Genomic DNA, 72089 nt, shown 5'->3' with positions numbered 1-72089 from the left:
AGCACCACTTGTTAAAGAGGTTGTCTTTTTTCCATTGTATATCCTTGCCTCCTTTGTCAAAGATAAGGTGTCCATAGGTTTGTGGATTCATCTCTGGGTTTTCTATTCTGTTCTGTTGATCTATATTTCTGTCTTTGTGCCAGTACCATACTGTCTTGATGACTGTGGCTTTGTAGTATAGTCTGAAGTCAGGCAGGTTGATTCCTCCAGTTCCATTCTTCTTTCTCAAGATTACTTTGGCTATTCAAGGTTTTTTGTATTTCCATACAAATTGTGAAATTATTTGTTCTAGTTCAGTGAAAAATACCGTTGGTAGCTTCATAGGGATTGCATTGAATCTATAGATTGCTTTGGCTTCACAGCTGAATTCTACCAAAAATTTACAGAAGAGCTTACACCTATCTTACTCAAACTCTTGCAGAAAATTGCAGAAGACGGTAAACTTCCAAACTCATTCTATGAGGCAACCATCACCCTAATTCCAAAACCAGACAAAGATGCCACAAAAAAAGAAAACTACAGGCCAATATCACTGATGAACATAAATGCAAAAATCCTTAACAAAATTCTAGCAAACAGAATCCAACAACATATTAAAAAAAATCATACATCATGACCAAGTGGGCTTTATCCCAGGAATGCAAGGATTCTTTAATATCCACAAATCAATCAATGTAATACACCACATTAACAAATTGAAAGATAAAAACCATATGATTATCTCAATCAATGCAGAAAAAGCCTTTGACAAAATTCAACATCCATTTATGATTAAAACTCTCCAAAAAGCAGGAATAGAAGGAACATACCTCAACATAAGAAAAGCTATATATGACAAGCCCACAGCAAGTATTACCCTCAATGTTGAAAAATTGAAAGCATTTCACCTAAAATCAGGAACAAGACAAGGGTACCCACTCTCACCACTACTATTCAACATAGTGTTGGAAGTTTTGGCCACAGCAATCAGAGCAGAAAAAGAAGTAAAAGGAATCCAGATAGGAAAAGAAGAAGTGAAACTCTTGCTGTTTGCAGATGACATGATCCTCTACATAGAAAACCCTAAAGACTCTACCAGAAAATTACTAGAGCTAATCAACAAATATAGTATAGTTGCAGGATATAAAATTAACACACAGAAATCCCTTGCATTCCTATACACTAACAATGAGAAAACAGAAAGAGAAATTAAGGAAACAATACCATTCACCATTGCAACAAAAAGAATAAAATACTTAGGAGTATATCTACCTAAAGAAACAAAAGACCTATACATAGAAAACTATAAAACACTGATGAAAGAAATCAAAGAGGACACAAACAGATGGAGAAATATACCGTGTTCATGGATTGGAAGAATCAATATTGTCTAAGTAAGTAAATTTCTATTCATCCTCAAAACCTAGAAGTGAGACTATAGCAGTTTGAGGAAATCAGAATTATATATATTTTTAGTTAAAAAATAAACTAGTCTTCAAGATATCTACAGACAATGAAGTCAGTGTATTAAACGTTCCAAGGTTTTTGACCCAAAATATTCAAAGTAGCTTCACATTACACAAGGTCATTCCCTGAGTAACACTTAGAGTAACAAAGTCAGAGGAAGCTGAAATTTCTAAATAACTGTGAGGAAATGAGAAAAATCAACAGATACTAACCCCTTGAGTTCACTGGTGTCTGCCTCACCCCTGCCTATGATAGACTTTAAGGAAAGCAAATATAGACCAAGAAAAATGATAGGTACTGATAGTGAGTTGGAGCTATCACTAGAAAAATTAAACCCATCTTCATCTAAAAATACTAAAAATGGAAGGAAGGCAAAAATAAGCAATTATGAGCATGATTAAAACAAATAAAATAATAGAAAGTATCAGAAATGAAATAGAAAATCTCTGCAAAGCAATAAAATATATAAAGAGGACCAAATGGAGATTTTAAAACTCAAAATTTTAACATTGAAATATAAAAACTCAGTGGATGAGTTTACAGTACTATGGAAGAGAAAGAGGGGGAAAAAATCAATGAATTGTGTCCAAATAACCCAGAAATTACCCAGTCTGAATAGCAGAGAGAAAAATAAACCAGAGATAGAAAAAAGAAGAGATGCCAAGGCCAAGGGACCTGTGGGTCTTTAACCAAAAGTCTAACAGTTGTACCATCAGAGTCCCAAAATGAGATGAGAAAGAGAGCAGGGTAGGAAGAATACACAAAAGAATAATGGCTTTAAACTTTCCAGTTTGGCAGAACAGATGACCCACAGATTCAAGAGCTGAATGAACTCCAAACACAGAATAAACTCAAACAATTTGTACTAAATTCATCATACTCAACCATCTGAAAACTAAGGAAGAAAAAGCTTAAAAGCAATGAAAAAGGAAAGACACCAAGTTCTGAAAGAATTGTCAACCTATATATTATATCCAATGAATATATCTTTTAGAAATGAAGAGGAAATCAAGACATTCTCAGATAAAGGAAAACTAAAAGACTGGTATGCTGAGAAAGATTGAAGGCAGGAAGAGAAGGGGATAACAGAGGATGAGATGGTTGGATGGCATCACCGACTCAATGGAGATGAGTTTGAACAAGCTCCAGGAGATGGTGAAGAACAGGGAAGCCTGGTGTGCTGCAACCCATGGGGTCACAAAGAGTTAGACACAACCAAGTGACTAAAGAATGAAAGGAACTTATCACCAGTAGACTTAAAGAATGACTAAAGTCCTGTGAACAGAAAGAAATGATGAAAGGGAACTTGAGGACATCAGGAAGAGGAAGAAGAGCAGAGAAAGTCAAGGCATTGGTGAATACAATAGACTTTCCTTCTCTTCTTGAGTTTTCTAAGTTATGTTAAACTGTAGAGGTAAATACTATCATCTGTCTTATGTGATTTTAAATGTATGTAGAGGAAATATTTAAGACAATTATATCATAAGCAGAAGATAAAAAGATGTAAAAGAAAATAAGGTTTTTATATATTACTTGAGAGATAAAATTATATTATCAGTAGACTGTGATAAATTATATGTATATAATATAATATCTAGAACAATAATCAAAATAACTATAAGAGATTACAAGAGATACACTAAAAAACACTACAGAGAAATAGAGATACACTATGCACTAAATAAAAATGTAAAATTATTCAGTTTATATTAAAAAATTATTCAATTATCCTACAGAAAGGCAGGACAAAAGCCACACAGAAACTTAAACAAAATTAAAGTGGCCAACTTCTGCCTCAACGTGTCAGTTATTATGTTAAATGCAAATGGTCTAAATACACCAATAAAAGACTGAGATTGGCAGAGTGAATTTAGTAACGTGTCCCAACAATGTGCTCTCTACAAGACATTAAATATAACAACATAGGTAGGTTGAAAATGAAAGGATGGAAAAAGCTACATCATACAAACATCAGACAGAGGAAAGCAGGAGTGGCTGTGTTAATTGACTTCAGAGCAAAGAAAATTACCAGACATAGAGAGATATTGTATAATAAAAGAATTAATCCACTAAGAAGATTTCACAACCCTAGGTGCATCAAACAGCAGAGCTGCCAAATATGTCCAGAAATAATTGATAGAACTTAAAGGAAATATCTGCAAACCTGCAATTATAGTTGGAGATTTCAACATCCTATATTGACAATTGATAGAACATATAAACAGAAAATCAAGAGGGATATAGAAGAACCAAATAACAAAATTAACTGACAGTATGTAATTGACACTGATGGGATATTCCATTCAACAAAGCTGAATATAACTTCTTTTCAAATGTCCGCTGGACTTTTACCAAATAGATCATAACCTGGCCATAAAACAAATCTCAGCAAATTTTTAAAAAAATTAAAAATATAGAGTATTTTCAGTGACTACATAGAAGCCAGCTGAAATCCATTATAGAAAATAACAGGAAAATCTCCAAACACAGTGCATTTCTAAATAATTCATGGGCCAAAAAAGGAATCTCAAGGTAAAATTTAAAGTTAAATGGATTTAAAATAAAAATATAAAAGCCTAAAATTTGTGTAGCAAACTCAACAGCAGAAAAAGAAAAACAAACAAACAACAAAACAAAAAATTCGATTTAAAAACTGGCAAAGGGCTTGGATAGCCATTTCTCAAAGAAGATATACAAATAGCCAACAACCATATAAAAAGATGCTTAGTATCAGTAATCACTGTGCTCAGTCATTAAGTTGTGTCCAACTCTGTTATAGCCTGTGAGGCTCCTCTGTCCATGAGATTTCCCAGGCAAGAATACTGTAGTGGGTTGCCATTTCCTTCTCCAGATCTTCCCAACCTAGGGATCAAACCTACGTCTCCAGCTTGGCAGCCAGATTCTTTACCACTGTACTACCTAGAAAGCTTCACATTAAAACACAAGAAGATACTCCTTCATACCCCTTCAGATGGCTATTATCAAACAAATAGAAAATAACAATTCCTGGCAAGGTTGTAAAGAAATTGAAATGCCTGTGCTTTGCTGGTGGGAATGTAAATGGTGCAGCTGCTATGGAAAGTGGTATGGTTGTTCCTCAAGAAACTGAACATAGATTTGCCATATAATCCAGTAATTCTACTTTTGGGTATATACCCAAAATAAGTAAAAGTATGAACTCCAAGTGATGGGACCAGATGCCATGATCTTAGTTTTTTGAAAGTTGAGTTTTAAGCCAGCTTTTTCACTCTCCTCTTTCACCTTCATCAAGAGGCTCTTTAGTTCCTCTTTGCTTTCTGCCATTAGGGTAGTGTCATCTGCATATCTGAGGTTATTGATATTTCTCAACACAATCTTGATTCCACCTTGAGCTTCATCCAGCCCAGCATTTCACATGATGTACTCTGCATATAAGTTAAATAAGCAGGGGGACAATGCTAATGGCAGAAAGGGAAGAGGAACTAATGAGCTTCTTGATGAAGGTGAGAGAGTAGAGTGAAAAAACTGGCTTAAAACTCAATATTCAAAAAGTGAAGATCATGGCATCCAGTCCCATCACTTCATGGCAAATAAATGGGGGGAAAATCGAAACAGTGACCAACTTTATTTTCTTGGGCTCCAAAATCACTGCAGACAGTGACTGTAGCCATGAAATTAAAAGACTCTTGCTCCTTGGAAGAAAAACTATGACAAACCTAGATAGCGCATCAAAAAAGCAGAGACATCACTTTGCCAACAAAGGTCTATGTAGACAAAGCTATGGTTTTCCCAGTAGTCATCTACAGTTGTGAGAATTGGACCATAAAGAAGGCTGAGCACTGAAGAATTGATGCTTTTGAACTATGGTGCTGGAGAGGACTCTTGAGAGTCCCTTGAACAGCAAGGAGATCATCAAACCAGCCAATCCTAAAGGAAATCAGTCCTGAATGTTCATTGGGAGGACTGGTGCTGAAGCTAAAGCTCTAATACATTGGCCACCTGATGCTAAGAGCCTTCTCATTGGAAAAGACTGATGCTGGCAAAGATTGAGGCCAGCAGGAGGAGGGGATGACAGAAGATGAGATGATTGGATGGCATCACCAATTCAATGGACTTGAGTTTGAGCAAACTCCGGGAGATTGTGATGGACAAGGAAGCCTGGTGTGCTGCAGTCCTCACAAAGACTCATACACAACTGAGCAACTTAACAATAATGGACTCCAGAAGATATTTGTATACTATGTTCATACCTGCATTATTTATAATAGCCAAAATATGGAGCAATTCATGTGTTCATCTCCAGATGAATGGATTAATAAATTGTGGTATGTAGATACAATGGAATATTATTCAACTTTAAAGGGAAGAACATTCTGGCACTTGCTACAACATGGATGAACCTTGAAAACATTATGCTAAGTGAAATAAGCCAGTCAAAAAAGGACAAATACTGTACAATTCTACTTATATGAAGTATTCTGAATAGTTAAATTCATGGAGACAGAAGGTAGAATGGTGATTTTCAGGGACTGTGGGGAATGAGCAATTAAGAGTTATTATTTTTTGGGTACAGAGTTTCAGTTTGGGAAAAACAAAAAGTTCTAAAGGTAGATGGTGGTGGTGGTTGCAGAACAATATGAATAATGCTATGGAATTTTAGTCCTAGAAATGGGTAAAATGGTAAATTTTATGAAATGTGTATTTTATCACAACTACAAAAATGTGGGACATAGCTAAAATAGTGATGAGAGGAAATTTTATAGCACCAATTGCGCACATTAGAAAAGACAAATATCTCAAATCATTAATGTGAGAATCCATCTCAGCAGTATAGAAAAAGAGCAAAATAATCCCAGAGCATGCAGAAGGGGACAAGTAATAAAGATAAAAGCAGGAATCAATGAAATTGAAGAAGAAAAAAATGAGATATTTAACAAAGCAAAGAGCTAGTTCTCTGAAGAGTTCAATATTGTTGACAGTTAAGGCTGACAAAGGAAAAAGACTCAAATCACCAATATGAAGAATGAAACATAGTATATCACTACCAACTTGCCCAAATATATATCAAGTACTCTATTTGAGACATATTAAATTTCACACAAATCTTGGAACTCCCAAGTTATCAAGTAGGCACTGGGATTTAGGTATCTTGGTGTACAGGAACTCTCGTTGAAACCTGCCTTTGTGGGTCAAAAAAGGGTTTTGGAAATTTACCATGTGACAATGCCTCTTTCCTCTGAGAACAGACAGACCTGATTAAACTATTATGTGGAATACATTGGACATCCAGGCTTAGTGTATTTCATCCCATGAACGTATTTAAGTCATAACAAGAAATACAATGAGAGCATATCAGTTTCCTTATATATTTTTTATTATGTCATGAACATTGCTGCATGATTGCCACTTTATAATAGCTCCATTAGAGAATCAGCCACTACATCCCAAGTGATGTCATTGTTGTCATTGGATATAAATGAAGGAAGGTCACCCACAGAAGAAAGGACTTATAAGGTTGTGTCTATTAGCTTAATTGCTAGTGAACTTCATTTATCCACCTCCTTGCAAGATAGCTCGGGGCTGGGTGATTGATCGGGCAGCATGTTCTCTGGTGCTGCTCAGACTTTTGAAACCTGAAGCAGAAAATCTTCATCATTGAAATTCAGAGAAATTAGAGTGGGTGATAGCTGGTTGCTGCATACTGTCTAGTGGAAAATGGAGATTTTGTTGAAAAAAATCTCTCAAGCTGATATCTAAGTTCTGAACATTTCACTCCCTGATTATAAAAAGAACCTACTATATAATTATAGACCCAAGAGGGAGAAAGTAGTTTCTACTATTTTTTGGCCACAATTTCCACTAAAACAACAGGGAGACACCATCATGTATGTCACCTAAAGTCACAGGAATATCTGCAATTACACAGAACAATGTTTCTATTAATAAAAAATTGGGCAATTTTAGGTCTCCACTAGAAAGTATGTTTTTAAAAGATTTATCAAAGTTTAAAACAATAATACAAATAAAACAATATTTAAAAGTTGACAATTATGATCATTATTTCAGATCAGTGAGAGAGATGAAATTATCTGAAGTCTCAGCAAGCTTTCTATATCTGGTTTAATGATGAATGGCTGTAGTTGACAACTTGAGCCATATTCAGTTGATATATTCTTTTTAATCCCTTTTTCTGTTAGACAGTTCTAACTTAAATTTTAGTCATCAGGAATGGACAGCAGTGTCCAGTGTATGTTCAGTGGTTCTACAGATTCAGATTTAAAATGGACCTAAAGTTTATAGACATATTTTTCAGTGACTACATACATTGTAATAATGCTTCAAAAGCTGAAAAGTTAAATGTCTCAGCATTTAATGGTAAGATAATAGTAAACAAAAGATAATGGTAAACAGGTCTTTATCTACTCTTTCATTCATCTCTGGAAGGCATTCTTTCAGGTTTTGATTACATATGCCCACATTATACACCTACAGTTTTACTCCCCAGCAGGTAACAAAATCCATCAGGTGTTATGAAAGAGTGAAACTTTGCAGTCAAGCAATCTGCAATATGCTTTAGTTTTCTTTTGAAACTTTACTGTTTTATCTTTAACTTGAAAAATTATAGTATATTAACCTGGTGTCATAGAGTCAGACTTCAAGTTTCTGCCTATCTCGATGAGAAATACAATTTAAGTAAATACTTAAAATCTTGGGAATGATCCGACATTATCAGAAATGTTTCACCTAATGGCTCATTTCACCCATTTGCATGTCTCTATAACAATGTGCATTCTTATGCACATTTCTTTTCATAGCATATTAAGAATACTACTCGATTTGATCATATTCACAATTATCCTCTTTTCTTTTTGACCCTGAATTCAGATCAGGAGTGGACTCTGGAGCTGGAATGCCTGAATTTGAATCACAACTGTTAGTTACTAGCTGTCTGACCGTGAACAACTTACCTAACCTCTCCGTTTCTTCATTGATAAACTGAAGATCACACTAGATAATGACAATTTCATAGGTCATAAGTGAAGTGAGTTAAAGTTGCTCAGTCGTGTCCGACTCTTTGTGACCCCTTGGACTATACATACAGTCCATGGAATTCTCCAGGCCAGGATACTGGAGTGGATAGTCTATCCCTTCTCCAGGGAATCCTCCCAACCCAGGGATTGAATCCAGGTCTCCCACATTGTAGGCAGTTTCTTTACCAGCTGAGCCACAAGGGAAGCCCAAGAATACTGGAGTGGGTAGCCTATATCTTCTCCAGTGGATCTTCCCAGCCCAGGAATTGAACCAGGGTCTTCTGCATTGCAGGCAGATTCTTTACCAACTGAGCTATCAGAGAAGCCCATTCATAGGTCATAGTGGTCATTAAGTGAGCTAATTCATCTAAAGGTTTTACAGCAATGCTTGATATATAATAAGTATTGAGTCCATGTTATTTGTTATTATATATGAATAACAGGAAACCTAAGAACTTATAGAAATATCAGAGATTTTATCTAGTTGCAGTATGTGCAGTCCTTGTGGTTTTAATTACTTTTCTGAGTGATTATTCTTTATAAGTCAGAACTTTCTGCCATGAATTGAAAGAAGAAAACATTGAACATGGCTTGAATTGAGAAAAGGAATACATTGATTCACATAAACTGGGAAATCCTAGAGGAAATTTCTCAGCTTGGCTGAATTAAGAATTTAGACAATGTTATCAATAATAAATCAACCTATTTTTCTCTCTCTCTTCAATCTCTTGGTTCTACTTCTTGCAATTTAGCTTTACTCTTAAGAAAGAAGTGGCTTTCAGCTACCCTGTGCTTTTGGTTCTCAACTATTACAATCTCAAAGAAGACTTTCGCTCTCACAGCATCCTTATGGATCCCCATGTAAAATAAACACATAAAATGGTTTATGGGAAAATCAATCTCTAGTTAATTGCCACTTTCACCTTCTCTCTAAAAGCATTTCTCCTGATCCCTGAACAAAATCTCAGGCTTGTTTCATATCTTTCAGTTAATAACAAATAGTTTTCTTTCTTAATGTTAAAAAACCCAGGCTAATATTAAAACTTCAATGTTTCATCCACTTTGTTTCATCCCTCAGACTCTCCCTTCTTCAGACTGGAAATTCTACAATGGGAACACACAGGTGGTATTGGTTTCCTCACCTTTTTCTGTTCTTGCTTCTTTACTCCTGTCCCACTCACTATGCTTCTTTTAAATCCTCTAGTGTTGGAATAGGGAATTAGGAGAAGAAAGGACAGAAAAGGTTTGCTCATATGATGCGGTCATTATCTGGCATCGGTGCCCTCTGGGACTGGCAGGTATCCAAAGGCTTACTCTTCTATTGGGATGACCAAAACATTAGTTCAGTTTTTTCCATAAGTTTCCTCTGTTGTAGTGCTTCATTGTCTTTAACTTCATTCAAAATAATTTTGTTAGATTGTATTGTGACCATTCAAGATGGAAGAAAACAGCAACGTTTTTTGTATATTATGCTTTATTATTTTAAGAAAGGTAAAAATGGAACTAAAATGCAGAAAAAAATAATAAAACAGAAAATGGTGGTGCTTTTGACTGGGAGTCCTTTAAAACATGCAAGTCTGTCTGTCTTCCACAGGGGCCATAAAGCATCTTTTGTGCCTCACATCTTGCCCCCAGACTCTGGAAATCCAGGACACTTGTGTTGTGGCTCTTTTGGCTGGGCTTGGAAATAAGCCTCACTACAGGTGGAATGAGTTATCCGTTTACTATGAGTTTGTCTTGCCAGGCTTGCCTGATGCCCTGGTGCTGTCTTGAGTAGAGAAACTTTTCTAATTTGTGATTTGTCTTGGTAGATGTGTGTGGCTCTTCCATAAAGTACATTTTTCAACTTAGCTTCATCAATAATATAGGCGATATTTTGGGTTTTGATTTTATTATTTGTTTTATTTCTCACATTGTTCAGAATCTAGGTAGGAAAAGTATTTTCTCCATTAGAGGGAAGGAAAACTCTCCAGTGATCTATAGACCACCTTACTGAGAAACACTAATCTATTGGGGAAAATATAAATTAAAATGGAGAAGTCCTAGGACATGGCATCTGCTTTCAAATTTTTAGTTTAATTAGAAAGCTAGATAAGTAAAACAAAATATACAGTTCAGAGAACTTGTCCCAAGTTAGAAAGACTCAGAGCTTGAATTTGAACCCAGTTCTCTCTGATTCCAACATCTTGATCCTTCATGAGACCTTACTCTGACTTTTAGAAGCTTAGAGCTTAACAGAGAACTCGGTACTCAATCTTCATTTCAAGATAATAAGAAAAACCTTACTTCTATCAAATGTTTTTATGTAATAAATATTATGATAGAAGGTCTTTCTTTGAATGCCAGTGTCATTACTTGGCAATGACAGAGTGACTGTCTTGGTCAGTTCGGGCTGCTATAACAAAGTACCATACACCTAGTGACTTATTAATGACAAGCATTTGTTTCTCACAGTTTTGGAGGCTGGAAGTCTGAAATCAGGATGCCAGCATGGTCAGGTTCTGGTGTGGAATCATGGTCAGGTTGCAAATGGCTGATTACCTCTTGTATTCTCACATGAAGAAAAGAGTGAGCTAGTTCTCTGGCCTCTTCTTTTAAGGGCACTAGTCTCATTCATGATGCCTCTACCCTCATGACCTCACCAAGACCCCACCCCCAAACAGCATCACATTTAAGATATCTCAACTTGAGAATCTGGGGGGACACAAACATTTAGTCTATAATAACATCCTGAGTATAAGTGCATGAATCGGCATGATTATTAAAGCTTATCTCTGGCACCCAGCAGTTTAGTCACTCTCTACTTGTATATACTGATCATGTGTGTGTGCTCACCAAAAACCAATGCATTTTTTTCATATATTCTGAAACATCAGAAAACAATTCAAAATCCTAAAACCCCAGTTTCTGAGATTTCAAAAGGTTTATTTTTTACTATACTTTGTTATGTATTTAAAGAAGTATAACATTCAATTTCACAAAACTGACATTTGTATTCTGACCTTATTTTAAAAGTGATTTTTTAAATATATCCACTCATTTGATACTTATAATGATGTTATGGAATAGATTATCATCATCATTATTATTATCAACATTGTAATTGTCATTATAAGGAACCTAAGGCTCAGAGTTATAAAATAGCTTGCCAGGTTAGCAGCTGGCTGGGCTCTCTTCTGATTGTAAATGTTTCTCTTCTACTTCAATGCCTCGGATACTGCCAGCAGTCACTCTAGCTTTTCTTTGGCTAGTTCTTCGAGAATGATGGATATCTTCAAAAAGTTGCCAACATGACTGCAAGGGCTGATTATTAGCTGGCTAGAAATAAAACATGTATCAGACACTGTGGTACATTTATACAGGCATTGTTTTTAATTATGAAAAGCTGGTATGATAGGTGCTTTTTTGAAATATTAAATCGTGTTTTGCTTCTCTAGTTATAAAAGAAAAAAAAAACTATTTATGTTTTAGACTTTGTGTTTTCCTCTCCTCATTCCAAGAAGGCAACTAGGACCTTGTAATCCCTTCCCTTGAATATAATTTCTAAGCAAAACATAATTACTGATAGAAAAATCACTTTTTATAGCCTTTTTAGAAGCTTAAATTCTGGCAGGTATCGTGAAAAAGACAAAAGAGAAGCCAGTCTTTTTCCAGGGTGAGAAGTAGATAAAAGCAGAAAGGGTATGGCAATCTGCTAATCTGTGGAATATTTGGAATGTGAAGTCTGATCCATTGAAAATGCCCAAGGAAAAAAGGCTATTTCAAGGGAATGATTACTTGATAAAGGTCAGAAGGCTGGACCTTAGACATTATGGCTGAAACACAGGCAAACATTCTGGTGCCTGACAGTACCACAAAAGCTCCAGAGCCACAGGGCTTTGAAGTTTAGTATAGGATGAATGTTAGGTGTATCAACTCCAGGAATGTCTCAAAGGCAGGCAAAGCCTCTGTGGACATATGGGTTTACAGAAGCCTCCATTTGTATGAAGGCAGAGAGAGAAAGGATTCACCAAAAATTGCTTTTCTAGACAGGTTCTAACTGGGAACTGGGAGTCAGATTTAATTTTACTTAAAAATAATAAAGCTTATACATGCATATGTGTGAAATGGAATTGGGTAGTTGAAATGAGCTTGGCAAATGTGGATCATTTCTGACATTGAATGATGGGTATATTGGGGCCCATGATGCTATCCTCTTTTTGTTAAAAAAAATTATAATAAAGGATTTTTAAGAAGTCAACAAGGTAACAATTCTTGCACTCTTGTTTATAGAAAAAGATTCATCCTGGTGATGCTGTAAAGAGTCTAAGTACAAAATAAAGGGAGTAGTTCAGTAGCAATGCCTGCCATGGGCTTAGAATGGAGAGTGGACAGTATACATGACCTGCATTTTCCACTCTTGATTAATATTCTCCAATGATTATGTTAGGGGAAGCACACTGATTGAAACCACCCACCCTGGCCAGGCACCATAGTAACCATCTGCATGAGTTGTTTTATGACAGGAGATCCTGATAAGGAATACAGAACTAATAAGCCACCACCAGCCGGAAGAGTTCGGGAAAGGTCAGGAGGAGACCCTGCCTGTCCGTCCACTTCCCAGAATCCCTCTTGCTAGCATCCATCTTGGCTGAGCGATGCGTGCACCACCAGGAAAGACTCTGAATTAGAATGATTGGCCAAAGACCACCCGGAAACTAATCCCATCACCATAAAACCCAAGACTGCGAGCCACGCTGCAGAGCAGTTCTCCTGGGTTCCCTTACCTACTGCTCTCCACCCGGGTGCCCTTTCCCAATAAAATCTCTTGCTTTGTCAGCATGTGTCTCCTCGGACAATTCATTTCCGAGTGTTAGACAAGAGCCCAGTTTTGGGCCCTGGAAGGGTTCCCCCTTCCTGCAACAATTATGTTTGATACAGATTCATCAAAAATCACAATATTCTATTTTAGTCATCTTCACACAGAAATACAACAAATATGTCATGCTTTTGTGGAGATGGGTTAATAATTTGAATCGACAGCCAAGTCTTTTATCATAAGTGAGGTTATTGTCCAATATTTAATTCTATAGCCTTTTAAACCAAAACCTGAAAGAAATGTTTCTGCTTGCTTTAGTTCCTGGGGAAGTTCTACTAGGAACAGATATGGAATTTAACTAGAGTCCCTGATCCACTAAAGCTGCTAGATCCAGATAATCTTGCTGGCTTTGGTCCACCAGACTAGAAGATGATGAAATAAAACCCAGCCTGTATCCTCACCAGAGTCTGGGGGCTGGATTTCATTTCCAAGCTCAGAAAGGAAAAAACAAAAACAAAAAAGCTAGTATCCAACTCCTCCCCCACCATCAGCCACGTTGCCCAGCACCAGAGTTCAGATTCCTACCCTTCCTAGAGCCCTGGAGCTGTCAGGCTCTCTGAGGCTCCCCAGTCCAGTTGTCAGCTTCTTTCGAGTTATGCCATAAGACCTGCAGCTCAGCTGGCCTGTAAGCCTGAGCTGGCAAAGCTCCTTCTTCCAGACTGTGTTGCTAACACCAAGATACCCGAGATGAGCAAAGTCCAACAGCGAGAAGTCAGAGCACCACCGGAGAGGCCTGGAGCACGTCTCTATGGACGGCTGGCTCTCCTGCTGCCCCCGGGAGGGGCGGTGCTCCTGGGAAGCAATCACGACTGGGAGTTTCTGGTAGCTCAAGAAGGTTTGAAACTAGATCCCGAGGAGCATGTACTACTGAGCAACTCTCCACAGACCTCTCTAGGTCTCTGACGAATGTCCAACCACACTCAGGACTAATCCACGCGTGGCCATTTCCCCATTTCCAAAACGGCTGCTTTGGAGCTGCTCTCCCACATTCAGGCCCCTGAGGGTTTCCTGTCTCTCAGAGCTGAAGGTGGAGTATCAAAACCTGTAGCATAGAGAGCAAGCGTGCAGTGCTCAATTGCCTCTGACTCTTTGCGACCCCTCCAGGCTCCTCTGTTCATGGGATTCTCCAGGCTAGAATACTGCAGTAGGTTGCCATTTACTTATCTAGGAGATCTTCCCAGCCCAGGATTTGAACTGAAATCTCCTGCGTCTCCTGCATTGCAGACCAATTATTTTACTGCTGAGCCACCCGGGAAGGTTTCAAAGACCTCCTCCAAAATTTCAAAATGATGTACAGGAAGAAAATGTTACAACTTTTATTTATATTCGTCTTTATTTAATGGGCTGAAAAGAAAGTACACTTACAAATGTATATGATTGACTGTGGAATCTCCACTTGGTGCATGTGTCACTTAGGTATAAGCTGTACCCTGAGGGGACAATATAAATTTCACACCTCAAAGGCGTTGACAACTGCACCCCCACACTTCCATTCAAGTACATTGCACCCTGGTGTGGTTTACATAAGCGTGGCTATGTGTATTTATGAATTTGGTATCAAGAAGCGTAGACTCCATATAATGCTTAAATTGTAATGACATAAGGTGTGACTGTATAGATCTATTTTATGCAGGTTTTATTTTCATTTTGGGCAACATAGTCCCCTTATTATCTTTTGGCAAAGAACCTAAAAGAGTAACAGTTTTCTTTCACTAAATGACAAGTGTTCCAAATGCACTGACCTTTTCTGTGATGACAAGTAGCTGTCGATAGAATGCCATGTAACAGAGATCCTTAAAAAAGATAAAGACACATTGTCTTCTTTCAAGGTAGAGGTGACATTCTAACAATGAGTGAGAAAATGATTGTTTTTGCTTTGTTTTCTTTTGTTTTTAATCCTTCTCTGGGAAAAGAACATTGAAAAATGAATGTTTGGAAGTGTTTATATTATTGTCAAAAATGATGTGTCTCCGGTATAGGCTTATCATGTCTTACATTTAATAATAATTGAAGCAGAATTCTCTAACATGTTTTAAGAGCTTTGAAATAAAGAGTTTCAGTGGTTTCTTAAACCACTTGATAAAAATATTAAAATCCCTTCTGACTCATTCCAAAAAGAAAATCTGATTTTGACATCAGGAAAAGGGAGAATTTATTGACTGTTTACAATGCAAATGAATAAGAAATTTTTTAAAAGAAGCTAAGAAATTAATACTGTGATTTAGAAAGTGCAGCCAATGATGCACTCCTCCTCTGTTGGATGCACAGATCTTTTGAGAAATATCTTGCAGCAATATTTTTATGGTCATCAAAACCAAATATGAAAATAAAATAAATACAACTAGACCTTAAATTTCTGCAATATAAAGCATTAAACCCCAATTTTTATTTAATTAATGAGGCATATTCCCTTCATATCACAATACTCAAAGTGTTATTAATAATTTAGTGAGCATGTAAATACAGATTCTTGTTTAATTAATACATATATTTTAAATATTTCTAGTTAACTTAATTGCATTCTTTGTATAATGTCCACTTTTGTAAATTGTTTGCAGTGTGCATAATACCTAGCACTTGCATGCGTGCATGCCAAGTCACTTCAGTCGTGTCCAACTCTTTGCAACGCTATGGACTGTAGCCCACCAGGCTCCTCTGTCCATGGGATTTTCCAGGCAAGAATTCTGGAGTAGGTTGCTATACCCTCTTCTGGGGATTTTCCCAACCTAGGGAATGAACCTGTGTTTCTCTTACAACTCCTGCATTGGCAGGTGGGTTCTTTACCACTAACGCCACCTGGGAAGCCCATGGATGTGTGTATACATATTTGTAATATAGTACCAGGTATTATGCAGGGCTTCCCAGGTGGCGCTAGTGGTACAGAACCCACCTGCCAGTGCAGGAGACATAAGAGACTGGGGTTCAATCCCTGGGTCAGGAAGATCCCCTGGAGGAGGGCATGGCAGTCCACTCCAGTATTCTTGCCAGGAGATTTCCATGGACACAGGAGTATGGTAGGCTAGAGTTTCATAGTGTCGGAAAGAGCTGGACACGACTGAAGCAACTTAGTATGAATACACACACGTGTGTGTGTGTGTGTGTGTGTGTGTGTGTAGAGAGAGAGGGAGCCAAAAAATATGAAAAAATGTTCCTAGGTCACACGCATGAGATCCAAAATATCTGGCCATAGCTTTCGAACCACAGCTTAAAACAGAGACCCTAAGGATGGTTCATCTCCATAACCCTAGGGTTAAATTCAAAACTTGGCTTCTAACAGTAAGTGATGAATGAAAAATTTAGTATGACTAAAGGTTTGAATTGTTCTCAGATAATAATAAGCATCCATGAGTTCTTTCAAAAATGTTTTAATCCAACCAGGTACATACAGAGCAGTGAAATAAAATTGCAATATGTTTACCTTTGTAAAATATTTTCTATTTCTGTTATACCTGAGAAAATGTGCCCGGTGTTTCTTCTATTAACCACTAGATGGCAATAGCTCTGCATCTACTCTCCATCTCACTTCCTAGGCATCCTAGAGGTCTTGAAGTTGGCACTTGGAATAAATGTTATCTCTGCAGATATTTGCCAAGAAAGGGCATATCTGCTTTAGGAACTCTGAGATTGATATTATTAATGCAATTGCATTTCTGTGCTTGTTTTTTGTTGCATATGTCTATGGCTCCTGCAATAGTTATCCACCAATTTGATTATCTTGGGGCTGTAAATTATTATAGCAAAATCAATAAAGAATTTATTTTAAGACATATGAGTCCATAAAGGTCTACACATGGAAAGTTTAAGATAACTGCAGTGCTTTTTATACAGCATTCTGATACTCTCCGCTCTCCCCTTCTTCCTCCTAACCTCCTGGCTTTGGAATTGCTGAATGACATCTCATGTTTTTGCACAGCTATAAACATAAAGGCAGCAGAAGTGGGAGTTCTGCTCTTGCTTCTCTTTCTGGCTCTTGTTGTGTATTCACAAATAAGTCACCTAACTGTGACTGAGAGCTGTCTGGTTCCTCTTCCATGGAACAGATCTACAAAGAGTACCTGCAAAATGCATGAGGTTTTGGACCGAAAAATGACAGAACTGGAGACAGGATAATGACTGGGCAGCATGAAACACTCTTTGGCTCAATATCTTGAGGAGAGTGATGCTGTGCCATTTTATTTTGAAATAGAAACAAAATGCAAATAAATACTTTCATGGGCGTTTTGTTTGAGTTTACTTCTGTAGCCATAGCAGAGTAGTGAAAAAAAAAAAAATGCCCAGAGTTCTAGAGTTGGTGTGATCACTAACTTGTTGCTTTGTTGTTCAGTCACCCCGTCGTGTCTGACTCTTTGCGACCCCATGAACTGCAGCACACCAGGCCTCCCTGTTCCTCACCACCTCCCAGAGTTTGCCCACATTCATGTTCATTGCATCAGTGATGCTGTCCAGCCATCTCATCCTCTGATGCCCTCTTCTCCTTTTGCCCTCAATCACCAATCACTAACTAGTTTGATCTAAAGCCCTTAGACATGAGACATAATAATATCCCTTAAGATATCTTTGTTTTTTATGACTTTAAAAACTATTAGCTCTAAATGACTCAAAAATTGGAGAAAAGGATCAAATTAGATTTTTAAAAAACCTCTTGACCTTTGAATTTGTGTCGTTTTGTTTCTCAAATAGTTTTAGCTTTGACAGGTTCAAAAATGCAGTTTGATTTTAGAATCTTTCTATGTCCTGAAAATTGCATCCTGTCCTTCTCCAATTTTTAAAGCTTTCTGAGGGCAATATTTAAAAAGAGAGTGAGAGCGTGCTGAAATGCACACACCCTGAATGTTTATTTTATTAAATTAAGTAAATATGAGCGAAGAAAAAACAAAAGGCCACAGTTTTCTGTAATTTATTTAAGGCATATTTGGCTGTTTTATATGGAATAGGCTCCGGGAGTTGGTGATGGACAGGGAAGCCTGGCATTATGCACTCCATGGGGTTGCAAAGGGCTGGACATGACTGAGTGACTGAATTGACTGAACTGACATGGAATAGAGTATAAGTGACTAATCTCCCTCAAGCTTTCTGCACTTACTTAACTTAAATTCCATCTCAATATATTTCTAATGGGTTTCTTTCAGAGAGAATACTGAAGGATTATTTTGGGTTTTAATCTTCTCTTGGCTACCTACAAGCAATTGATAAATGTGCTATCTCAAAAAAAAGAAAAAAAAAATCCAAACATTTATTCATTCAACAAACTCACACAGAGCAATCCAGCTGTTGTGTTGCCACAGAACTGTCTAGAGCTGGAAGGAAGCAAAGGGCAAAGGGGTCTTTTTCTTGTGTGCCTTTGTTTTCAGGGAGGATATTTTTTCTGGTTATCTCCCTCACTTTCCTCACATCTCTTTGGCCAGAATTGGGCCCCATACCTCCTTTAGACTTCACCCATGGGAAAAGTGTATGGGGAAAACATTTTATAAGAGAAAACATTTGAACTTGGTCTTGAGAAAAACTGTGGTCTTGATAAAGTATTATACAGAAAATAGAAATGCATATCTATCATTTTCTTTCCAGTGAGTAATTTATGATCCTCAAAATACATTGGAAAATTCCCTTTCATGCTACTACCTAGGTTTCTCTGATGCTTTTAGAATCAGAGAAAGAAAGCAAGTTATTTCAACTGAGAAATCACCCACTGGGCCAAAGCAACGTTTCTGATGTTATAAAGGAATATAGGAGCGCAAGAAAACAGGGAATCAAGTGGAAGCTGAAATTTTTGAAAAATCAATTGCTGTTAAAGGAAGATCAGTCAAGAAAGGAAACAGTGGCAGTAGCTCTAAAGGTTAGCCATTGATAGCTCAATCCACGCTGTCCCTAATAGATCCTTAAACTCAACACCAAGACAGGTGGTAAATAGTGGTGATAGAGAGTGCTTAAACTCTATTGAAGAACTGATTTCATCTTACCACTAAGGAATTTAATTTCCACTTCAAAGAGAACTAGAAAGCTCGTTATTCCATAAATAAGTATCTCGGATATTATGTAGTGCTAACTAGGGAAGTAAAGCTAAAGAATATTTCATGTGAATTTTGGAAAATTCCTAACTGTATGGGCCCCTTGGGCTTTAACCTAAATACGTGAGTTTAATTCTTAAACTCTGCCATCTAATAGCTAGAGTACCTTGATAAGTCACTTATTTTTAAGAGACTTCTTGTCCTGAGTTGTAAAACGGTGCTGCGAGCTGCCATGCAGTGCAGGGCAAGGTGTTAGAGGAGTTGTCTGGGCTTGCAGAATCCTGTCGCTGGAGAAACCACAGCGCTGCAGGAACCGGGACTGAAGTTGCACGCAGTGAAGGGGCCACGCACTGAAGAAGCTGCAAACACTGCGGGAGCCCAAGAGTGGAGCGCTCTGAAACCTGAAAAAAGATCCCCTTCTTCTGCCACTGACCATCTCCCCAGAACTCTCTGTTGACAAACCTTAGCATTGTTCTTTATATCAAAGAAGAAAGAATTTAAACCACAACTTCATTTCACAGATCAGGTGATGAAGCATAGATTTGTAGTTGATAGGCCACCAAATGATCAAGGCACACTGGCTGACTTAGCTTCCTCTCTGGGGGTGCATCAGTGCAGACTCATTCCCTGATTTTATCCAGAGGACTCAGTAAGTAGGAATGGCCAATCAGAGATAGGCCAGCTAGCTTCCAGGAAAGGGCCATCTAAGGATGCTGACTGCATTAGGCAAAGCAGTCATATATCCTAGCTCCCTCACCTTCTCATGAAGAAGAAATTGTTAATCTTGTCAAAGTCTGGGCCACAGATTCAACCACAGTTGCTAATGGGCAGGAACACTGTGGCAAAAATATTAGGAATCAGCATTATACTTTTTTCTCTTCACTTTTTCTCTTCTACGGTGCTCTTGGTAGGAACTCTGTTATTTCTAATTTTTTCCATAAAACCACATCCTGGTCAATGTATTAGGCCCCTTATACCATGTGGTTGGTCATTGGGTGGTAATACTCCAAAATTTGAATTTAGGCTGATTGGACACAAAGGGCTGCATACCTCTAACTCAGTTTTGCCAGTGTTTTTCATTGAGTTATTAGTTGCATACCCCAAAATAACAAACTAATATTTGTTTCCCATTGGCTTTGTTCTCTGTGTCCCTCTCCCTGTAGAATTTTCAGGGATGAGTTGTGATTTGCAGAACAGGATTCAGGCATTCCTACGTTTTCATCGTCGCAAGTCGCTTAGTTGTGTCCGATGCTTTGCTACCCCATGGACTGTCCGTGGAATTCTCCAGGCCAGAATACTGGAGTGGGTAGCCTTTCCCTTCTCCAGGGGATCTTCCCAACCTAGAGATCAAACCCAGGTGTCCTGCATTGCAGGCGGATTCTTTACCAGCTGATCCACCAGGGAAGCCCTATGTTTTCATAATCACCTTCAAAATTCCAGCTTAATTTCTAACAACTGTCATCTTGTTTTTGCAACCAAATGCCTAAAGTAGTTGACATTTTTAAAATACTTCTTATTCTTACAATCATAAACACAGAAGTATTTAAGTAGCAATTTATAGTCTTCAACAGAAATATTTGTATAACAACTTCATAAACAACTTCACATGTTTCCCTAGATCATCTTTACAACTTCTAATGACATTGTTTTTACTTTTTTTCATACCTAGGAAAACTGAAGTTAAGAGGCTAAATACATTTCTCAGAATCATTTTAAAAAGGCAGAGTTGGTTTCTAGGCACAGGTGTCCTGATTCTTTTTTTTTTAATTTTTATTTATTTATTTATTTTTTCCATTTATTTTTATTAGTTGGAGGAATATTGTAGTGGTTTTTGCGATACATTGACATGAATCAGCCATGGATTTACATGTATTCCCCATCCCGATCCCCCCTCCCACCTCCCTCTCCACCCGATTTCAAATCAATCAAAATTAATTTTAAAATTCCTGGCACTCTTATTTACAGAATAATAGATATCTACAAATGTTGACTTTATAAGTCCTTGGGCTTCCCTCGTGACTCAGATGGTAAAGAATCTGCCTGCAATGCAGGTAGACCTGGGTTTGATCCCTGCTTCAGAAGATCCCCTGGAGAAGGAAATGGCAACCTACTCCAGTATTCTTGCCTGGAGAACTCTGTGGACAAAGGAACCTGGTGGGCTACAGTCCATGGGGTCACAAAGAGCTGGACACGACCGAGGGCCTAAGCACAGCACAGCCCTCTATTCGGTGCTGGCTGCTTCCTTTGTGCAGGAAGTAGGTCCTGTTAAGGCAGCTTACTTTCAGCTCCCATTGCTATGGTAATACTAATTATTTAACATCTTGTTCTAAAGGCCAAGCTCCCAGTGGAGATTATACACAGGGCTCCTGCTATAATGAGCATGGCTTCTGGTGGTGGAAAGAAATACATTTTGATCTGTTCCTACAGTATTACAAAGTTGTTTTGCCATTTGTAATTTTTGTTTATTGGGAAACAAGATAAATTCACCCCAGTATGTGCTCATGCTGTTTAAACCTCCGCACTTGTTTTTAAAGTTCTCAGGAAATGTAACTCTAAAAAATAGCATTTAGGACAGCAGGGTCGATTGTTATAGATAGACTCAGATAGTAAAAAGCATAGGATATCTGATGCTTTTAAAAGAAGGTTTTTTTTCAAAATACTGTCGGGGATTAAGAGCTTTTGAACAAGCAGTGTTTAACCATTGTTATTGCCAGACCACACAAACAGTCCCTGTTCATTCAGGATATTTGGCCCACAAAAATGCACTTCCCTGGTAATGTAGGAAACTTGATTAGTGGTTCTATAGAGAAATAGAAAATAAGGAGGCAAGATGCTCATTTCTTCCTCTCTGTTATCTCTGTCAGTGGTGGAGCATCCTCAGAAGTAAATGTGCTCTTGGATTCTGGTAACACTTTTTTCCTTTTGTTCTTTAACATTCGAGGAGATACGTGGTTTCTACTAATTCCTGGGAAACATTCCTTCTTCTTCTTTATTCTTCCAGGACCCCTCCTCATTTTTCCTCTTGTAACTTTCCACTGCTAGGGTAATCAATCTGAGTGCATGTTAGTCGCTCAGTTGTGTCTGACTCTGCGACCCCATGGTTCCCTCCGGGTTCCTCTGTCCATGGGATTCTCCAGGCAAGAATACTGGAGTGGGTTGCCATGCCCTCCTCCAAGAGATCTTCCTGACCCAGGGGGCTGAACCCATTTCTCTTATATCTCCTGCATTGGCAGGTGGATTCTTTATCACCATCACCACCTGGGAAGCCTGGTAGGCTGAATAATAGCCCCCAAACACAATCAGTTTCTAATCCTTAGAACCTGTGAAGGTTACTTTACTTGGCAGAAGAGACTGCAAATGTTATTAATTTTAGCATCTTGAGGTGGAGAAGATTAGGCTGAATTGCCTGGGTGGGGCCTAAATGGAATCATATGTGTCCTTGTCAGAGGGAGATTTGATAGGGTAGAGAAGGAAGCCACGTGACAGAAGCTAGGGGCGGCAGAGTCAGGCAGGCGGCGCCAAACACTGGCATTCAAGATGGAGGACGGGTCCCAAGCCAGAGAATGGAGGCAGGTACTAGCAGCTGGAAAAGGAAAGGAAATGAATTTCTCCCTTAGAGACCCTGGAAGAAATGCGGCCCTGCCAACACCTTGATTGTGGTTCAGCAAAATCCATCTTGGACTTCTGGCTTTTAGAACAATAAGACAATTAATTTGTGTTGTTTTAAGCCACCACATTTGTGGCAATTTGTCAGAGCAGCCCTAGGAAGCCAACACAGATGACTCCCAGAATTTCATTTTGAGCAACAAGGTAAGTGTGATATCATTTAATAAAACAGAAATATTGGGAAACGAGCAAGCAGTTCTGAAGAATGGAAAGTATCAAGAAATATCAAGAGATCATTTTGAACTTGCAAGTCTTTTGATCTATGAGTCACCCAAATTATAAATGATTAGTTGGCTGTTCAATATTTTCTACTTGGAATTGACCGAATTTCCTGGGTTGACTGTGGGTTTTCTGCACATTTGGGAAATATTCAACCTTATTTCTTCAAATATTTATTCTGCTCTATTATCTCTCTTCTCCTTTGCTGGGACTCCCATTCCAATATGTGAGACTTCTTGATATTATTTGACAAACCACTGAAGCCCTGTTATTTTTTTCCATTAAAAAAATCTGTGTCTGAGTTTGGAAATTTATATTTACCTGTCTTCAATTTCACGGATACTTTTCTTCTGAAAATCCTTATTTTAATTTCAGATATTTTAGTTTTCAGTTCTTGGTTGGCATTTGGTTCAATCTTAGTTTCCATATATTTTCTGAAATCATATGTTCACTAATATCCATTTTTCCTATTAACCATTTAATATAATATTCACTTTAATTATTAGCTAATTCCAATATCTGTCTGTGTATGTTCTCATTGGCTAATTTTTATTTTGGATGTAGGTATCAGTTTCCTGCCTCTTTTCATTTCTAATAATTTTATTGTACACCGAATAATATTTTGTAGAGTTTGGATTCTGTAACATTCCTCTGAAAAATGTTAGTTTTATTTTAGCAGGCAATTAAGTTGCTGGTGAACCAACTTGATTCTAATTTGGTTGATTTTGTTTTTAGTTTTGTTAGAGTGACTTTAGTTGCATTTTCACTCTCAATTCAGGGCATAGATTTTAGCCCTGGGAATGATCTCTCCTACTGTTAGATGTGGTCCTTCTGAAGCACCAGTTACAAACCCTAGATTTAATTCCCCTGATTAGGTGGGATTTGAATTCCAAACTGTGTCTCCTCAACATTAGGCAGCTACTAACATTCCTGTTCAGTGTTTTAGCCTTCCAACTGTTGTTTTCTGCTAAGTTCACTAGAATCTCACTGTACACAGCTGCAGTTAAATTTTGGAAGAGTTCACACAGATTGGGGGCCACACCTTCTGTGGTTTCATCCTTTCCTGTACTTATCCATCCTCATCAGTTTCTAGCAGCCCTGATCTTTGACCTCAGAATTCTCCTTTTGGCTTGAACTCTAACTCCTGTGCACAGCAAACTGAGGAGTGTTATCGTGTGAAAAGCCAGTTAACTGTGGGTCTCACCCAGTGTGTCTCAGTTTTGGAAAGTATAATATCAGCTCCAGTTTCTGCCTGTTTTCAGTTGATATGAAGAGACATAGAAATAGACATAGATATATTTGTCCAAAGTTTATAATTGTTACTGGCAGGAGACTTAGTCCAATATAAACTGCCATACTATCAGAATCCTGACAGTTGAATTGTTGAATCTTGATTTCAGAAAGGAATTCTGGAACTAATATAAAAATTCATATTTATCAATAGAAACATAATCTAGTAAAGTGCTTCTAATTATTGGTTTCACATTCGAGGAACCTATTTACCCATACTACCCCCAGACTATCTGATTCAAATAAATCAACTTCTGAAGGTGTTCTTAGTTGTTAAAGCTCCTCAGGTGATTAAAATGTGCACTTTAGAGTTGAGAATCTCTGATCTTGAAGATCAAAGCGGTCAGAGAAGAAGTAGATTCAGATTGGAGCTTCAGTATCATTCAGTGAAGGACCAACCAGAGGAAAGTAGTATCATGAAAGCCAAGAGAGAAGAGTTTTTCTAATCAGGGAGAGATCATCAGATGTGTTAAATGCTGCTCAGAGTTTAAGTTGACAGAAAAGCATTAATATTTTGCAACATGGCATTTGTTGGTGATTAACATGTCAAATCAAATGCAAGAGTTTTAATATTGTGATCGGAGTAGATGAGCAGGGTTGGGATATACATACCAATAATATGTCTCAGATGTGGATACAAAGAAAACCTTTCTGTAACTGCTCTCATCCAGGTGTCTTCTATTGTTGCATAGTCATGAAAGAAAAACTTAAACTGCCCACCATAGCTCTATCTCTTCCAGTTTGGAAGTCTCTTTCAAGTCAAGTCAGCCTCTTTGAGATCCTTAGTCATGACCATAAATTGAATCAACTCTGTCCTTTTTCCTCTGTCTTTTTATGTATGTATTGTAGGGGCTGGAGAGACATTAAGTTTCTGGGTTGCATATGTGCTACCTGGGATATTAGGGTTACAGAATGATGGATTTCCTACGAGTCTTTACTGGATTCCTTATATGCATCCAGCACCAACCAAGTCGCTGGATAAGATATTATGCTTGTCAGGTTCCCGTTCTTGTATCTGCTTCTGAAGTCTGGGGTCACAACTGAAATCTCTGACCTTAAAGTCTCCTAAATTTATATTCCCTCCTCCAGGCTTCAATACAATTTTTTCATTATTCCCCATTGTACATCTGAAACAAGGCTAAAGTTTTAAAATAAGGACTTATTAAAGATCAAACTTACGGTAATGATAAAGGGAATATAGCAAGTAATATGTAAGTTGTTAGCCCGTAGAAAAATATTAAAGCATGTTTATGTTAGAAGCCCCAATTCAAGAGATCAACTTAGATATCCATTAGAAGTTATTCCTCTTTTCTTTGTTCTGCCTTGTTAATTCATCATTTCCTGGTGTTTTCCTGGAAACTGCTTGTTCCAAAGATGACTGATTCTGATAATATCTTGGCCTTTTAGGGAGATCACCTCTTCATACAGTCTATCAGAATGTAATAGTTATAATAGAATATAGTAATTCCAACACCCACAAAAGATGAATACTAAGCAAGTGGCTCATTTCCTTAAATTTCAAATACAAAAATATTAAAGCATTAAATTAAAAAATGAGAACAAAGTGATTTACATATGAAGAACTTGAATATATGTTTAAAAGCAAAAGATAATTTTTTGTTGGAAATACACTTGAGAGATACGCAAAATAATTTGAATAATTCATTAGTTTGAAAACACAATGCACATTTTTTCCCAAGGATTCAGAGAAGGTAAAAATTGTTTCTTGCTTAAAGGAAACACATAGAGAATCTGGGACTCAAACTAAGTGACCTGACTCAGTACTCACTGTTACTGGATGTGTACTTCTTGTTCCTATTTGTGAGGGCTCTATTTGCAGGCAAACTTTTATAAGGCTGATGGATGTGGGTGCTCCAGGTGCTAACTATGGGGCTTAGAGAAACAATACAAGCTGTAGTTAACCACCTGGCCCGAGGTCTACACATGAGAAAACTTCTAAAGTGCGCATCCAGGGGTTCAGTGAATGACTGAAACAAAGAAGCAAGAAGAGAAACAAGTTCAAATAATTATAAGGAATTAATATTATCTAGGAAGTTACTACCACAAATGTAGTAGCATCATCATTATCTAGGAGCATGTTAGAAATTCAAACTCTCAGACCTTATCACAGATTGAATCAGAATTTGCCTTTAAGTAAGACCTCTAGATGATTTGAAGGCGCAGAGTTTCACAACTGGTCTAGGATATAGCTGAAAACAAAGAAAAGCGAATTTATGTAGAGTCTAGGGCTATAATGTTCAATTCTTCATTATAAATCTAACTTTAATAAGATTATGATATCAAGGAGTGGGAAATAGAGCCAGAGAGGGAAATTTTGTTTATTTTGAATATTAAAAAAATGCAATAATTTGGCCTCAGTGTGGCATGTAATGGTACAAGGTCAGAGGAAGTTATGGTAAATGTCTATTGAGGGAATGCAAGTCACACAGGAATGAATTTACATTGATTCCTGTTATGGAAGGTTTGATCTGAAATACTTTTCCTCTGATGAGAGTTAATTCTTCTCCTTTGTTAAGCTGGAAGGAAATGAAACTCACTGATTTGCCAAGGTCCAGGAATAGCAGTGATAGATCAAAATAAACATTAAATGCTAGTTCAAATATTTGTGGGTAGCAGGGATTGGAATTGAAAGCACACTTGGTTGATTAGCTAGTGATAAAAACTCTTAAATCTTGAGTTTTATCACACCTAATAAATGAGACCAGAATGAATTGAGTCTAATATGACAGCTCCTAAAATCTTACCTTCAAAACAAAAGTCAGTGTTAAACATCAAAGTTAAATTGAAACTTGAAGTTGCTTCTGCCTACATAGCTTTGCATAGTCTGACAATTTTCTTCCTCTGAATTGGCCTTGGTAAAAGTGTATTTGCTTATAATTATGGTTTCTTGATTTCATATATTCTTTCAGTTCAGTTAAGTCACTCAGTCCTGTCTGACTCTTTGAGACCCCAGGGACTGCAGCATGCCGGTCTTCCCTATCCATCACCAACTCCCAGAACCTACTCAAACTCATGTCCATTGCATTGGTGATGCCATCCAGCCATCTCATCCTCTGTCATCCACTTCTCCTCCCATCTTCAATCTTTCCAAGCATCAGGGTCTTTTCAAATGAGTCAGTTCTTGGCATCAGGTGGACAAAATATTGGAGTTTCAGCTTCAGCATCAGTCCTTCCAGTGAATATTCAGGACTGATTTCCTTTAGGACTGACTGGTTGGATCTCCTTGCAGTCCAAGGGACTCTCAATAATCTTCTCCAGCACCACTATTCAAAAGCATCAGTTCTTTGAGGCTCAGGTTTCATTATAGTCCAACTCTCACATCCATACAAGACTACTGGAAAAATCATAGCTTTGACTAGATGGACCTTTGTTGGTAAAGTAATGCCTCTGCTTTTTAATATGCTGTCTAGGTTACTCATGACTTTTCTTCAAAGGAGCAAGTGTCTTTTAATTTCATGGCTGCAGTCACCATCTGCAGTGATTTTGGAGCCCAAGAAAATAAAGTCTGACACTGTTTCCCCATCTATTTGCCATGAAGTGATGGGACCAGATGCCATGATCTTAATTTTCTGGATGTTGAGTTTTAAGCCAACTTTTTCACTCTCTTCTTTCACTTTCATCAAGAGGATCTTTAGTTCTTCTTTGCTTTCTGCCATAAGGGTGGTGTCATCTGTATATCTGAGGTTATTGATATTTCTCCTGGCAATCTTGATTTCAGCTTGAGCTTAAAACAGTCTGGTATTTTGCATGATGCACTCTGCATATAAGTTTAATAAGCAGGGTGACAATATACAGTCTTGATGTACTCCTTTCCCAATTTGGAACCAGTCTGTTGTTCCATGTCCAGTTCTAACTGTTGCTTCTTGACCTGCATAGAGATTTCTCAGGAAACAGGTCAGGTGGTCTGGTATTCCCATCTCTTGAAGAATTTTCCAGTTTGTTTTGATCCATACAGTCAAAGGCTTTGGCATAGTTAATAAAGCAAAAGTAGGGGTTTTTCTGGAACTCTCTTGCTTTTTCAATGATCCAGCAAATGTTGTCAATTTGTTCTCTGGTTTCTCTGTCTTTTCTAAATCCAAATGAACATCTGGAAGTTCACAGTTCATGTACTGTTGAAACCTGGCTTGGAGAATTTTGAGCATGACTTTGCTAGCGTGTGAGATGAGTACCTTTGTGTGGTAGTTTGAATATTATTTGACATTGCCTTTCTTTGGGATTGGAATGAAAACTGACCTTTTCCAGTCCTGGGGCCACTGCTGAGTTTTCCAAATTTGCTGGCATATTGAGTGCAGCACTTTCACACCATCATCTTTTAGGATTTTAAATAGCTCAACTGGAGTTCCATCACCTCTGCTAGCTTTGTTCCTAGTGATGCTTCCTAAGGCCCACTTGACTTCGCATTCCAGGATGTCTGGCTCTAGATGAATGATCACACCATCATGGCTATCTAGGTCATGAAGATCTTTTCTGTGTACTTCTTCCGCGTATTATTGCCACCTCTTCTTAATATCTTCTGTTTCTGTTAGGTTCATGCCATTTCTGTCCTTAATTGTACTCATCTTTGCATGAAATATTCCCTTGGTATCTCTAATTTTCTTGAAGCGATCTCTAATCTTTCCCATTCTATTTTCCTCTATTTCTGTGCAATGATCACTGAGGAAGGCTTTCTTATCTCTCCTTGCTGTTCTTTGGAACTCTGCATTCAAATGGGTTTATCTTTCCTTTTCTCCTTTGGCTTTAACTTCTCTTCTTTTCTCAGCTATTTGTAAGGCCTCCTCAGATAACCATTTTGCCTTGTTGCATTTCTTTTTCTTGGGGATGCTCTTGATCACTGCCTCCTGTACAGTGTCATGAACCTCTGTCCATAGTTCTTCAGGCACTCTTTATTAGATCTAATCCCTTGAATCTATTTTTCACTTCCACTGTATACTCATTAGGGATTTGATTTAGGTCACACCTGAATGGTCTAATGGTTTTCCCTACTTTCTTCAATTTAAGTCTCAATTTGGCAATAAGGAGTTCATGATCTGAGCCACAGTCAGCTCCTGGTCTTGTTTTTGCTGACTGTATAGAACTTCTCCATCTTTGGCTGCAAAGAATATAATCAATCTGAATTTGGTATTGACCATCTGGTGATGTCCATGTGTAGTCTTCTCTTGTGTTATTGGAAGAGGGTGTTTGCTATGAGCAGTGCATTCTCTTGGCAAAACTCTGTTTAGCCTTTGACCTGCTTTGTTTTGTACTCCAAGGCTAAATTTATCTGTTACTCCAGGTGTTTCTTGACTTTCTACTTTTGCATCCCAGTCCCCCATAATGAAGAAAACATCTTTTTTGGGTATAGTTCTAGAAGGTATTGTAGGTCTTCATAGAATGTTCAACTTCAGCTTCTTCAGCATTACTGGTCGGGGCATAGACTTGGATTACTATGGTATTGAATGGTTTGCCTTGGAAACAAACAGAGATCATTCTGTAATTTTTGAGACTGCATCCAAGTACTGCATTTCTGACTCTTGTTAACTATGACAGGAACTCCATTTCATCTAAGGGATTCTAGCCCAAAGGAGTAGATATAATGGTCATCTGAGTTAAATTAACCCATTCCAGTTCATTTTAGTTTGCTGATTTCTAAAATGGAAGAAATCACTCTTGCCATCTCCTGTTTGACCACTTCCAATTTGCCTTGATTCATGGACCTAACATTCCAGGTTCCTATGCAATATTGCTCTTTACAGCATCAGACTTTACTACCATCACCCACCACATACATTCTTTCACCAATAATTTATTAAGCATCTTTCAGGTACCAGATAATGAGCTAGATTCCTGGCATTATGAAGAAGAGGGGAGACTGTTAGAAGGCTAGAGAGCCAGAGAATATAACTATACTGAAAAAATTATTTACTGTGCATAACCTTTATAAAGGAAAAAATGATTAATGCTGTCTCATTTAATAATTTCAGGAACCATGCTAAATAGGTATTAATCTGCTTTTGCAAATGAAGAATCTGAGCCTGAAGGAAGATTAGCAACTTAAGATTTTAAAAGCAATGGTGGTACTCAGATGAGATCCTGGGTTTTGTAACAGAATTCCAGGCCTGCTGCCTAACTAGCCCATGACACATGACTATTCTAAGTAATAACATGTCCAGGAGTAACATTTTAGAATACTTCAGGATCCTCATTCATTAACTTTGAATGTGGTCCTGTTCAAAAATATATTAGCTGATTGGTTGAGAGTGTTTGGATAATGTAATAATTTGCTTTCTTGCTTTTCTTTATCTCTCTGAAGTCTGGGGACTTGATAAAAAATAACTACCTTCCAATTCTCAGGTAAAGATAGGTGAGGGTTTGGATTCCATTGCTAGAAGTTTAAGCTATGCTTATTATGCTATTTAAGGATTATTTATAAGGCATGCACCTATCATGTACAAAGTGTTATATTGGGGGTTATGTGAAAGAACAACATTTCTGATAATCAAGTTGCCCAGAACTACCCCCAAATGAACTGAATCACCTCTGCTAGGTGCACCTGGGCATCAGTGGTTTTTAAATTTCCCCAGGTAATTTCAATGTGCATCTGGATAGGACTGACGCCAATGTGATGTAAAATGGCTACTGCAAAGACAACAGCTACTTGCTCGTCACTACTTATCCTAGGCCAGGCAACATGCTAAACTCTTTACTTGGATATTTAATGTTCACAACAATCCAATGAGGATAGTGTTAGTTACCATTATCTCCACTTTTTACATGAGAGAAATGAGGCTTTCTCAGCGGCTCCATAGTATGTCCAAGGTCAGTGGTGAACCTCACATTTCTGATTCCAGATTCTGTGTCCTAGCCACTAGTTTATACTGAATTCCCTTAATAAAGCCAAATATAAGAGACATGTTTGGGGGGACTATTTTATAAAAATTAAATTTGGAAGACAGTTGGGATACATTTAATTCAGTACTCGAGTACATTATTCTTTGTCCAGTGAAGAAAAAATGAGTAGAAAAAGATGAAAAATTGATCCAAATGAGTGAATGCCTCTTGTTTTATTTCCTTTGAAATTGAGAGAAGTGTTTTGATGCAAATCTATGGATTAAAAAATGTACCTAAGGGGCCTATGAGGACAGCGTGGCCCACAGCTAGTACCTGGAATGAGGCCCCTGTAGCAGATCCCAAGTCAAATACACAGGAGAGCATCTGCTTCCAGCAGAGGGGGCAGAGCTTGCAGAGGATGGTGGTGACATATTTAAGATCACTTAAAAATCAAAATGGAGTAAACATGGTTCAGGCATCCAAAATGGAGATGTTGTTTCAGACATATTCCTACATCACTGAGAACTTGAATTTTTTTCTGAACTGCATCAAACTCAAGAATACCACCAGTGATAGATTGGGAGTTTGGGATTGACATGTGCACATTGCTATATTTAAAATAAAATGCCTTTCCTTGAAAACCAAAAGAATACTACCAGCCAGTTTTCAAAATAATATCTGCTAGCAGCTGCTAGCTGCAACATGTAGTTTCAAAGTTTCCTCTACCCTTTGAAACTATGTAACCATTTTAGAGCCCAACCACTCTTTTCTTAACAAGCACTCCTAAACCTTGTTAGCTACAATCCTAATTCTTGAGGCGCAATTGATGTAACCTCACAGGGTTTTTGTTTCTTTTTGGCCTTTATAAATTTCCCCCATTTTGTAGTCTAGTGGGAAACAATTCAAGTGCTTCTTGAACCTATATTTCCCAGGCTGCAGTCCTAATAAACCCCAATCAGGTTTCTTTTTTTTGAAATTTTGTTTAATGATAGAGTGGGTGTATTCAGTGGGGTTCTGGAATATCAGAAAATTATGTGATCTGAGTTGCAGAGCCATGCACATCTTCAAGTTTCATGTGCTGAGGAATTATCGGTACATAAATATAGACTGCCTGCTTGATGTCTGTTTTATATGAAGCCCTATAGCATGTTAGTCACCATATATACAAGGTAGAGTCAGAGCTAGGTTCAACCTTGGTTCTAAATTGGAATAATATTAATCTTACACAGGGTTATTGTGAGAATTACAAGAAACAGTATATGAAATATATATTTAGTCTTCATCCCCATTTCTGGCATGGAGTTCCTAAAACCCTTGGAATTTCCTAAGTAATAATAAAAGTAACTTTCATTAAGTTAATAAGGTGACTTTTGGAACTCTTCTAAAGTTGGGGGCTGGTTGCCAGGGGAACTAATGTATGATTAGAGTCTTGAAACTTTCAGTCCTCCCTCTGACTGCAGGGGAAGAGAAAGCGGGTGGAGATTGTCAGTCACCAATGGCCAGTGGTTTGACTGATCATACCCGTGTAATGAAGCCTCATAAAACCCAAAAAGGGGGGATCTGAAGAGCTCCTGGGTTGGTTAATATGTGATTTGGAGTGAGTGGCGTGCTCCAAGAGGGCTCGGAAGCTCAGCAAACTTTCCCCACACTTTGCCCTATCCATCATTTCCATCTGACTCTTCCTGAGTTATGTTTTTGTTGTTGTTGTTCCTGAGTTATGTTGATGTTGTTCAGTTGCTCAGCCATGTCCGACTCTTTGCAACCCAGTGGACTGTAGCACTCCAGGCTTCCCTGTCCTTCACTATTTCCTGGAGTTTGCTCAAACTCATTTCTATTAAGTCAGTGGTAACATCCAGTCATCTCACCCTCTGTCATCCCCTTCTCCTCCTGCCCCCAATCCCTCCCAGCATCAGGGTCTTTTCCAATGAGTTAACTCTTCACATAGGTGGCCAAAGTATTGGAGTTTCAGCTTAAGCATCAGTCCTTCCAATGAATATTAAGGGTTGACTTCTTTTAGGATTGACTGGTTTGATCTTGTTTTCCAAGGGACTCTCAGGAGTCTTCTCCAGCACCACAGTTCGAAGGCATCAGTTATTCAATGCTCAGCCTTTTTTATTGTCCAACTCTTACATCCATACATGACTACTGGGAAAACCATAGCTTTGACTATATGGACCTTTGTTGGTAAAGTAATGTCAGCTTTATAATATGCTGTGTAGGTTTTTCATAGCTCTTCTTTCCAGGAGCAAGTCTCTTTTAATTTCATGGCTGCAGTCACCATTTGCAGTGATTTTGGAGACCAAGAAAATAAAGTCTGTCACTGTTTCCACAGTTCCCCCATTTATTTGCCATGAAGTGATGGGACTGGATGCCATGATCTTTGTTTTTTGAATGTTGAGTTTTAAGCCAGTTTTTTTTTTTTTTTTTACTCTCCTATTTCACCTTCATCAAGAGGCTCTTTAGTTCCTCTTCACTTTCTGTCATTAAGATTGTGTTCTCTGCATATCTGAGGTTTTTGATATTTCTCGTGGCAATCTTGATTCCAGCTTGTGCTTCATTTGAATAGCCTGGCATTTCACATGATGTACTCTGTATAGAAGTTAAAGTTAAATAAGCAGGGTGACAATATACAGCCTTGATATACTCCTTTTCCAATTTTGAACCAGTCCATCATTCTGTGTCAGGTTCTAACTGTTGCTTCTTGACTGGCATACAGGTTTTGCAGGAGGCAGGTAAGGTGGTTTGGTATTCCCATCTGTTTCAGAATTTTCCAGTTGTGATTCACACAGTCAAAAGCTTTAGCATAGTCCATGAAACAGAAGTAGTTGTTTTTTCTGGAATTCTCTTTTTCTATGATCTAACAGATGTTGGCAATTGCTATCTGGTTCCTCTGCCTTTTCTAAATCCAGCTTGTACATCTGGAAGATCTCAGTTCATTTACTATTGAAGCCTAGCTTGAACGATTTTGAGCATTACCTTGCTAGCATGTGAAATGAGTGCAACTGTGTGGTAGTTTGAACATTCTTTGGCATTGCCTTTCTTTGGGGTGGGAATGAAAACTGACCTTTTCTAGTCCTGTGGCCACTGTTGAGTTTTCCAAATATTCTGGCATATTGAGGGCAGCACTTTCATCATCTTTTAGGATTTGAAGTAGCTCAACTGGAGTTCCATCACCTCTGCTTGCTTTGTTCGTAATGATGCTTCCTAAGGCCCACTTGACTTCGCATTCCAGGGTGTCTGGCTCTAGGTGAGTGATCACACCATCATGGTTATCAATAGGTCATTAAGACCTATTTGGTATAATTCTTCTGTGTATTCTTACCGCCTCTTCTTAATATCTTCTGCTTCTCTTAGGTCCATACCTTTTCTGTCCTTTATTGTACCCATCTTTGCATGAAATGTTCCCTTGGTATCTCCAAATTTCTTGAAGAGATCTCTAATCTTTCCCATTCTGTTGTTTTCCTCTATTTCTTTGCAATGATCACTGAGGAAGGCTTTCTTATCTCTCCTTGCTGTTCTTTGGAACTCTGCATTCAGATGGGTATACCTTTCCTTTTCTCCTTTGCCTTTTGCTTCTTTACTTTTCTCAGCTATTTGTAAGGCATCCTCAGACAACCATTTTGCCTTGTTTCATATGTTTTTCTTAGGGATGGCTTTGATCACCACCTTCTACACAGTGTTGCAAACCTCCGTCCATAATTCTTCAGGCATTCTGTCTATCAGATCTAATCCCTTGAATCTATTTGTCTCTTCTACTGTATAAACATAAGGGCTTTGATTTAGGTAATAACTGAATGGCCTAGTGGTTTTCCCTACTTTCTTCAATTTAATTTTGAATTTTGCAAAAATATGTTTATGTTCTGAGCCATCCATAGTCAGCTCCCAGTCTTGCTTTTTCTGACTGTATAGAACTTCTCCATCTTTGGCTATGAAGAATATAATTCATCTGATTTTGGTATTGACCATCTGATGATGTCCATGTGTAGAGTGGTCTCTTGTGTTGTTTGAAGAAGGTGTTTGCTATGCCCAGTTCATTCTCTTGCAGAACTCTGTTCGCCATTGCACTGCTTCATTTTGTATTCCAAGGCCAAACTTGCCTGTTATTTCAGATATCTTTTTGACTTCCTACTTTTGCATTCCAGTCCCCTACGATGAAAAGGACATCTTTTTTTGGTGACAGTTCTAGAAGGTCTTGGAGGTCTTCAGCTTTGTGGAAGGAAAGGAGATTCTACAAAGATATAGAATCTCATGGACCAAGAACTATGGCCCAGTGTGTATTCTTGAAACACACCCATTCTTAAGGAACCAGTGATGGTGGGTACAGGTGGGAGCCTGATCAACCTTCAGAGGTCAACTTTCCTCAACTTTTGATTCTTACTTCCACAGATCAGTGGATTGTCAGAAACCCCTTCTTTTATCTTCATGTGTGGCTCCTTTATTAATTTTTAACAAGCCATATATAGTCACATTTTTGGGAAGCGTGGACAACTAATTTAGGCAGTGTGAATGCAGTTATGTGGGCAAAACACACATGGATTTTGCTTTCTGAGTAAATTAGAGTGACTGAATAAATTAGACCTTATATTGTGCTGGAGTCAAATCAGTCAGTGAGGACTTTAAAAAAACAAGAATGCCACAGAAGACCAAGATTGTCTCAATCTAAGAAAAGATTTCACCAGAGAATAAATAATAGTGAATTAATTTAAAAGAATAAGATTAGCAAGATCACTTACAAAGTGAGCAGAAATTCAAATTTTAACACAAATATATTATTTAAGTGAAGAAATATAACTTCTGATCAGATATGCTTGACAAAATTAAATATTTAAACTCTTATATTTAAAAGATGTGATCAGACATTCATACTTCTCACAGGGTCTCCTTTGTTTTACTAATTATTGACAAATATAGAAAAGGTCTCTTAGTCAACATCGACAAGAAACAAATCATGTGCAGTTTCATCTTTCAAAAAGCAATTTTGCATCTGGCTAATATCTTCATTTGTATTCCTGTGGTTATAAGATGTATATATATTTGTTACTTCAATTTCTTGTCTTCCTGAGGAGGAAACTTTCAACAGAGAGTTTGTATTCAAGTACATAAGTCCATGAATATGATTTAACACATTTCAGAACTAAAGTATGTCACCATAATTAAAATATCATAATTTTTTATTTCCACCGAGCTTATAGTCTAACAAGGACCAGTTGGACTGGCAGACCATCCCCTTAGGCCATCGTGAGAATTCCTTTTGATATTGTCCCCCAAAGTGTCTAATATGGGTCAGGAGAGGAATTAATCGAGTGACCCCCAGAGGCATACTCCGAATTAGAATGAATTATCCAAGTTTGCTTCCCCTTCTCCTACCTATTCTCCAGACAAGCTTGTACAAGATTTGTCAGCTAATAGCAGAGCCCAAATAACAGAAGGCCAACAATTAAAATGCCCCAGTTTTGCAACCAAATTTGCACACTTTAGCTATATTAACCCTTCATGTCATTATATAAAACTTCTTTTACCACGGCGATATTTAATAGCTGAAATTAAATCTTGTATCCCTTTTTACAGATAAAGTCCTAGATTATGCCTAAAAACATTTTCTCTCTTGCATTTTCTTCTTATTTTACTGAGCCTCATTAAAGGAGAACTCACCTAGGTGTCTTGGTAGAGAAATGGGATTTCTTCATCAGTAGTGCCCTGATGAAGACCTGCATTCTTTCACTGATTGTAGTAGAGATTGTTAGCAACTCCACATGGACCTCTTTCAGCTAGAAAACTCTATGTTCTTGCAAAGTTCCAAAGGGACCACAAGACACATAAGAATACCGTAGCACCGGTCCCACACCTATACTCCATGAGTACCCAGGACCCATGTGCTATTGGCAGCCCCTGAAATCTAAGTATGTCTCCATAAATAAAAGCATTTTCCAAGCAAAAGTGATGTCTCAAAACACAAAGGATGTTACAAGATAGAACTGCATTCTCTTACAAATAATAGATAACTTCAAAATCTTTGTAATAACTGGTAGAACTAAGAAGAAAAAAAAAGAGAAAACTTTCTTGGATTATTTAGCTTTTCCAGGGTATTCATCAATTTCCTGAATCCAGTGCCTGTGAATTTAACCCTCACATATGAGAAATGTCTTGCTTAAAGCTAATTGTAACACTCTGCTTCTTATATTCTGAGAACAGTAAAGCAAAATATAAGAAAATAATAACAGTAAAACCCTCTACCCTGCATACGTAAACTAAGAAAGGTTTATTAAAAATGTCCTTATCTTCTTAAATATATATATATGAAAAGACTTCTCTTTTTTGTTACTACATTTTCTCCTTTGTATTTAGCCCATTGATCTTAATTCATATTTCCCCTTGAGAGACCAGAATTCTTGGAATCCCAAGTTTTTATTGAATGTGGTCTCTAACTAGAGCTGGAACTTCCTCTTTCTTATGAGCTGAGAATTTCAGACTTACAGCTAAGATTGGTCTAGTTTATGGCTTGGCATTTCCTACTTCCCCAAATTCTTCTCTGTCTCTCTCATTTTCCATCCTCAAAAGAACCACCATCTTCTTAGCCATTTGCTGACATTTATGTTACTATGTACCAGTGGTTAGAGCATCAACCCCCAACTCCTGAATTCCTTAGACCTTGGTTAATCCCTCCCAGGAAAGATTTCTTCCTAAGTTCACATTCATTGCTACTAGAGAAATAGACTTATGAACTAGAGATGGAATTCCTTTTGCTTAGCAAACCTGTATCTTTGAGCCCAGTACAAGCATTTACATGTCCTCCTCCCTAAACATTGTTTTTCCTTGAATTCCCCCTGCCTTCTGAAGCCTTCTGTATCCTAATTGCAGCTGAAAGACTCCTTACATCTTTAATTTATTATCTACAGAATGAATCTGACTCTACTGACTCTAGAAATCCATTTATTTTTCACTTTGGTGTCTCTCAATACCCTTTTGAAAAGGCCAGTTGAGATTTTAACACTTCGATGTTCTTCTTAATTTGATCCATTTCTCCTTGCCTGTGTATTAAACTTATGTATGCTGAGTTGGAATGTCTTCCTTCCTTTCTTTTACTATTTCCCATAGCTCATGTTTTAACCACAAGATCAAAACCTTTTACAAGTGGATTTTCTTGCTCCTGAGTTTCTGATAGTTTTCTTATAAAATGCAAACAGTTTTCTGTTGCCAGCCTTCTTACCTGCAGATTCTTTAGCCTATTAATGATTGAGAGCAGAGTTACTGTCTCCTTCTTAGCAATTGAATTTTTGATAAATAAATTATTTTTTCTCCTCAGTGCAAGGAGATAGTACAACTTTTGTATACTAGATTCCCATTTCTCCTTATATTTATTGATGGACTTTAGAAAAAGAACTGTGCCAGAACTGGATCTCCCTAAATCTGTGCTGTTATCAAGATTTTGTAATTAACAGGTTCCTTACAACTTGGCTGGAGATAGAGGGGTAAAAAAAAAAAAAAAATACAGAAAGATCCTGGCTTAAATACATCTATCTGAAAGTAAAAGGTTTCTACCACAATTATTTTGAAGTGAATTTTCCATGATCTTGGAAATTAAAATGAACACCTAAATAAAAATAAGCAGGAGAATGTGTTCATGAAAACTCATTTTCCCCCTTTTGGGATCATTTCCTACTACATCTCCTAGCCTCCTCTTCAGCTAATGAAGTCTGACCCTTGGGACATGATGTATGCCACACCCAGGCCTGGCTCATAAAAGCCTTCAGTGTGAACCTCAGCATGTGCTTTTCTTTCTTTGCTTATCTGCCATCTCCAAAGACAGGCTTTATTTGATGCCTCCAAGGACGTGAGAACAGTGGGCCACCCAATAGGAGGAGCCTGGGTTCCCGAGAGACTCTGTGGAGCAGGGCATCCACCCTTCTTTTCCATGCTATTGGACTTAGAGTGAATGAAAACTAAAATTCTGTTTTATTAATCCACTGAAATGTGGAAGTTGTTTCATCAGATAGACCACTCTGAATAATACAGTAAAATGAAGATTGGTATAATAACTTTTTTCTGTGAGCAAAGAATGGATTTATTCAGCATTTTCTGACTAAAAACTCTAAGTAGCAGTGTCCTGAAATCAAAGCCACTCTAAGATAAAACGAGGTTCCAAAACTTCCTTTATCTTTTATTTTCTTATTTATTAAAACAATAAGTGATAGCTCAATTTTTTTTGAAGATTTTATCCTTTTTCCTAGTTTACTGTATATAATGGATCTCATTTTTACTTTTTCTTGCTCTGCTGCACATGGAGGAGTGATCCAAGAAAAACTAAAGATATAAAATTGAATATCATAAAATGTTGAAAACTCAGAAGCTAAAAGTACAAAGAAAACTCTCCAAGCAAATATCTCTTACAAGCTAATGGTTAAATTTGAAGTTTGGGTTTGCTAGTCTCTGATGTTCAAAGTGTTGAGGTGCTTGTGATAATGTCGAAAAGTCCCTGAATTAGGAAAGGATTATCAAATATTGCAATAAGAAAAGGAGTTTTTGGAGATGGCAATGCAATGGACTAGGGAGTAGAGAACTCTGATGACTCCACAGGCTGAAATTAGGCAGACTGAATATTTCTCCTTTCATATTGGCCTTACTCTTTTTCTAATACATATCTCAGTGTGGCTGACGGGGTGGATACAGGATGAACCTGTATTCTTGTGGGCCATGGCTTAATGCAACATAAAGAACTAAGATAGAACCTGCCATGACTCAGAGCAGAAGCAAAATACTTTATCTTCTTAACTCCAAAGCTTCATCCTCTGACACTGTAATCTAGTTAGAGAAGTTAATGGTGCCTCAGTAGAACTACGTCTTCCTAGGAGTGGAATAAAGAACAAAAGCAATAGTTTCCAAGTTAATTTATTTTTTGAATCAGGAGACATAGTGCATAGTGGTAGGAACCTTTTATCAAGTTAAGTAACGAAGTTTTTAAGAAGAGAGGCAGTTGTTAAGAGACAAAAAAATGACTTGAATGTTGGATGCTGGCAGATTAATATTTTTACTTAATTTCACCTAATGAAAAACTACTCTAAACAAATATTTTAATGCTACTGGATGAAATCAGAATAGAAATTTGTAGAGGAACATGTATAAAACACAACACTAAGAACCACCGAGTCTAGGCTACTGGCTGTACTCTCCTCGATTTTGTTTGTTTTTGAGTATTTAAAACTAATTGATTTTAATCTTTGGTTTCCTAAGTGGTCTTACAAATGTATATAGCTATGCTCTTATGGATTAGAAATAAAAATAATTGAAAATCTTATTTCTAATTGATATACTGCACATGATTTTCTGCATTCTGAATAATATCCCACCTTCTTCTAGTGGACACTTTTGGCTATACTACACAGGATGGCATGGATTATCATGATTGCCTGGGGCTTGGTGTGAAATAGATGTTGGGCTTCCCTGGTGGCTCAGACGGTAAAGTGTCTGTCTGCAATGCTGGAGACCCGGGTTCAATACCTGGGTCGGGAAGATCCCCTGGAGAAGGAAATGGCAACCCACTCCAGTATTCTTGCCCGGAAAATCCCATGGACAGAGGAGCCTGGTAGGCTACAGTCCATGCGGTCACAAAGAGTCGGACATGACTGAGCAACTTTACTTACTTACTTGGCTCTTTGCAATCTTGTTTATTGTAGCTGAAAATAGGCCTCATCTTTATTATTTACTGATGGAGATAGAATAATAAATTATTATGAACTCACATACAACTTAAAATGAATAAACTAAATATAAACTAATCCACAAGGATAGTTTCCAAAAACTAAAAATGTTTAGGGAAGAAAAAAAAAGGATATGTCCTTTTCTTCAAGGCATGTTTTTCATCCTGGAGTAACTCTGCCCCTCTAGCCTTAGCATTCTCTCTCTTTTGAAGAGCCCCTATCATAGGATTTAGATATGTTTCAAAGAGTCTATTTTCTAGATTCAGCCATGCATAGACAGTTCTTGGAAGTACAGTGATCCTGAAGGCACTTGAATCTATGAAAGTCTCTGCTTTTTAAAATAATGACTAATTTGTTCACTAGAAGTAATCTGTCCAGTGAGCTCTCCAGGCTCATCACAGCTTTTTGTCTTACTAACTTGCCTTTGCCAGTTTATCTTTTCTCTTTTCTTTAGGAATGGTATCATTTCTCTTGTCCCAATTTCAGAGATGTCCTCTGCTTTTCTACCATTTTGTTGTACTGAAGATATTTGTTTTTATCAGCAAGTTTCTTGCAATTCCTTTAGTTCCTTGATGAATTTGAGTAGTAGCTATCTCGTGACCTTTTTCCTATAACTATCTTAAGTCTCTTCATTGGGAATTATTTTCAATCCTGTGCCCCCAAATGTTGCAAATAGAACAAACAAGAAACGTCAGATCGTTTGACTAAATAATTTCAGCTGCTCCTTATAGTCCCCACATTGAATTACCCCTGTCTCTAAGAGAAGTAAGGTTGGTCATCTTTCTCAGACACAGGTCCAATATGTCATCTCTCAGCTGGTAAATTGAGAGACTAGTAAACTAGTCTGCCTTAAGAAGAGAAAAAATGTGAGTTATTTTATGTCTTATAGTTATCAGAGGATATGCTTAGCAAAAGTGCATAAGAAGCTCTTTCTGAAGATCTTAAATATGCCTTTATAGTCAGTGCAAAATTTTGTTTAGATTTTGCATTTCTGAATGTAGTCACTAAAGAGTAGAAATTTTCTTGATTTCTAAGAACCCATTTTGCGATTTGAGAAACATCCTTTTAGATTGCTGTGATTTGAGCTAAAAACTTCCTTAAGCTTTAAGACCAGTTAAATAAGTTGAAGGAAGGCATCTGAAGACTTCATGAAACCAGACAATCAGAGTTGGAAAGACTTTTCTTTCCACTCTTCTCTTTAATTAGACTATGCTTTTCTCTTGATTTTTGAATAATGTCTTTTCCCAAACCAAATGTCTCCATGTTCAGAAAAACTGAAAACTGCCAGCCAATATTTAAATATTTTGTCTGGTCTGCATAACTGCTAAACATTGCAGATTTTGGAAATGCCTACACAACTGTTCCTGGGTATCTTCTATTACTCCCAAATCTACATCTATCCATGTATATATGTATTCATTAATTTTTTTCTCTCGTTTGTTAATCTCTTTGTTAGATGATTGACGGTGTTAATATTCATATATCATTTTTGAGAAAATATAACAGCACAAAGATTGCACTGTTTTCCGTCAGGAACCTGGAGAAACGAACACAGAAGTATGGTGCATAAGATAGTCACTGTCCTTCTTATCCACTCATAGCTATAGGCTGTACAGTGTTAATCATAAAAGCATAATTATAATCACAACCTAAATTTTTTAAGGACACAGAGCTTCCTCTGGCATTAAAATCAAAAAGTTCTGGGAAAAGATAAAAATTACTTTGACTCTGTCTTGATTACTTAATATTAGCAAATACAATAGTTAACAAATAATGAGCTGTTCTTTACTAATAATTGTAGTGGTTAGGAGCTTGGTAAAGCATGAGAATATATTACTTACTCATGCATGTTCTGACTTCTCTGAGTATTTCATTGTGTTTTTCTATGAGAATGTCTAGAACTATGCCTTTAGCAGGTCACTGCAGCTCTGTTCCAAATTATTTTCATTCTGGGAACCAGACAGAAGGAACAAATGCAATTATACATACACGCAACATACAACAAAGAGAAATATATATATATATATATAGTATACTGATTTTAAAAATTTTAATAGAAGTAACCATCACAACTTTTGATCTCTCATTGGTCAAAGAAACTGACATGAATAAGGAAAATATTGAGGAATATGAAACATAATCCTCCTGCAGGGAGGGATACTGAAAGAAGAAGAAAAAAATCAACCCGTCACACCCTTCATAAGTTTATTTTTATTAATCTTTCCACTAAAAGTACTTCCTATTATCTTTCACAACTTGCTGTTTCCTCATGTGTTGTGTTTGTATGCGATCTGAAAATTTAAATCTGCCAGAATCCCTTGTTTTGATTTTTTTCTTGGCAATTTTCCACTCATTCTTTAGGAACTATAAGACCTTTTACGGGGCCTTTATAGGCCCATTTTAGCATCAATAAACTATGTGGTATATTTAGAATTACTTTTATTGAGAAATTTCTCATAAGTGCATAACTCTTTTCATTACTTTCATTATGGCCACAGCTGTATATGTTAATGATTCTCGGAGGCTTGTGCAGTCAGCCTCCAAAGTTGAAGGTGCCAGAGTTGGAAATAATACCATGTTTGTTTTATTATAAGTGGTGCAGACCAGTTAGACAGAAGACCAGCAGAGGGATACCTGTCTTTGCTTCTGTTTAAAGGCAGATATATTTATTTCTAGAGTTCCCTAGTGTGGGGAACAAACCCACCACTGTACCTCATCAGGCACAAGATTTCTTAACAGGCTGAGGACTAAGTGTCAAAAGATCAGTGTAATTAGGATATTATTTGGTATGTGTATATATTATTTGGCATATTCAAAACATAAAGTTTGGTGTGTTACTCTTTTTCTTACATGTTCAGTTAGTTCAGTCGTTCAGTCATGTCCGACTCTTTGCGATCCCATGAACCGCAACATGCCAGGCCTCCCTGGTCCATCACCAACTCCTGGAGTTTACTCGAACTCATGTCTATCGAGTTGGTGATGCCATCCAGCCATCTCATCCTCTGTCATCCCCTTCTCCTCCTGCCCCCAATCCCTCCCAGTATCAAGGTCTTTTCCAATGAGTCAACTCTTCGCATGAGGTGGCCAAAGTATGGGAGTTTCAGCTTCAGCATCAGTCCTTCCAATGAACACCCAGGACTGATCTCCTTTAGGATGGACTGGTTGGATCTCCTTGCAGTCCAAGGGACTCTCAAGAGTCTTCTCCAACACCACAGCTCAAAAGCATCAATTCCTCGGCGCTCAGCTTTCTTCACAGTCCAACTCTCATATCCATACATGACCACTCGAAAAACCATAGCCTTGACTAGACAGACCTTTGTTGACAAAGTAATGTCTCTGCTTTTTAATATGCTATCTAGGTTCATCATAACTTTCCTTCCAAGGAGTAAGCATCTTTTAATTTCATGGCTGCAATCACCATTTGCAGTGATTTTGGAGCCCAAAAAAATAAAGTCTGACACTGTTTCCAGTGTTTCCCCATCTATTTGCCATGAAGTGATGGGACCAGATGCCATGATCTTAGTTTTCTGAATGTGAGTTATTTAAGCCAATTTTTTCACTCTCCTCTTTCACTTTCATCAAGAGGCTTTTTAGTTCCTCTTCACTTTCTGTCATAAGGGTGGTGTCCTCTGCATATCTGGGGTTATTGATATTTCTCCCGGCAGTCTTGATTCCAGCTTGTGCTTCTTCCAGCCTAGCGTTTCTCATGATGTACTCTGCATATAAGTTAAATAAGCAGGGTGACAGTATACAGCCTTGACGTACTTCTTTTCCTATTTGGAACCAGTCTGTTGTTCCATGTCCATTTCTAACTATTGCTTCCTGACCTGCATATAGGTTTCTCAAGAGGCAGGTCAGGTGGTCTGGTATTCCCATCTCTTTCAGAATTTTCCACAGTTTATTGTGATCCTCATAGTCAAAGGCTTTGGCATAGTCAATAAAGCAGAAATAGATGTTTTTCTGGAACTCTCTTGCTTTTTTGATGATCCATTGGATGTTGGCAATTTGATCTCTGGTTCCTAAAACCAGCTTGGACACCTGAAAGTTCTTACATGTAGTAACCCCCAAATGGTTTTTCCTGTCTATGCAATGTGATAGTTTCCCCTCCCATGCTGTCTTTAGTTCATCAGTCTTGTTCTTCCATGAAAATAGTTTGGTGATGTCCAGACCATCTTTCCTACCATAGCAGAGAAACCACTGTGATTGCAATAAAATTCTGCGGTTAAGTGTCAGAGACATAAATGGAAAGGATCAGAACACTCTTGCTCTTCTCGCATACTTCTGGGAAGTTCTCAGGCACTGTGTCTCTGGGGGCTTTAGTTAGCTCTAGAATTTCATAAACACAAGCCTACCTGAGTTTTATGAAGCTTTTGTGGTTTTCTGTACAGTAAGGAGAGATGAGAACTAATAGAACCTCTAACAGCTAGTAAACATATGATAAATGTGTTAAAGTATGAAATTTGAAAGTCAGAACTTTAGAAATGATCCAGTCTAGAGGATGCTAACATTGCTGCATACCAGAATCATGTTGGCAGATTTTTAAATTATGTATGCTGGAGTCAAAACTGCAGAGAAACAGATTTTGTGTCTCTGAAGTGGGGGGCAAAAGACTCAGTCATCAAATCCAAGCCTCTCTTTACACTTTACCAGTTATCATCCCACTTCTGTTATCGTCCCAGTGTTCAATTCAGGAAGTTACAGAGAGCAGGTGCATGTAAATGTGATTGAATGACATCAAGTACACATCCAGAATCCATTTCTTTTTTTTTTTTTTTTTACTGACAGCACATCCCATGTTGTCTTATAATCTAGACAGACACCTAGGATATTCTTTCCGCATGTAACATTTAAGTCAGCTTCTTTGCTTTTGACGGACATGTCTGATTCTTACCTACTCATTCCCACCCAGGTTGCAGAGAGAGAGAGTAACCTGAATATCATCATCTACCACCACAACCAAAAAATAAAAATCTCTAAAAGGAATTTTTGTTTAACCTACTCATCTAAAAAAATAATATTCAGGAAAATCCTGGGATATTTCTCAACTTCTCATCCCAATACAAAAGTTTAATTTTATGATTCAATGTAATAAATAATTTTGGGTACTCCTAGATGCCAGGTACTCTGCTAGGTCATGGATTATGTGACCTTAATTGCACTGAGGAGAGCATGCAAGATCATAGCAGATGATGGAGCTAGTTATCATCCTATTGGCGTCCTTGCCCCGCACACTCAGCTTAATTATGTGCCTCTAAAGTGTTCAGAGATGCAATTTCAATGCCTTGATGCACTTTACTTCCAGAGCCTTTCTCTCTGTCAAGGTTGCATTGAACAAATACCATTTTTTACTCTGCCCTCTGGTTTATGCTTCTTTTCTCTGCCTATGACCCATTGTGCTTTTTTTCCTCCTCAGTTCTACTTAAGAAATCTAAAACACTTTTAACTAATTTCCAGATTTTTTTTTTTTGCCTTTTGAAAGTAGTTGCATTCAAATCTGAATGAGTTACTTAGAAGAGAGCACCACTACCTCCTTTGTAAAAGGAATCTGAATTAAATTTAAAGTTTCTGCCACAGATTCAGGTAGTCACACTGCAAACACCACTGGCTCTTCTAAATCAGCCCCGTTAATTCTTGGGTACCATACTAACTGGTTCCAAGACAAATTTGTTTTTGTTCTGTACTCTTGCCATTGTTGATGTCTCGCCATTACTGTTGACCAAGAGTCATGATGACATAATTATCATTACCTGATCTTATGTGAATTTGGTCAGTGCTGTTTACTTTGGTGTTACATCAACATAATCAGTGAATTGTACGTGTTGTTGGTACCAATCATGTTGAGTTCAGCTGCTTTTCACAATGTCTTTTAAAAAATTGTTATAATTTACTATTTAAATAAAAAAATACATGCAGGCATAATGTCCTGAGCACAGAACAACATGATATATGACCAAAAGTGTAAAAGAATCTAAAAGTATTCTTTAAATGAGTTATCAAATTAATATTCTAAATGAAAAGAAAATCATGCCATAGTGTCATTGGTAGAAAATTTTTTTCTTTTTTAGTGGTGTATAAAATGTTGTGTTTCACACTTGCATTTTTTAGAGGAGGCACTGTACCTAGCAAAATATTGTATGGCCCAACTTTGCATACTGCCTGAGATGGCCAAATGACTTAGCTCCACACATTGAGATATGATCAGAAGTCACTGGGTTGGCGTTTTTAAAAAGACAAACGAGAAAAAGTTATTCCTTTAAATGGGTAAACTTAACTGGCCAATGCTGTCTTCCATCTTCCTCACCAAAATGAAGACTTGATAACATAACATGAGCACCTTTCTTAAGATGATGTGACCTGGAATACATGATAAGGATGATAGAACTATAGGAGCAACCTAAGTATTTTATGAATTTGTGAGGCCAAGATACCAGCCCTGGACTTCCTGAAAACACCCTGGTATATGAGAAATATCAAATCTTAAATTTTCAGTTTTTCAGGGATCTGTAAATAACCCAATCACAAATTTTGAAGCTATACACAGATTCAAGTAAAAATAAAATAAAATCTACAAAACTTCAATAGCATCCCAATGAGATTATTTCTAAGTAGCTCAGTAAGAATGGTTTTCCAGGATGTTTTGTTTTACTAGTATAAATAATACAGGTTCATTGTATTAGAATAAATAGATGAATAAACTGCTATAAATTATCATCTAAATTCCCAACACTAGATTACTAATTAATGCTTTCCAATGTAAATAATAAATATAAACAAATACATATTAGGTTCAAACTTTTATAAAGTCAAAATATTCAATACATATGCTGAAATCAAAGAGAAGAATTTAAGTGTTCATTATATTAATACTATTCTTTGCATTTTTAAGTAGGTTTAAAATTGTTCAAGTTAGATATTATATATACCCATGTATATATGTGTATGTGTAAAGCTTCTTTGTATATTTTCCAGAACACTTGATTGACAAATACTATAGGTGGAGAAGTGTTTGCACTTCCTTCCGTGCTTCCTTGGGCAAAGTCAGGATTCTCGCACTGAGAACTAAATATCTAGTCTTTTTCACTGAGCCTAGTCCATAACTATCTTTACACAGAGACTTAAAGAAATTCTTTTGCTTATTCTTCCTTTCCTCATCCTAGAAATTATATCCCTCAAGCATATATTCACTTCCCAATTTAAGAACTGAAACACAAATTCTTACAATGCAGAGGTGTGTTATACAATAAAAGTAATTAGAATCCTTTGGATTTGAATGAAAAAAGGAACCTGCTGTATTGAGACAGAATTATCAGAAAATGCCTGCTCTCAAGTATATTCACAGTTGATAAGTGAAATGGCTTTCAATATGTTGTTAGGAATCTCACAGTAGATCATTAATGAGCTAGTCCCCATAACTGATTACAAGTCAGTTCTAGCAAGGGATGTAATTAAAGTCTCAGATGTTTTGATTTTCATGAATAGAAGTTTGTCCTCCCTTGGTGCCTTTTATCCATGCTCAGAGTTCTTTGCAATTATTAGCTCATTAGTCCTAGTGGATTTTTTAATTTAATTGTAAATTAGTAGACCCCACAGAGTTAAAACAAACAGAATGTTAATAGCCCATTTCATGAATACATATGCCAATGGCTCAACCTTTATTATCTTAACATATACATTAATAATATGAGCAGTGACTTCAGCTCCCTTCTAAAGCACAGTTCCATACTTCACACATATCATTAATCCATCGAATTTGTCTCAATCTGAAAGCTTCTTTTTTTTAATACACTATTCCAAAGTTTAGCTTTTGGTAGAATTCCTATATATGTCCATCTCACTATTTTGGTATATTAATGTAGTGAAATCTCATACTTTTGAGATAAATATTTTTTGATAAATACTCTGATTACTGAGATATCATTGTAATTATTTTTCAAGGATTTTACATTGTCATTTCTTCTAGTGATGCCTTCAATCTGCGAAGGAAATCCTGGACATTCCCAACGTTTCCAGGGGCCTGAGAAATGTTTGGATTTATATAGAAGAGAAAATATCAGGTATAACTGAAAGACTGAAAGAAGACAAATATTTATCACATGGATATATAGAGAAGTGAGCTCCGATGCCCCTCAAATTTATAGAATATAGGGACCTAAATTGTTGACAGTTGAAGTTCATTCTACTCAACTTCCTTTCATCCTCCAATTCTAACTTCCCCACGAGACTCACCCCTTCCCTCAGTCTGTTCCAGTGCTGTCGTTCCATTCCTGGAACGGTGGGCCTGCGTGTGACTAAAGCCTGGCCAGAGAATTGCTTTCACCTGACCATGGTGATAGTTCCATGTAGTAGTTTCCTGATATTGTCATAACGAAGTACCACAGACTGGGTGGCTTGAGCAATGGAAAGTTGTTGCCTTACAGTCTGACGGTTCCAAAATCAAGACACCAGCAGAGTTAGTTTCTTCTGGAAGCTGTGAAGGAGAATCTGTTCCATGTCTCTCAGTTGGCTTCTGGTGTTTTGATGGAAATCTTTGGCATTTCTTGGATTCTTCTGCATCATCCCAGTCTCTGCTGTCACATGGCATCCTCCCTGTGTGCCTCTGTGTCTAGATTTCTCCTTTACGGGAAAATAGGACATCAGTCATTTGGATTAGGGACTCACCTCCCTCCTGTATGACCTCATCTTAGCTAATTACATTTGCAATGACCCTGTTTCCAAACAGGGTCACCATCACAGGTCCTGAGTAGGGTAGGACTTTAGCATATGATTATTTATAAGGGAACATAGTGCAATCCATGAGTCCAAAATAAATGCATAAGCTAATAAGACTCAGTGAAATACAATAAAAAATTCACTGTGAATCCTAAGAAATGTTTTCAATCTTTCCTCCACAAGAGAATGCAGTCACATAATAGCTGCTGGGTGGGTATGAGGGTCTGTGGAAAATGTATCTACCGTTGTGGAAGCAAAGCCAAGAAATGAAGATAGAAACGTCTATTTGCTTCCTATTGAACACTGGGTAAAACCATATCTGAAGCCAAATAACCCCTTAATTGTTCACCTATATGGGTGAAAATACCCCCGCTTTGTTAAGCCTGTATTAGCATCACTTTTTTCCAATTACCACAGAAATAGAGTCAAGATTAATATGATTAAAGAGTAGGATGAGAGATGGAGTATTCATGTGAACTACAAGAAAGGTGATGGAATGAATAATTCCTTTCTGCTTTTGTATTATTTTCGATCAGACTCAACTTGATGAGTTCCTGCACAGTAATATGTAATGCCTTGAAAACACAAGTGAATCTAATCATTTTGTTTCTATGAAATATTGAATTCCTTCACACAACAGCAATGGACTAAGGCACAATTTCCTGTAACAACAAATCTCCTAGCAAAGAATCAAGGTACATGCTTCCAAATGCTGGGTCCATGCCTTGCTGGGAATAAAGAGACAGTCAAACTAAGGGCAAGAGGATTAGCACAGAAGTTAATAGCCTTACAGGTCAAATGCAGTTAGAGCCAGTGACCTTGAAAAGTGGCCTTCCATCAGAGACAGTGTCCAAACAATAAAATTAGAGATGCATGATAAGGGAAAGCAGTTCTTGGGAATGGGATGGGAACTTGACTTTCAGAGTGCATGGTGGTGATGATGGTATGTCAGGTAAAGTAGAATCATCTCTGAGAAATGTTTAGAAGCAGGGGAAAAGGAGAGCAAAGCCTAGTTTCCAAAAATACGGCAGATAATGAGTCAGGAAAATGTGCTGTGGCTGGTTCTTCCACAAGTATCATTGACCATGAATCTTCAAAATACTTTATGCACTCCAACACTTACTTTATGCACTAGGAACCCAAGGAGCCTGGTGCCAGACTATCAGTAGTCTTATTGTCTCTAGGGGTGTTTGATGGTGTGGTGGTTCCCTTCAGAGAGGAGACTTATGCTAAAATTATCAAGGAGGTGCCCGGTATCCAAATTCTAATTTCCATATCTTATTCATTTGCTAAATGCGTACCATAGATTTGAAGATCTCATTGGTCATGGGTGAAATACAAAGCAATGGTCAATAAGAATAGAAAGGAGGATAGGAGTAAGAAATTGACAGTATAAAGAGCAAAGAAGATGACACTGTACAGAGACTTCCAATGTAACAGTGTATAAGAAGCATAACTTCATGATATTTTTAGTAATTCTGAGAACTCTGGAAATAGTTATTGCATAAGTAAGGGTACTCAGCCTTGGGACCTCACACTTCTAAGTTGCAGGCTCACTGCCTAACAGTAGTAGCCTTCTGATACATGCATGACTGTATTGGACAATATTTATGCCTTGTGTCTGGTCTTCTTCACCCATGTTTTAAGCCACCCATTGTTATAACAACTAATTTCATATAAAGATATAATCTGAGAGCATCTCAGCTTTGCCTGTCTTCATGCCTTCTGTTTTGCATCCCAGGTCTCCTCTGACATTTTGTTGTGGGATGCTTGTATGAACTGGGTGGCAAACTGGGGTGCCAGAGAGTAAGCACATGCTGGGGCAATCCTTGACCACTGGGAGAAAGGAGCTGGTACATGAATGCCTTCCTCTTTTTTCCTTCCAGCAAGCAATTTGGAGGCATATTCTACATTGCTCCTCAGAAGATTCCAGCATAAACTAGCACCATTCCCCATAGCAGTGACCAACTCAAAAACATTCCTTGTACTATTCCCTGGCATTACCCCTCCCCCAAATTACCTTATCTCAGACTCCAGTTTCTGGGGGAAGCTCAGGTTACCAAAGTGACCTAGTTGCTCTGTTATGTTTTATGGCTAGAATCTTATTGTGGTTCAGGGTTAATCAATTGTAAATCTCTTAAGCGTTTTACAGTGGAGGACACAAAAAAGAGTTGCTGACATGTGAGAGGCAACAATTCACAAGTCAAAGCTGGCAATTGAGAATATCAAGTCTTGTGATTTGGGTTTGGTCTCGGGTGGCCTCGGCCTGCAATGGCTTGGAATGGGGCTTGGGTTCCCAGTTGGGGATTGGGGCTGGGTTACAGTGGTGAAAGCACCAGATCCTAGCCACTAGTGGTCAGTGACAGGAGCCCTGGCCCTTCGGCTATACAGAAAAGAATTCCCACAAAGACAGACAGTAGTGAAATAAGTGAAATATTTGTTAAGAGGAAAAAGAGTACAGTACATGTGGATAGACACACAGGAGAACTCAGGGAGAGAGTCTCTGAGTTGCACCCTTGTGAGAGTTTTAATTATTTTTCTGACATATTTCTTCTGAGTTCCTTTTAGCCAATCATTTTGATTTGCCTGGCTCACAGTCCATATTTGGTATGTCTCAGGATCCTCCCATGTGTGCACACATATCTCTTAGCAAAGATAGATTTTACCAAAAAGGCGTATGGGTAGGGAACATCTCTTGGCATCACTCCCCTTTGGCCTCCAATGAAATTTTCTGAGAATGTGTGGTCAGGGAGGTCTCCTGCCTTCGAGAATAGGAAATATGTGGTCTAGGCAGGGCCCGGCCTGCTCCTTTAATTGTCCTACTATTCTCATCTTGGAATTTCCATCCATAGGGAATGAGTCTCCAATCGCTTTACCTAGTGTGTGCTTAGTCACTCAGTCGTGTCTGACTCTTTGTGACCCCATGGACTGTAGCCCACCAGGACCATCTGTCCATGGGGATTCTCCAGGCAAGCATCCTGGAGTGGGTTGCCATGCTCTCCTCCAAGGGATCTTCCCAACCCAGGGATCAAACCCAGTCTCCCGCATTGCAGGCAGATTCTTTACCATCTGAGTCACCAGGGAAGCCCAGTTTATCTGAGGGTGGCTCATCTGCGTCCTGCCTCAGGTTCATATTTTAAATCTTCACCATTTCCTCTATAACGTATGTTCTGATCGGAAGCCAGCCACTTCTGAGCTGGTATCATGGTTGCAATCGCTATGATTGATGAAAATTCCTGTCTTTGGATTTTCCACAGGAGCCTCCAGAGTGAATTTTGTGAACTACAGGTTAAGTCAGACCAATTCAAATTCTCCAAATTTGGTACTTGGCTTCACTTTATTGTAGATTTGCTTTATGGGGTATGTGAAAGAATGGGAGTGGTGATAGCACTTGATGCCACAAAGTACTTAACTATCTAAAATATTTTATTCCTAAACCTGATTACATGTAAAAATCACGTGGAGAAAATTTTTTTTTGAAATAATAATTCTTGAGCTCCACCCCAAAGGCCCTGACTCCATTGATCTAGGCAGAGATCCTGAGATCTATATTCTTAAAAGCTTCCCAGGAGATTTTGATACATGATCAAATTAGGGAAACAGTGATCTAAATAGTTCATGAAGGATTTTAAGAGAACTTGTTACCTAAAACTATAAATCTTTCTACCATAGGGTTGGAAGCTTAGGCATTTTCCAAATCACATTTCCTTATTTTCAAGTGAGGAAAAGTCTTAACTTCTTGATTTGGGAAGGGAAGTTTAGAATTTAATTTTCAAAATAAAAGGTCTAATTTCATATGTTTTGATCTTTCTGAAGATTAACACAGAGATAATTTTTTACATAGTTTCACTTGTAGGCATCTATAGACAGGCTTAGTTTTAAAGAAACTATGTCTAAGTGTAATCACAGATAGTAGAAAATGTACACGTTGGGCTTCCCTTGTAGTTCAGTTGGTAAAGAATCTGCCTGCAATGCAGGAGACCTGGGTTTGATTCCTGGGTGGTGAAGATCCCCTGGAGAAGGGCATGGCGATCCACTCCAGTATTCTTGCCTGGAGAATCCCATGGACAGAGGAGCCTGGCAGGCTATAGTCCATGGGGTCGCAGGAATTGGACACGACAGCAGCTAAACAACAGCCACCAATGTCTAGGTGTAATCATAGATAATAGAAAAGGTGCACAGTTAATTTAAATACTTCATCTAGTAATTAACATTAATTAACTATGCAATTAAGATGTTGATTGACAGAGACAATTAAGTTGATTCTCAAATATGCATGCTCTTAAAGTATTCACTAACTAGTTCAACTGTAACACATTTCCTAATAGACTCCCAGAAATAAATATGGTATTTCTTCTTTTCAGAAATTACTTTAATAAATGAATGCTTCTTTGTGTCTAGGTGAATCCATAGCTTCTCAAGACTGCAGACAAGCCAGAGGGAGTGAGATGCTTAGCAAAAGGGTATGGGCTATTCTCTGAGAAACTGAAAACTGTTTTTTTGTTGTTGTTGTTGCCGTGCCTTTGTCTGTATTGATTGGCAGTGCTTTTGTGAACAACAAAAAAGAAGTGACAGAAATAAATGACATAAAAATATTAATAAGAAAGCTTATAAATATAAATTGGCTTCTTGATATAATTTTTGTTGGGTAAGTTCCTTGGTTAAGGGATTTTCTAATGTGATGAACTTCATTCAGATGAAAAGAGATTTTTTATGAAAATTCAGTTAATTTGTAGAATTGTAATACCTGAATTGTGACTATAGATTTCCTTTACCTATCTGTGGCAGAAATGTACAGTTACCATGGAAAATAAAAAGGAAAATACACCCATGGTGAGTTCAATCAAACTACAGTGAAACTTATAGAAAGGTAGCAAAATTGCCTATTGGAAATTTCTGTTCATTCATTTAATTATTCAGCCAACAAATATTTATTTATTATCTATCCTGTCAATGACTGTCCTAAACAGTAGGGGTATATTAGTCAATAAAATACACAGAACAAAATCCCAACCCAACTGGGGACTTACATTTTATATTTTCTACCCTTTTTACTAGAAAAATATGAAATTACCATGGGTAACTAAGCATTACTGTTGTTGCTTGTCTGAATATAATATCAAAGCAGAAGTGTACCTGAAATACAGTACAGACTGCAAATGACAGTACCTGTGTTTCTTTTTTTTTTAGTAGCTGTGTTTCATCTTCACCTTCTTTTCGTTATGATTCATGGGGATGCCAAAAACCCTCAGAAGTATACGTGGACCTATAGAAAATGTCCTGTAGCTTAAGATTGCTGAGTGTGTGCTACCATCTCAGTTCATGAAACCTTCTAATCTGAACTGCTTGAATGAGAAATTTGGACATCTCATTTGGCTATGTATCTGATATTCAGAAAATCTCGATAGAGTATATTTTAAATGATGTGAATATTTGACTAGTATTAAACTGAGAAAAGCTATAATAAGGGTCTTTGAGAAGTTGGAGTCAGGTCAGAATTTTAATAAGAAATTTGCTTTTCTGAAAGCCAACTTTATAATGAGTCTCATTTAAACCTTTGGTTCTCACCAAGAGCAGGGCTTCAAGTTCAGTCTCTTTTGTTTCATCTTGTTTTGCCTGTGACTGCTCCTTTTACATCTGAGAATCCTTTATTATGAGGCTTAGAAATAGGACATTTTATTATGAGTCATTAATGGAGTTTAGGGCCCTTAAGGGAGTAGATAGTCTTGGATCTTGAGCTGCAGAAGAAAAGCATGGTCCAGACTACTCCTGTACTAATAATAAGGCATGCTGTAGGGTACTCTAACACTGATATAAAAGGAAAGAAGAGAAGAAATAAAATCTATGGTAAAAGTGCCTCTGAAACAAAGGATGAATGATGACAGGCATTTTGGCCACTGTGAAAAAAAGCAGGATTTTTGCCAAGTCTTCTTTTTATCCTTCTTATTTTTATCTCCTTTTCTTTCTTTTCTCCTCTACCTTCTCCTCCTCTTCACTCTTCATCTTTGTCTTCTTCTCCTTTGAATTAAGGGAGGATGGAAGGTTTTCTATGCTTTATACTATGAGTCACTTTGGAATGTTCCTAAATGGGAAATTTGACTTTCTTTTTCTTTGCAAGCTGCTTATGCTATTGTGTCTAGACTTGATCACACTGCCAGTGAGAGCCAATTAAGGACATCTGTGTTAAGATCAAGACCACCAAGTGCACGATTATCAGACTATACTCACGCTTTAGTCATACATAGAATTCCACAATCAGTGGTGGTCTAGTCAGACAAGCCCCTGGGGCTGGGGGTTAGGATTCTGGTTTAAAGTGTTGGATGATTTCTGTGGTTTGAAGTACTCTCACAGTGGGTGATTTCAAGATATTACATGATGAATTGAATTTAGAGTTAGGTAAGAGAGCCATTTTGCACTCTACTTGTTTTGTGAATAAGCTGTATCTTTTCTGAAATCCAGAGTGAACTATTCAGTGATTGATGTGGGGCAGTTTAAGCTTAAATGTAAAGAGCATGTATCACTATGAGAAAGAAAAGGGAAATTTTAGTGTAAAAATTGCTTAGGGAGTTTTTTGTGAGAGTTCTAACTGGAGCGTCACAACTGTAATCATCTCCCTGCTGAAAGAGTAGGGAAACTGGACTCCAGTTTCCTGGGGCTATTATCTCTGGTCTCCAAGATTAGACACTATCAATGCCTTCTATTAACCAGTGTTATGTGTGACCAATAGTTACCTGCTCCATCATTTATTGCAGAATATTTTGCCTTCTTCTTTCTCCATGTAAAGGATTTATGTAGCTTTGGATGCCATCTGATTTATTGAGGAATAAATAAGGAGGTCTCCAGGTGATACATCAGTACCCAGATGTTCAGAGAGTCCATATCCATCTGGAAATATTTCAGTGCTCAGTTCACTATAAAAGTTACCTAAGATTTTCCAAGCCCAATAGCTGTTTTCTCTATATTATACTAGAATTGAAGGAGTTGCAGGTCCTAAAGTGGGATGGAGTAGTGGAAAGAGTCCTTGAATTAGTCCTTCAATTAGAATCACAAACATTTGGTCAAACTCATCTATTATCACAAATTAGGTTTTCTATTTACAAAACAGACATTCTTGATTATTTAGTCATAAACACTTTATATGAATCTCTATCCACTAGATGGATATCTTCAGGAGAGCTAAAAGTAAGTTTTTTCACCTAAAATTTATACTGGCCCATATCACTGTTACCTTTAGATATGATTCATTATGTCATAGGACAATGGAAAATAGAATGCAACTTCTCTTAAATATTTAAATGTGTTGTGAGACCAAAAGCATATTTTGAAGTAGATTTATTATCTGAACAAGACAAACTAGTGCTGTGATGATTTTAGCATCAGAAATCCTTTGGTTCAATGAGGTTTCTAAAGTCTATATTATTTGATAGCATGAAAAAATATGTTAGAAAATTATAAAAAATTATAAGAATCCAAATTATATGTAATTAATCACAGTCCTATGGCTCACTAGTAAAGAATCTGCTTGCCAGTGCAGTAGCTGCAGAAGACGAGGATTCGATCCCTGGGCTGGGAAGATCCCCTGGAAGAGGAAATGGCAACCCACTCCTGTTTTCTTGCCTGGGAAAACCCGTGGACAGAGAAGCCTGCCGGGCTACTGTCCATGGAGTCACAAAGAGTTGGACATGACTGAGTGACTCCTGATGCATAGACCATAGGTAATATACTATATTATTAATATATAGCAGAACTATGAATAATGAATATTTTTATTTTGGAAATTGTACATAATAGTATATTACATAATATTTAAATAAAGTAAAAAAAAATGTCAGTACATAATTAAAACAATTACCAAAAGAAAATCAAAATATTTAAAAGTTTTAGCTTTATCTCTATATGGGAAGACTGTGCTAATTTTTTCTTATGCTCATTAACTTTTAAATCCTGGATCAAGAATTTAAAGCCTGCCTTTAAAATTTCTCACAAAGAAGATTTAGAGAGTTTTAGAAGTGAACAGACGTTACTTCTTATGACTTATTCACCTCCCAAACTGAAACCTTCCAAATCTTTTTGTATCCCTGAGTTAAAGTTTCTGATGACTTAATTTTTCAGGAAAAGTAGGGCAAAGTTTGATCACAGGACATTTTCAGGAATCAAATGAGGTCAGAGATCACTGAATAGATTCATACCATCTGGGAGGCCAGAGCCAACAGAGACAGTTAAATCTTGAAATGCAATTTACCAGAGGCTTTGAAAGTTCTCTGAGGGTCACTTACAGCTTTAAGTATTTCAGTATTAATTTTATCCCAAGTTAAATGAAGTTACTGTTATTTTAAATTTTAAAATATGTGCTTGTTTTGGAGAATACAAAATATGGGAAAAGAGAAAGATTAATAATGACAACGTTTTTGCTCCATGAAGGCAAAGTGAAGTCGCTCAGTTGTGTCCGACTCTTTACGACCCCATGGACTGTAGCCTGCCAGGTTGCTCCATCTATGGGATTTTCCAGGCAAGAATACTGGAAAGAAAGTGAAAGTGATGTTGCTTAGTCGTGTCCAACTCTTTGCGACCCCATGGACTGTAGCCCACCAGGCTCCTCCATCCATGGAATTTTCCAGGCAAGAATACTGGAGGGGGTTGCCATTTTCTTCTCCAGGGGATCTTCCCGACCCAGGGATCAAACCCAGGTCTACATGCACTGCAGACAGACTCAGACTCAGACTGTCTGAGCCACTAGGGAACCCTATGAAGGCAAAAGTGGCTAAGATTTGGTGTATGTCCTTTCAATACTTTTCTATAAATATTTTTGTTGTTGTTCAGTCACTGAATCGTGTCCGACTCTTTGTGACCCCAAGGACTGCAGCACACCAGGCTCCTCTGTCCTCCACTAGCTCCTGGAGTTTGCTCAGATTCATGTCAATTGAGTTAAGGATGCTAACCGTCTCATCCTGTGCTGCCCCCTTCTTTTCCCTTCAGTCTTTCCCAGCAGCAGGATCATTTCCAATGAATGGGTTCTTTGCACCAGGTGGCCAAATTATTAGAGCTTCAATAGTTTTGATATTTGAATTTTTTGCTCACAGATATACAACTTAAGTTCCTATTTCACTTCTTAACAACCTAATCACTCCAAATTATTTCTGGAAACACTAAATAAATTTAAGTCATTGGATTAAAAATAGGAAATTATACAATACAGTGGAAAACTCACTCAACTGGGAACTAACAGTCATGGGTTCAGTCCCCATAATGTCCCTGTCTGGAAGTACAAATATGGTACCAGCCTCTTTAGATGGCAGGGAAGATGGAATATATGGATCAGAATGAGTTGGTGCAATCAAATCACCTAATAAGTGTGATAAAATCCAGATTTTCTAACTCCAGCCCCAAATATTCTGATTCAGCAGCCTTGAAGTAAGACCCAGGGGTCTTCATTTTTAATAAGGAACTTGGGTGTATGTATTGCAAGAGATTCTGGAAACACCACTGAAAATCAGTGGATTAGATCTCACTTTGTTTTCAAAAATTCTTAGGGAGAAGTTAAAGGAAGTTAGGGAAAATGCTAAAGTTGCCAGCACTGCATCTCTCAAGTCCAGGAAACCCAGGATATGTGATGTTGTGGGCATAGCTGGTCAAAGGGCTGTAGCCACTCTCCTCAAGGCCTGCAGTCTTTTCCACCAAGCTGTGTCAAGCATTCTTTAAGTTGATGACATCCTTTCTTTTCCTGTATCTCCCCTTCATACATATTTCCCATGGCTTTTCAAGTCACAAGTTTCATTAATGATAAAGTTCATATAGGAACATAGGTCTTGACCCTTTTCCAAGGATTTTCCTGCTGAATCATCCTTAAAACCCTGAATTTCAGGCTTCCCAAGCAATATCTCTTTCAAGAAGCCTTTCCCAGTTCTTGAGTCTTTTCTGTGTTTCTATAGTAACTCTCCCTACTCTGGGAGTTTACTTCTTTCATCATTCTTATAATATAGTTAGTTCACTTACCACCTTTCCCTACTAGATTGAGTTATCCTAGTACCAAGCACAATCCTGGGCACAGAATATGTACACCATAATGTGTGATGAATTAACAACTTAATGTTATTTATGGTTAAAAAGACATAGCACATCTACATGGTATGTTTTCCTCCCCTTGGTTAAGCTCTGTGTTTTTTCAGATTGCCAATATTTTGAAGTTTCATCTCTCATTTAGGCAGCATTTATAGCGATTCATCTTTTCTGAAACAGCAGGAATATATCATTTCACTCTATTACACATACATCTTGAAGTAGGATTTCTTTTTAAATTTATTTCACTTGGTTGGCCTGATTTCCATTGGAGACTGCATTTTAAGTTGTTAGTTTATCCTCTGATTGGAATAACTACTCTGTAAAGGAAAGGAATAAAGTGTTCAAAGAAGACAGTTATGTCTATTGACACCATATTAAAATTCAAATGCAACGCAAGCTGGAAGAAGTCAGGCTGCCAAATAATCTGGATTATTTCTGAGTCCAGGAGAAAAATTCAAACTTATTATTCCTCTGTAGCAAGCCATTGCAAGCCTCTACATGCATATTCTTTGAAAGAAAAACAAGGAGACTGACTACAGAAGTGAACTGGAGAATATTCATTTTTCATGCTTGAGAACACTTACATTTTCTAATGTATTTTCAAAAATAAACTTTTAGTTAAAAATATAAGCATTACACAAATTATTTCTGAGCCATTTTGGGCTTAAGGAAACACAAGTCCCACCTTCTTAGCACCAAAACTGTCTCCAGATACCTTTCATACCTGTCAGTCAGTCAGTTCAGTCACTCAGACTCAGTCATGTCTGATTCTTAGTGACCCCATGGACTGCAGTATACCCAGCTTCCCTGTCCATCGCCAACTCCTAGAGCATGCTCAAACTCATGTGCATTGAGTCAGTGATGCCATCCAACCATTTCATCCTCTGTTGTCCCCTTCTCCGGCCTTCAGTCTTTTCCAGCATCAGGGTCTTTTCAAATGAGTCAGTTCTTCCCATAAAGGTAGCCAAAGTATTGGAGCTTCAGCTTCAGCATCAGTTCTTCCAATGAATATTCAGGACTGATTTCCTTTAGGATTGGCTGGTTTGATCTTGTTGTCCAAGGGACTCTCAAGAGTCTTCTCCAACACCACCATTCAAAAACATCAGTTCTTTTGTGCTCAGCTTTCTTTATGGTCCAGCTGTTACATCCATTCATGACTACTAGAAAAACCATAGCTTTAACTATAGGGACTTTTGTCTGCAAAGTGATGTCTCTGCATTTTAATATGCTATCTAGGTTGGTCATAGCTTTTCTCCCAAGGAGCAAGCATTTTTTAAATTTCATGGCTGCAGTCACCATCTGCAGTGATTTTGGGGCCCAAAAAAGTAAAGTCTCTCACTGTTTCCATTGTTTCCCCATCTATTTGTTGTGAAGTGATGAGACCAGTTGCTATGATCTTAGTTTTTAATGTTGAGTTTTAAGCCAGCTTTTTTACTCTCCTCTTTCACTCTCATCAAGAGGCTATTTAGTTCCTCTTCACTTCTGCCATAAGAATGGTGTAATCTGCATATCTGAGGTTATTGATATTTCTGCCAGCTATGTTGATTCCAGCTTGTGTTTCATCCCATCTGGGATTTTTCATGATGAACTCTGCATAGAAGTTAAATAAACAGGGTGACAATGTACAACCTTGATGTACTCCTCTCCCAATATGGAACCAGTCCATTGTTCAATGTCCGGTTCTAACTGTTGCTTCTTGACCTGCATACAGATTTCTCAGGAGGCAGGTAGGTGGTCTGGTATTCCCAATTCTTTAAGAATTTTCCACAGTTAGTTGTGATCCACATAGTCAAATGCTTTAGCGTAGTCAATGAGGCAGAAGTAGATGTTTTTCATAGCTGTCAATAAACCTAAATATTGACCCTGTTTTGTTTACCTGTTAGTGGTCATTGCTTTTAAGGAACCCTTCACCTAAAGGTCAATGAGAGTTGTATAGAATCAGCCCAGCTTCTTGCATTCCTGTAGAAATTGGACACAAGCATTCATAATTGAAGAATTCCCTTGTTAACCCTCATCTTGATATGTTATGTGACTCTCATTTACCTCTCTAATTTTATCCCTTCCATTCTGCCTTTGCCTTACTCCATTCTAGCTTCTTTTGATTTTCTTACTGGTCCAAAGCCCCCAAACACGTTCCTGACCTAGGGCACTTGTCCTTAGAGTCATCTTTGCTTGCTATGCTACTCCTTTCCCACGGAACTCAGCTTAGCCCACCTCCTCACTTCCTTTGGGGTCTTTATTCAAATGTCAGCTAATCAAAGAGGTCGCTTTCTTTATTCACTCTGCTTTATTATTTTTTTTCATAGCATTTATCACCCAGTGATACCTTAGGCTGTCTAAGTCAATTACTGTGAATCTGAACATGTTAATATGAGAACAATGACTGTTTCCATCATGGCCCCTGTCCTGGCACCTAAAGAAGTACTTGGCATATAATAGGTACTTAAAATTACGTTTTAAATAAATGAGTGATTACTGTGGGGAAATAGTGAGGCAGTGTTTAAAAAGGATAAATGACAAAAGTTCTGAAGTATTAAAATAGCATTTAAAATGAAGTACCTGACCTTTATACCTTTATAGACCTTTAAAGACAGTTAAACCTTAGAGGGGCTTCCCTGGTGGCTCATACTAGTGATGTTTATAGACTTAGTTTTCATTTCTGAGAGGAATTCCATCGTTGCTCCCTCCTTTTTCACACCCTTGACTTTTAAAACAGAATTCTATTTTCTATAGGAATGCAGATTTGTAAGTGTCAAAAATTATGTATAAAAATGACATTATGAGTACATACGGTTTTATAACTCCATGTTACAGAAGACTAATACAATAGTACCCCATTTCTGTCAAAAATTAGCCTTTATAATGTAGCTTTGAAGGGTAAAATAATTCCCTTCACAAATCCCCAATAATTAGACGTTTAAGCTATGTCCAAGATTGCAGTTTTCTAAGCTATACTGAGATGTCCATTTGTGTGGAAAAATCTGTAAATTCATCTATAAATAGTTCTACTGGCTAATTTCCTAGGTGTAGAATTGTTGGCTCAAAAAGCATGGCTATTTTTAAAGCATTTGAAGTACACTCACAAATTCCCTTCCAGAAAGACTGTAGCAATTTACCAGCAGTGCAAGAGAGTGCTATTTATGGTGTCTGTGTTAGTTAGGGTTCTCCAGAGAAGCAGAACCAATAGGATACAAAAAGAGATTTATTATGAGGAACTGACTCAAACAATTACGGAGACTGAGAAGTTCTACAACCTGCCATGCATAAACTGGAGACCCAGAAAAGCCAGTGATGTGATTCCCTCTGAATCAAAGGCCTGAGACCCAGGAGAGCTGATGATGTAAATCCCAGCTTGAGGGCAGAAAAAGAAATGAAATAGCCCATCGCAAGCAATAGGCAGAAAAGGGGGCGAATCCCTCCTCCTTCAGTCATTTTGCTCTATTCAGGCCCTCACCAGATTAGGTGCTGCCCACCCACACCGGGGAGGGCAATCTACTAAATCAATGATTCAAATGCTAATTTTATCCAGAAACACTCTCACAGACACACCCAAAAATAATATTTCATCAAATATCTTAAGCAATCCCTGATTCAGACAAGTTGACACATCAGCTTAACTATCACAATTCCACCCTTTGTCAACTCAACACTCACACCCATCTCCACAAACCATGCTTAATCTCCAAACAAAAACAATAAGGTTATAATTATACCTAACATGGTGCAACATACATACAGCCAAAAACCTACTCACCCTTTAACCAGAAGAGTTCTTGAAGAACACTCTTATTGAAACAGAATTTTCCACAGAATTCAAGGAAGCCAAATCGAGGTGAGACAGAATTGTCCCTTTGGACCTCACGATTAATGTGTTTACATGCACACACAAACCCTACCAGTTTTGTGTCTTTAAAAGCTACTCTAGTTCTGAAGGCCTTTATGTCTTGTGTTTCGGTAGTAACAATGCCTTCCTGGCCTTGCCAGACACAGAGTGATTCACGTGCAGCTCATGGACCTGGCCAGCACCAGGAGGCTGCCGGTGGACACCCCCATACACAAAGGTATCCTGAGCTGCAATGCTCTCAACCTGTAGGGAACAAGAATTGCCATCCAGAAAAGGAGCTCATAAGAATGTCTGCTACTTCTATCAGAGCACTGGATCCAGGAACTCTGCGAGGAAAGTTCACAAGCAGCAAATATTTATCGTAATCAGGACAGTTCCTTTATCTGTGTGTCTCATGACTGTGGCAAAAAGGAATAAGCAGTCTAGTTTGGAATCAGCCAATTTCCTTCAAAAATACTTCATTTCCAAAGAGAGTTTCCCCAAATTTCAGGGTCCTTCAGCTGATCACCCCATTGAAGTGCTGAGTGTGCCCCTCAGACCCTTCTGGAGCTAACGCTGACACGCCGTAGACCTGTGGGTAATAGGCAGGAAGGGACTTCCCCAATGACCTTTGGCCTCAAAGCCATATGAAATCTTTGCTTTCCTGAGGAAGGCTTTCCGTTATGAAAAAGAATAATTACCAGGGCTGGAGTAGATGCTTAAGTGGATTTGAACAACTTGTACCTGACTGTCGGCTTGCTATCTTTTAGTTCAGCTATGAAGTTTAGCTTTGGCAGTCCCACTGCATCCTTTACCTCTAAAATTTGAATTAAAATTTGTTCTTTGGAAACAAATTTCCTCATTTTTACTGAGCAAATTGGAAAATGTTAGTTCTTACTAACAGGGTTTAGTCGCAAAGTCGTGTCCGACTCTTGTGTTCCCATGGACTGCAGCGTGCCAGACTCCTCTGTCCATGGGATTTTCCAGGCAAGAATACTGGAGTGGGTTGCTATTTCCTTCTCCATCTTACAGTGTAACAAGACTTAACCAGAATAATAATACCAGCAGCTCACCTTCGAAAAGGAGGAAGATCTCTTCTTCAGTGAAGAAAAAAAGACATGGTTATTATAGAAAACGCAATGAGAACATCTCCCCTTGTGTAAATTCAATGTTGTGATTTTTCTGTGCCTGTAGCATCATTTGGTTTTGTGTGCACACGTGCTGCCACACCCTGTTCTGTGTTACAGTTGTTAGAATTGATGCAAAACACCAGACCCCACCCCTCCCCACCCCTCAGTGAGCCTAGGTGCCTTGGGGCATAGCCATCCTTTCAGGGGCTTAACCTGGTCTCTTAAACAGAAAGAGTCAGCTTTATTCAGAATTAAGGCTCAATTTTCTGTTATGTGTAAGGATCATAGACTTTAAAAATTAGTCGTTTAATTTACAGTGTATGAACGAAAATATTCTACATCTCTTTCAAAAAAGTGATCCTCTGGTCATTTCTGTCAGTGTTAAGCATAATGCCTCAGTCTATCATTTCTACTTAGCTTTCTTGTCATCTTTTTCTCTCCCCAACATTTATAAGAAGAGCTACACGTTAACATGTTGAAAATGAAAGGCATGTTACATTTTTTTAACATTAAATGACTACACTATGTATGGTCTCACTATTGTTAAGTACTATTTGAAGCATTTATTTAGTTTTCTTAAATTCTTGATAAAGAGATTTAATTTTGTGTTTTGATTTCAGGTTGCAAATATTTATAATAAGCCTAATGGCAAATTCTGTTTTGCAACAAACATGACAAAGAGACTAAAAAGACTAAAGCATGAGCATAATATAATAATTATGCGCTTCATGATCTGGACCTTAACCCAGGTGTCCTTAATAGGCTCCCACTGGCAGCATGATTTTGAGCCCAGATCAATAGCTTAACCAGCTTGCAAAGAAGAAAGAAAGCCCAAACTCCCCCATAAGGGGTATTCCTGAGCATCCCAAAGCATCCATAATTCAAAGGAAATTCCCTTCCTCCCTAATTCAAAAGAAGAGATGATGAAGACCAATACCCTGGCAGAAAACTGGTAAGTAATAGGATATAGAAAAGCAATTCACAGAATATAGTTGTCCAAAAAGTATTATGAAACAAGCCTCACTTCTCATTTAATAAGGAAAAAGAAATATTAATTATATATTATGTTTTGTCTGTCAAGCTGTGGACTGCTAGTGAAGCTCTAAATTAGTAAAAACTATCCAAAAAGCAGCTTGGCGTTAAGTGGCAAAAATTTAAAAAAAAGGTACTTTGACCCAACATTTCCAGTTCTAGGATTCCACCCTTAGGAAGTCACCAGAGATGTAGAGATGTGAAACATGATTCATGTACAAAAGTGAGCATTATACCATTCTTAAAATATAGAAAATTAGAAGCAATGTTCATGCCCACATGTAAGTTAATAGTTGCATAATTTACGGAATAGCCTTATGGTGTAATATTATACAGCTATTAAAATATCATTTTCAGAGAACATTGAATATTATAGGAAATGCTCATGGCATAACTTAAATGAATATAGATACATGATAAATATATTATATATGTATGCATGAAAGAAATGTATTAAGTATTTATGATAGTTATTTCTAGGTCTTGCTTTTATGAATATTCATTTTTGTTTTCTCCTTTATACTTTTCTTAATTGTCAGTGTTTTACTATAAACATGCAATCTACTTTTAACAGAAAAACACTAAATTTTAATATCTAATAATTTCAAGGGGGAAAAAATCTGTGAAACACTATTAATGCATTGCACTTTCAGAATATATTACATTTATTTTCAATTCTAAATTTATGCTTTAAATTTAGCTTTGTGGAATAAAATTCTCAGTTTTAGGAAGTGACATTTTAGTATTTGTTATTCTATTGGGAAATTTTACCAGACTAATCCTCAGCTCAAACTAGTAGAGATTGATGGGCACATATGTTGAGCAATGCAGAGTTTTCACAGGAACAGAAACATTTGTAGAAATTGATAGAGCAATTCTTTTCAGACAATATATACTTTACTTTTCTACAAACTCACACTAAAACAAAAATGCAGTTTTGTTAGCTTGATCTTTTCATTTCTCTATTTGTTTTGGGAAAAAATGTCTTTGGAATTTTCATGTCTATAAAAGAGTGCTTTGGAAGAAGCAAACATAAAATTCATAAATAAAAAGTTCCTTGATCATATACATGGTCCTGAGGAATGTGTTTAATTATGTCATATCTTAGATTTTACATTTTAGAAATTAGTATAATATTCACATTATTACTGTGGATTCAAATTTTGTGTCTCAAAGAGGATTGACATCCTCATTATGTCCAGGAGGCTTTGTAACCGTCCTGCTCTCTTTTATCCATAATAGTGCCACAAAGACTTTCTGAACATATCTAGTTATGTGCTTCTTTTCTTAGAAATCTTCAAACTCTCCCCTTGCTTTCAGGATAGTTATAAAGACCTTCAGTTCAGTCGTGTCTGACTCTTTGTTACCCCAGGGAATGCAGCAAACCAGGCTTCCCTATCTGCCACCAACTCATGGAGCTTACTCAAACGCATGTCCATTGAGTCAGTGATGCAATCCAATCATCTCATCCTCTGTTGCCCCCTTCTCCCGCCTTCAGTCTTTCCCAGTATCAGGGTCTTTCCTAGTGGGTCAGTTCTTCACATCAGGTGGCCAAAGATTTGGAGTTTCAGCTTCAACGTCAGTCCTTCCAATGAATATTCAGGACTGATCTTTAGGATGGACTGGTTGGATTTCCTTGCAGTCCAAGGGACTCTCAAGAGTCTTCTCTAACACCACAGTTCAAAAGCATCAATTCTTTGGCACTCAGCTTTCTTTATAGTCCAACTCTCACATCCAAACATGACTACTGGAAAATCCATAGCTTTGACTAGATGGACCTTTGTTGACATTGACAAAGTAATGTCTCTGCTTATTAATATGCTGACCAGATAGTCAATACTGAAATCAGATTGATTGTATTCTTTGTAGCCGAAGGTGGAGAAACTCTATACAGTCAACAAAAACAAGACTGGGAACTGACTCTGGATCAGATCATGAACTCCTTATTGCCAAATTCAGACTTAAATTGAAGAAAGTAGGGAAAATCACTAGACCATTCGTGTATGACCTAAATCAAATCCCTTACCAAGTACACAGTGGAAGTTAGAAATACATTCAAGGGATTAGATCTGATAGACAGAGTGCCTGAAGAAGTATGGACAGAGGTTTGTGACATTGTACAGGAGGCAGGGATCAAGACCATCCCCAAGAAAAAGGTAAAATTGTTGTCTGAGGAGGCCTTACAAATAGCTGAGAAAAGAAGAGAAGCAAAAGGCAAAGGAGAATAGGAAGGATATACCCATTTGAATGCAGAGTCCCAAAGAATAGCAAGGAGAGATAAGAAAACCTTCCTCAGTGATCAGTGGAAAGAAATAGAGGAAAACAAGAGAATGAGAAAGACTAGAGATCTCTTTAAGAAAATTAGAGATAACAAGGGAACATTTCATGCAAAGAAGGGCACAATAATGTACCTAACAGAAGCAGAAGATATTAAGAAGGGGTGGCAAGAATACACAGAAGAACTGTATTCCAGCTTGTGCTTCTTCCAGCTCAGCCTTTCTCATGATGTACTCTGCATATAATAAATAACCAGGGTCCTGTGGCCACTACTGAGTTTTCCAAATTTGCTGGCATATTGAGTGTAGCACTTTCACAGCATCATCTTTCAGGATTTGAAATAGCACAAGCTGGAATCATGATTGCCGGGAGAAATATCAATAACCTCAGATATGCAGATGACACCACCCTTATGGCAGAAAGTGAAGAGGAACTAAAAAGCCTCTTGATGAAAGTGAAAGAGGAGAGTGAAAAAGTTGGTTTAAAGCTCAACATTCAGAAAACTAAGTGGCATCTGGGCCCATCACTTCATGGCAAACAGATGGGGAAACAGTGGAAACAGTGTCAGACTTTATTTGTTTGGGCTCCAAAATCACTGCAAATGGTGATTGCAGCCATGAAATTAAAAGACGCTTGGAAGTAAAGTTATGGTCAACCTAGATAGCATATTAAAAAGCAGAAACATTACTTTGCCAACAAAGGTCCATCTAGTCAAGGCTATGGTTTTTCCAGTGGTCATGTATGGATGTGAGAGTTGGACCGTGAAGAAATCTGAGCACCGAAAAATTGATGCTTTTGAACTGTGGTGTTGGAGAAGACTCTTGAGAGTCCCTTGGATTGCAAGGAGATCCAACCTAGTCCATCCTAAAGGAGATCAGTCCTGGGTGTTCACTGGAAGGACTGATGCTGAAGCTGAAACTCCAATACTTTGAGCACCTGATGCGAAGAGCTGACTCATTTGAAAAGACCCTGATGCTGGGAGGGATTGGGGGCAGGAGGAGAAGGGAACTACAGAGGATGAGATGGTTGGATGGCATCACTGACTCGATGGACATGAGTTTGAGTAAACTCCGGGAATTGGTGATGGACAGGGAGGTCTGGCGTGCTGCGATTCATGGGGTCGCAAAGAGTCGGACACGACTGAGTGACTGATCTGAACTGAACTGATAGTAAGAGCTTTATAACCTTGAGACATTACTTTGATTTACTGTAATAATTAATTAAAAAGTACATAACTCCCTTGCTAACACTGGACTGGGGGGTGGGGGGGGATGGGTGGCATTCTCCAACCCCTTCTGATGTCTGTGTCAGAAGCTTGCTTAGTCCCTTTTCTTTTTTAAAAAAAAATTTATTTATTTTACTTTATAACATTGTATTGGTTTTGCCTTACATTGACTTGAATCTGCCATGGGTGTACATGTGTTCCCCATCCTTAACCCCCCCAAACTCTGCTACACAAAAGCTCTTGAGTGATCAAGACTGGTCCCTGGTCCCAAAGCTAAATCTTCTTCAGAGATCAGGAATCCAACATTGTTCACTATCAGCTTTCAAACAGATGTTGGCAATTTGATATCTGGTTCTTCTGCCTTTTATAAATACAGCTTTAACATCTGGAAGTTCACGGTTCATGAACGGTTGAAGCCTGGCTTAGAGAAGTTTGAGCATTACTTTGCTAGCTCGTGAGATGAGTGCAATTGTGTGGTAGTTTGAGCATTCTTTGGCATTACTTTTCTTTGGGATTGGAATGAAAACTGACCTTTTGCAGTCCTGTGGCCATTGCTGAGTTTTCCATATTTGCTGGTATGTTGAGTGCAGCACTTTTGCAGCATCATCTTTTAGGATTTGAAATAGCTCAACTGGAATTCCATCACCTCCACTAGCTTTGTTCGTAGTGATGCTTTTTAAGGCCTACTAGACTTCACATTCCAGGATGTCTGGTTCTAGGTGATGATCACACCATAGTGATTATCTGGGTCATGTAGATCTTTGTATAGTTCTTTGTATTCTTGCCAGCTCTTCTTAATGTCTTCTGCTTCTGTTAGGTCCATACCATTTCTGTCCCTTATTGTGCCCATATTTGATGAGATGTTCCCTTGGTGTCTCTAATTTTATTGAAGAGATCTCTAGTCTCTCCCATTCTATTGTTTTCCTCTATTTCTTTTCATTGCTTTGAAGGATTTACACCCTATGTCCTCTGCCCAAACTTCTGTCTGTCCTTCTCACTTCTCTGCCTCTTCCACTCTTGAAACTCTATTCCAGCTACGGAGATTTTCCAAATGAGCTGGGTTCTTTCCAGATTCTGTCTTAGTTCGCTGTTCCTTCTGCATCAAATTCATATCCCTGTCTTCTGTGGCTAGCACGAAAAGCTTCATCCTGTAAGATTCATCACAGATATAATTATCTTAGTGAAATGTTGCCTACTTGCCCCAAGATAGTTTTCCATCTTTGTTCCCACAGCACCCTCCTCACAGCTTCCACTGTAGCATTTATTATACTGCTATGTACATATAGCAGTTCATGTACATATAGTTGTTCATGTATGGTTGTGCTCTCCACCGGACTGTAGACTTTGTGATGATGTGAATGGTGTGTTTCCCATTGCTGTTCAAGTCTGGTGCTGGAACCAAAGGATGAGGCAGGCTACAGTAGGAACCCAGTGTTGGATGGGTGGTTTACCTTGGTGACTATGAATCTCCTTTAGTTCTAAGCACATGGAATTCCTATGCCCAGCTCACCTTTCTCACTGGGGAAGGGGAAGGAGTAAATTGAGGCTGGGGTCTGGGCAGAGGGTGAAGTTCCTAGTAGCAGTATATCTTTTCAATTATATTCAGTACCTTTCATAAATACATTCCTTTCTCTTTACTACTTCTTGAGATCCCAGGGCTCTGATAAATGAAAAGCAGCTCTCCTGACTATAAAACATTTGAGGAAACTGCTGGGCTGATAATAACTAATGTCATTAAGCATTCACTATGTGCCAGGCATTCTTCTAAGTGCTTCACATATATTAATGCATTTAATCCTCAACTCCATGAGAGAGGAATCATTAGTTTGGATGAGGAAATGCAGACACAGTTAATAAAACTTGCTTAAATATATATTGTGAGTAAGCGGAAGAGCTCGGAGTCAAACCCAGGCAATATGATCCAGGTTCCTACAGCTTTCTGCCAGCCATGATCAAGGGCACATTGTCCTCGGAACTACTGCCATCTTCTCTAGTTGTTAGCCCCTGAACACTTAGTTCTTGAGGTTCAAGATAGCACTACCAGAATATAGCTGTTTTCTAAAGTAGCCCTCTTCAAAGTCCAGGAAACAGCTTACCAAGTTCATGTAACCTTTTACCCTCTGCTCCTCTTACTCATTGCTCTTCCTACCCTTGTTACTCTGCTTTTCTTTCCTTTGCTCCCATTTATACACTGTAGCCAGCTGATCTTAAAATAAACAAATCTGATCATGCTACTCCCCAGCAAAATGGTCCTTCAGTATCACCCATTGCTTTGGTCATGATGTCCAAACAGCTGAGCATAAAATGCAAAGCCTTGCATGAAGTGGGCCGCGTGTCAGAGCCAGTTTCAGAGCTGGGCTTGGTAGAAGCCGGAAACAAAGTAGGAGATTAGAACATAATAAGACCCCGAGGGAAGTTTCAGGATGTGAGGCTTGCATACATATATGCCCTAACTGCCCCAGAATTTCTCGAAATCCACTGGGTTCTCTCACACATTTCATATGCTGTTCCCTACCTGACCCATGCCTCTCTTCCAGACAAATTTTTATTTATAGTGCTGAGCAAGGTCAGACCACAAAAGGCTGGTCCAAATGGAAGGACCTAAGAGAGTAGCTGCTTAGTCTTGGTTTAATTTGTTTCACAGGATTGGGCAGAGGAAGAAGTTAAATAGAGATGTCCTTGCAGCAAAGGCCTCAGCTGGTGCTATGCTGTATTGTTGGGGTCCTTTAATGGACCGGAACCTTGTGGTACGGAGTCGACGATAAGAAAGTGAAAGAGAGAGAGAGAAAGAGACAAAAAAGACCCAGGGACCTAAGC

At 37.9% G+C, this 72089-nt stretch overlaps 1 pseudogene; it reads left to right on the top strand.

Moving 5' to 3' along the window:
- The first annotated feature begins 14001 nt into the window (after nucleotides 1-14001).
- LOC122431791 lies at nucleotides 14002-64182 on the top strand (annotated as a pseudogene).
- Nucleotides 64183-72089: the final 7907 nt, after the last annotated feature.

The sequence above is a fragment of the Cervus canadensis genome, chromosome 30 (assembly GCF_019320065.1).
Source record: "Cervus canadensis isolate Bull #8, Minnesota chromosome 30, ASM1932006v1, whole genome shotgun sequence".
NCBI lineage: Eukaryota > Metazoa > Chordata > Mammalia > Artiodactyla > Cervidae > Cervus > Cervus canadensis.
This window is presented reverse-complemented; position numbering and strand designations above follow the sequence as displayed.